General features: G+C 29.1%; 2 protein-coding genes across 3 annotated transcripts; one reads left to right on the top strand and one right to left on the bottom strand.

Annotated features, from left to right (window-relative positions):
• The first annotated feature begins 821 nt into the window (after positions 1–821).
• Positions 822–41,650, top strand: LOC129959985 (flavin-containing monooxygenase 5-like). Of its 2 annotated transcripts, none has more exons than XM_056072949.1 (5): positions 822–957; positions 33,498–33,871; positions 34,901–35,167; positions 38,223–38,546; positions 40,583–41,650. In XM_056072949.1, the coding sequence occupies exons 2-5, from the start codon at positions 33,506–33,508 to the stop codon at positions 41,246–41,248; spliced, it is 1,623 nt and encodes a 540-aa protein (XP_055928924.1). In that variant the 5' UTR covers positions 822–957; positions 33,498–33,505; the 3' UTR covers positions 41,249–41,650. The 2 variants fall into 2 exon arrangements, with proteins under 2 accessions (XP_055928924.1, XP_055928923.1); XM_056072948.1 differs by lacking the exon at positions 822–957 and adding an exon at positions 18,554–18,577.
• A 9,475-nt stretch (positions 41,651–51,125) lies between these two features.
• Positions 51,126–61,439, bottom strand: LOC129959986 (gem-associated protein 2-like). The gene is made up of 2 exons (XM_056072950.1): positions 61,331–61,439; positions 51,126–52,569 (listed from the first exon to the last, which is right to left on the bottom strand). The coding sequence occupies exon 2, from the start codon at positions 52,564–52,566 to the stop codon at positions 51,901–51,903; it is 666 nt and encodes a 221-aa protein (XP_055928925.1). The 5' UTR covers positions 52,567–52,569; positions 61,331–61,439; the 3' UTR covers positions 51,126–51,900.
• Positions 61,440–72,089: the final 10,650 nt, after the last annotated feature.

Below are 72,089 nucleotides of genomic sequence, written 5' to 3' on the forward strand. Positions count from 1 at the left end.
GAAACAAATCAAGAAGTAATGCCTGCTTGTTAATATGCGTAAGAGTTTCTCGATTTGAAAACATGTCAAAAAAGTTCTACGAATATGTTTCTTTCTAGTGAATTTAAAAGCAAATAATGATAATACTGGTTGTTATATAGTTTAAAATTCACTACTGTCAAAGATTTTTAATTAAATTTTATTCCTTTTCTTCTTTTCCCCAGTTTTTGAAAGGCATATAAAAATATTTGCAAACTTATTTTCCAAAAAAAAAAAAAAAAAGTTGATTGACATAATATACATATATAAAAAAAGCGGTACAAGTTTTTCTTTTGAATATCAAAGTTCTTTATCTATAATAAGATGAATTTTTTTTTAGAAATGATGACTTTTCATTTTAATCATGAACGGAAATGTCGCTTATGTATCTGTACAAATTTCATTTTCCACCTTTGATAATATATTGCACAAATAAGAAATTAATGCATTATAAATTCCTGGTCTCTTGCACCAAATGGAAGGCATTCAAGTTTGAAGGATGGTCAGTTCAAGGTCTAAATCCACAGGTGTACGTGAATCTAAATCCCATCATACCGGTCCTAACATCTAAAATTTATACTTGTTTTAGATGAAATTTAAATTTTAAACATCCTTTTCAAACAACCTTCTTTAGTATCAAAGTTGTACAATAATATAATATTTTAATTTCCCTAGACAGTTTCAGAATTGTGTTCTATGATACTTATGTAAACTGATTCAGCAAAGTTTCAGAGAGGAAAAAAATAAAACAAGGAAGTAATGGGATAAACAAGAGATAAATTGTTTTTTTGTTTAACCACTAGATGGCAACACAGTTTGTCCAATAATTGATGACGCAATGTTGTTTTTTTCTCGCATCGGCTCATCAAACTAGTTTTAGTATAAAACCTCTCACAATTGAAACAGCTGCCCTCACCTTATAGCAGAGAAACATCGAAGGTAAGTTTGTTTTTGCCATTCGTTTAATGTGTGAAAGCAATCTTTTTAAAGCTCATTCATAAGTGTCTATCTACTCTTATACAAACATTTCTCATTTCATAAAATTATGAATATCATTATTTTTTTTTACTGATGAGCATATTAATAATAAAGAATTAACTTAATCAAAATAATCACTTGCAAAATATTGGAGATGCGACGAAGTTGGACTCCGTATAATTTTCAGTATTGTGTCTATGCTCTTCTGTAGGTTATGTTTATATATTATATTGAATGTATAACTTTGAACGTCTACACTACTGTCAGTCTTTTTTATGTCATATCGTTTCCGGGTTAAACTTGAGATCTCCTAGTTTGAAGTTTAAGCTGTAAATTAATGAGGAAACTGAAAATAAACAATGAAAATTTAGTTCGTGCTTCAAAAAAAAAAATTAATAATAATAAATTTAGTAATAATCGGGTAGCATTTTTTTTTCTGTATTTTGCTTTCTTAAAATAGTTTTTGTTCATAGAATTATTATACTTTTAATTTGAAAATTAATTCCATAATTTTCGAAATTATTCAAACCCTTAGCAAATAAGAGTTTTTTTATTAAATCTGGAAAGATTGTGTCAAAGTATTGTTTATTAACATGTGACATGAGAACTGAATTATAAAGATATCTGAGACAAGAGTAGGAGGGGACCAACTTCTTTTTCATATTGTTTGCGTAAATACTATATGTCATTATACGAGCCTAACTTAATTAGCTATTAAATCAAAGTTTCTATAAACCAAAATTAACTTTATTTTTAAACTTATATTTTTAATTTTTTAAATCAGATCTCATTTATTTATTATATTTAGTTAAAAGAAATTTATCTGAGATCTTGAACTATAACCTTGAATCACTAATGTAGAACAGAATGAATGCGAGGGTAAAAGAAATAAATATAAAAGACAAGTTTATTCGGTATACGAAACATTTTTTTTTTCTATTTTTCTTTTCTTTTGAAAACAATATTGAAAAATAGAATTAAATAAACAAATGAAATACATAGAAATATCAATAAAGCAAGAATAAATAAGAAAAAAAGGACTTTATAAAATATTTATTGAAATACAAATTTTGTCTGATGCAAGAGCAAAATATCACAAAAGTAGAGAAACTTTTAACAAAGAAATAAACATGGATTTAATACTATTAAGATGGAATGGTATTTCATTTTTAAGAGAAAATTTTTTTTCCGACTGTATATAATGAGTGTTTAAATATATATTTAAATATATTTTCTAAATCTGTTCACATAAAATGTTCTAAGTTAAAGGTCGTCTTACATATATTTAAAGCAATTAATACAAATAAATAAAATACTTAATAATTTTTTTAAAAAAATTAATAAAAATACTCTTACAAATTTCATTGAAATGTGTCATGTTTGAAGCCTTCAGCGCACTTCGAAGGATACAGTATTTCTTATGTAGAAACAATACATAGGAAATAACTTAAGCACTCCAGACAAGTCAAACAACTTGAAACTTGTCAAGAGTATTTTCAAACTTTGCTTGGTTGCGATTCCATTTTCAGTGACAATTTTTTTCCTGGTTTGAATACATTTAGAGGTGGAAAATAAGCATAGAGTTTTGTTTAAAAAGAGTTTTTTCTAATTTAACTATAAAATATGTGTGCTGGAAGACATTTATATTAAGCAACATTTCAAAAAAGATGAATCGTGGAACAATTTTATTCGTTAAACTTATTATAACATTTTACTTCGGCATTTTTCAAGTAAAAAAAAAAGTAATGTTATTATTTATTTTTCAGTAATAAGGAATCATCTAAATGTTTATTGTGAGATATCTATGACTTCATCTAGTATTGATTAATAATAATCACTCGAGAGGATTTGACATATTAAATTAATGCAACAAAATGTGTGTACGAAAATTACGTAAGATCCTTATCTTAACAAAATTTTTAAAATACATTTTTTGTTTTGCTTTATATCATTAAAGAATCTAACAGATGAATCGTTTCGGTATTTTCAGTGACCTCGGGATTGCACTGTGTGACCCCCTTTCGGATTACAACCCATCATTAAAGAGGTTCTTGTTCAGAAAGCGGATGTTTTCTTTATTCTAACGCTATCTTCCCGGCGTACGGCTAATTTAAAAATGTTAGATTCTATAACACTATTCGCCAAGTCCTTGTTTCAATAATTAAAATTTAATAATTTCAATTTATCTGGTATGGTTTCCATACGTCTTGAAATGATTAGCAAATGTCGAAAGCGTTTAACCCTTTCGGCTTTAATAGGCATAAAAATGGAAATTTCTACAAGGGCATAAAAAATTTTAATTTGATGATCGATTGATATACGTTCCGGAGATCAGACATTTCCTGTTCGGTAAATAAATCTTGCTTTTAAATGGGTTGTCATAGAAAGAAAAATTTTTATATGGTATTTAATATTTAACATTTTAATCATGCAAAAGTCGTGCCGTAAGTGTTAAATTTGATTTATGGGATACTGTATTATTAAGCTGCTAACTTATACTAAATTTGTTTAAGTCTTATTTTGAATTATAGACATGTGATATAATTATGCTACAAATCTTGAAAAGTACCATCGTGAAAATGAACTATTTTACAAAGCAGCAATTCAATTCAAGTTACTTCCTCTACAATTTTAGCCTAAAATGCCAGAAATGTTATCAAAGCAAATACGCATAAATCGAAAACAAAAATTCCCAAACTGTAACACAGTTTATTATTAAGTGCTTGTATGTATTTTAATCAGCGACATCTATTGACAATCATACGAAGTATCTATATAACGGTCTATACAAGGGTTTTGGGTTTTACCAATTTACTTTTTCTATATTGTTATCATTTTGAAAGTTTTCCATTTAGTATTATTGCTTATTCAGTGTATAAAGCCCCAATCATGGAACGCTCCAAATTGCATTTTCGACATTCATTGTTTTGATTTGATGAAATCTGCTGCCGACGCCCATCAGACACTTTTAGAAACTTATGGTCATGCTGCTCCGTCATATTCCAATTGTCGGTTTTGGTTTCAATGATTTATGAATGGTAATTTCAATGACAAAGAACGGCCTGGAGGATCAAAACAATTCGAAGACAATCAGTTGCAAGACTTATTGGAGGAAAATGGGAAAAAGTTGTAAAAAATGACGGAAATATTTTGATACATATATATTGCATCAATTTTTCTCAATAAATGCCTTTTTAAAGTGAAGAAATGAGCAAAATACATGCAAGCACCTAATAATTTAAATTTTTAAGTGAAATTTTCAGTTAAGTCCACCCAGTAGAATGCTCCTAGTCACAACATTGTAAAAAAAAAAAAAAAAAAAAAAAAAAAAACTTGTAATTTTTCCCAAGAAGAAGGATTTATCATTTACGTATTAAGATAATATTATTTTATTAAATGTTCGAGGTATTCAAGGCCTGTTCTGTATGGAATGCAAATATAGATTTTATTTCTAGAAATGCATAGGAATCTTGATTTAATGATCAATTGAGGGCATATATTTTTAATAAATCACCTCTTTGATACTATCTATATCCAAGTGAATTAGTCCTGTTGTCAGCAACACACAGGAAAGGACTGTTTTCGATGGAGTAATAAGTAAAATCTGAATCCTCGTTTTTCATATTATCCGATAAATATACTTTCCTCTGTAATCATTACGTTTGGATCAAAAGACTGTAGATGAAAGCTTTTCTAGAAATTCTGAAACTCAGTTATCGAATTAATCTCAGTATGTCTCTTCCTTATAATAAAAGAGCAAATTTCGTTTCTGATTTTTAAAAAAATATCTCTTTAGGGGTGACACCTGGATTCGATACTCATAACAGCAGAAACTTTGGATTATAAGTTATCGATAAATTTTCCTAAATCTCTGTTTCCAGAACCTCATGGAATGTTATACTAAGATGATAAAATCTGAGCAATCTTTCCTTCAGTTATTCAAATTTTCTGAACTGAAAACTACCTTTACTAAATTGATAAGATTTTCTGAGATTCGATCCGGAATGTCAATTGGGAGAATTGGAGAAAAAAATTCAAAATTAACAAATAAAATATGTTCTGAAAGAAGGTAATAAATAATTATTGAATAGTTTTAATAGATCAATATTTTTAATAGAAAATAATTTTATAATTATTATTAGAAAACTCGTAATCCTTTCTGGCATACCATACCGACTGATTGATTGCCCTTGGGCTTGATCACTTGTACTTGCTTGAAAATGAAGGATATATCAGATCTTGCTTTCAATTATTTTAGGCAATGTTTAGGCAATGTAATTACTTTAAACCAGCAAAAAAAAAAAATCCAAAATATTTTAAACAAAAATTTCAAAAAATATTGATAGAATAGATCAAAGTCTTACTGTATTTCCAAGATAATCTGCATTACATTTTAAAAGAATTAAGAAAAATTGCACAAAAAGGAATTTGGCCTCATTGAAAAGGCAAAATTTTAAATTTTAAGATGATATCAAAATATTTCTAGTAAAATAATTTGCTCCGAAGCTACTGCTGGGAAATGGCAAAATTTCAATTAAATTCTAATTAATTAAATATTGTATTAACTTTTGCACTTTGCAAGGTTTGCAGCATTCTTTCTCTTGTATTAAAGAATAAGTGTGCGACGTTCGGGTGAAATCCGTTGTCTATGGAATATACATACATATCCACAATACATATCCACCAATCAATAACAAAGTTTTATTTATATTAAGGTATGTAAACCTAATAAAATCGCAAAAAGAATTAGAGGAGTGAAATGTAACCATCTTCCAAGGTCCAGACACATTGAAATGAATTGAATTGATCTGAAAGAATTCTAGAAGTTTCTATGACCTTTAAATTGTGTTCCACATCTTCGTTAAGGTCGCAATCAAGTTTCAAATACTACTTGACTTCTGAGTTTGACCTTCTTTTTGAAGAAAAACAATACATTTAATTAGAGGCTGTTGTTGTTTATTACGTTGATCGCTTATAGAAAGAAAGCACTAATGGTACAAGTTAAAAATATTGTCTTTCGTTATATTTTTAATAATGTTTGAACTTAAAGTTTCTATTTTTTTAATGAAGGTGTTCGATATGAAAGAGATTCTCGTTTAATAAAATTGAGACTAAGCAGTCTCATTTCCCTGATAAACTATTTTAAGCATACTGATAAAATGTTTATGCATTCTATTTCTAAAATTTAGTATTTCATAACAGAATACAAAGTGCAATGGATCATTTGTTGTATTTCTTCTTCAAGAAGACTGTAATATTTAAAATATTAAATGATTCAATTCAAATCTGAAATCTTCATGATTTAATGCTTGGTTATTTTTACATTCTAATATCAATAACAAAGTAATATACATGACGGAGTTTCTTTTATCTCAATCGATTTTTTCCAAGATATTTTTTCAGGAAATATCATTTTTACTAATTTTTCTAAAGGAAGCGAAAATGTGAATAAAAATTTTAGTGGTGACAAAGTTTTTTAAGTAAACTCTTAACATTTTATCTCATTCTAAATCAATATAGCGATATAATTTAATTGTTTTTTAATAAGTTTGAAACTATTATTTTTAGTTAGAAACTTAGATAGATATCTAACTATGAACAATGCAGTTGTTTCATAAGCTTAAATTAGCCAATTTATTTCGTAATAATAACAACATAAGATATATGTATTTATTAATTCATATCAAGCCTCTATGAATTTGTGGTACAACGTTTCGAGATTTTTTTAGAAATAATGAATAAACATTATTTATGTCAATGACTTAAAAAATGGACTTTGAAAATTTATATTCTTTATTAATCGACTTCATTCTGCAACTTTTACGTAAAAACAAAACATATGAACTATTTTCTCATGGAATTGAACTGAATCCTGTTATTCAAAATTGTCAAGGAAGTCTTTTTAGAAGTTTAGTGTATCTGAATTAATTAAATTGAGCACGAAGTATTTTTATAGTTGCAGTATGCTTTTAATTATAATCCCAAGTGATATGAAAAAGTTCATCTAAATGTTAAAATCAGCGAAGATAAAAATTAGTTTGATCTAGATATATAGAAGTATTTTACAAAATGATCACAAATGAGACATCAGTTAAATTTCTTTCGGCCCATTTTTATCTTTTCGATTGCCCAAAGTATGAATGACTGTGTACTCAGCTACTTCCGCAAAAGAAAAATTTTACGAATATTATGCTTGACCTTGGCAAACCGAAGAGAGAGAGGGGGAGAAAAAAGGTTCCAAGTCCGCAGTAATCTTCCTCGTCATTCATTGAAAAATAAAAGCGGGCGTTACATCAATTGATTACAGCAGAGAATTACATTGCTGGAATAATGATAGCTTCTTCGTTGTAATTTTGGGATTACTATAAATTATATCATGAAGAAATTAGGATTGTTACTTTTTTATATATTATTTATAATACCCTTAATGCAATGTCACTTTTCTGCGTATCTTTAATTATGATTTTTTAAAATTAATTTTGAATAATTGAATAATTAGTTAATGATATAAATTAATTATTAGATATTTGACTTGGAGTTAGTAAGTTTTTAAGAAAGAAATTTGAACTAAGTACTATTTTATAATGAATTTTAATAAAAAAAAATAATTTCAGTCGAAATTTTCTCAATTATTTTACCTGCTTCCGATACTTTCGTTTATAAATATCCGCACAATTCTTGCTCAGCTATAAAATGATCATAAAAACTGACAAGTTAAAGATAAATGCACATGTAGGAAAATTTATGTCGCAAAAAATTTTATGACATAATTTTTACTAAGATATATATCATTAAACATTCTTCCCGATTTATCTTTAAATTTTGGGCTCAGGTAGAAAGTTTTCGCTATGGAAAAACGTCATTCCTGATACCTCTGACTGTACTTTCTGTCGGCCGCCTACCCTTCGAACTAAATAATGGGAAAGGGAACAAATTAGCATTTTGTTATAACGTAAGCACAAAAGAAGGTAAACAGGACTAAGGAATATTGTAGCCATCCTAGAAGTTTCTTTCCTTTACAAAACATTGGAATGGATACTGTTTTCCCTCGAATTTTTTCTGAAAGAGAGAGAGAGAGAGAGATTACTTTAGCGTGCTAACAGATTTAAATATTGCATGAAAATATACATAAATTAGTGATTAAATTTACACATTGAAAAAGCGGAGAAGGCATGCTACAACTCCGCAATGCCAATATACAACGTAGTATACAGAAAACATTATTAAAATAACCAAATTTTCTGAATTTCAATCCAAGACGCAAACTGAGGGAGAGGATAATGTATTAAAACCGATAAATAAAAATTCATAAAAGTAATAAAATGTTAAATTATTGATAAAAAACTGAAAATTCGGCAGTATTAAGCTACTGAATTAATATTTAAACGTATTATATATTAATAAATAAATTTCTCAATTTCCTTTCAGTTTAATTCATTCGCATTTACCATATTTGGTTAAATATTCAATATGCAGTAAAAGATGGGATGGAAAATTCATCAGAAAAATTTTTTTTTATGAAAAAACTAAATTGGAAATTCGAAAACCGAAACATTCTGGTTACTGAAGGGCACTTGATCACTTTATATCAAACTCCACATTCTCCAAACAAATTAGGGTAACCCTATTTTACATATATGATAAAAGATAAGAATGATAATTTGCTATTAATTTACATTTTAATTAACTTCAATTGCCTGTGTTTAAAATTAAGTCTTTTTGATTTTTTTTTAAATATGAGAACTTTAAAATAAAATTCTGAAAAGTCTAAAATGCTTACTTCAAATCCAGGGTAAGTAGTCGAAATTCGAGACTGTCCCTCTAATCCAAGTTAGGCCATTTTAATTCAAATTTCTAAAAATAATTTCAAATTTTTGTTTGAAACAAATCGGTACACTTAAAAGGAAGACTTTTGATCGTTGCACAGAGTGATTTGATTCTAGTATAAAATGAAAAAGAAATTTTGTCGAAACTAAAGGCAACATGATGTAAGAATGCGTGTTGGATTTAATACAGCGAAACATGAAATCAGGTGCATTAAATTATTTGTAAATCATTCATTGAGATTTAAGATTCAAACTTGCTAATTAATCGCCAAATAAATTTTATTATTGAATATCGCAGTCCCCTCTCCCCTCAATGAGCTAGAGTTCCAACCATTACATACCCAAATAGTTTTTTAACTGCTGATTCAGCGGCATTAATTTTAGATCTACACATGATTTGCACTGAAAAAAATCATGTTACTGAAGTTTTTGTCACTAAAAACTGCTTTTGGACCAAAGGATTATGATTTGAGTAATAAATATATGTAGATTAAACTAATAAAACGGAAATTCCTACTGGATTTATAATCCCATACTAGCATAGATTAATAATTTTTCAATGGCTTTTATTCCTTAATAGTTATTTATTAAAATCTGAATAAAAAAATATTGAACGAAAATAATATTCTGAATGCTGAAAGTTTTAAAAAACACTTGCTGCTGGTTTATATAAAATAATCAATGTCTCTTCACAATTTTTGATAAAATTTTGAAAAATTGATTAAGGATGGAACATGAGTAAAGTTTATCAAAAAGAGAAAAAAGATTAATGATGAATAAAATTTCGTTATTAGCAGCAAAAATCAATAAAAAAAAAGTATCTCCCTTTTATGAATGTTTTCACTCATCGTATCTCTGTGTTAAGTGAATGATCAAATCATTCACAGGAAAATAATAAATGGCTATTAAAATATGTTATAGAAAAGTTTACTAAAAATTTATAGTATTAGAAAGCTGTTTTTTTTATTTCGTTTGTAATATTTCCTTTCTCTAATTATGTTTTAGCTAAACTATAGTTTTGCTTGTACAACTTTACCTCGACTTTCCTCTGAAAAAGTTCGGCTCCATTTGCTGCTAATAATCAATTATAAATTCTGGAAATTTCTTTTAGTAAAGCATTTACTCAAGAGCCTCAAATAATTAGATATTAAAAGAAAATAGCATTCAAAAGATGTTTCTAAGCTATTAAAATGCTTTGATTTTTGCTTAACCCTTTAAAGGGCTATTTTTTTCTAGTCATATTATGTTAAAATATTTTTAAGCTTGAAATTAGAATAAGAAAAGGGATAAATTTAGCTTATTAGATAAATTTAATTTGATTAATTAATTAATTTGGTTAATTAATAATTAAGTAACAAATCAAGGCACATCATTTTGTGTGAGATAAAGAACTAAAGCATCTAAGTTTCTGTCTTTCTACAAAAATTTGTCAGAACTTATGCCAACCTACATAAATTCATACAAGGATTGATAAATTTGGTGGGAAGCATACTTCCCACGTCCCTAGAAAGGGTTAAAATGCTTTATATGCATTTAAAGATATTTAATTTAAAGATTTATAAAATGATTTAAAATTCTTTATATTTTTGTTGGAAAATTGTTTTGTAGCATATATTTTTGAGCAAATTATTTTGTCACTTATATTTGTTTTCTAAGTACGAGAAGAATTTTTTTCAGATTCGTATAAATATAAGGAAACAAAAATAATTTTTGATTTTTACAGGAGCAACGTAATTTAACAGCAGTGAATTTGAATTTTATTTCGATAAAACAGGCTTATAAAATGATAAATTAAAAAGATATTTCGCGCTTTATTCTCCTATGTCATCATGACTAATTCTTTTAGCTTAAAGTACAGATTCTTTTCAACTTTCATAACTAAAATAATTAGAGTTTCATAAAAAAATATCTTCCGATTTGTATACCATCAAATTTCAGCGGTATCATTTAATAGAGTAACAAACAAATATACATATTGTTGTGCAGTTCAAAATAATGTCAAATCATGATTTCAAAAGCAATAAAAAATCGTGGTATGTCAAAACAAATTAAATGTAATGACACTAAATTTTTGTTGAAGTTGAAGTATGCTGTAGAATTTTTAATGTTCTCTGCACCGAAATGTCAAATAAATAGATACTTAGAGTTGATTTTGAAAGTGTTATGAAGTTTCTATCCCAATGCGTTCGGTTTATATCTGAACTTTGAAGGCTGAACAGTACTATATAGGTATGCATACTGATTCAGATAGAATGTCGTAGAATATATACATATATATATATATAATTAAGAATAGTTGTAACAAATATGATAATTGTAAATATATATAGTTGATAACATTTCTATAAAATGTGAAATAGAACTAATTGAGCCTATTTCTGAAATTCATTTTATACGTTGCCACACGCAACGGCTATAACAATCCGGTTATTTGTTTGCAAATGCCTGTTATAGATTTCCTTTGTGCTTTCGAAATAAATTATTCCGCTTTCTGAATAGATACATTTTCTGCGTCGATTTTGAAACTGATAAGAAGTTTCTCTTTCAAAGCTTATTTATTCTTATTCCAGACATAAGCGTATTATGTACGAAAAGATGATTGTTTGAATATCTTGAAAAGAAAAATCAACGTGTAAGTATATATATAAAGATTTAGACAGAATTGAATTCGCTATAGTTAAGAATATTTGTAAAGTTGCAAAATAGATAAAATGAATCCGTATCTGAAATTCATTTAATACGTTGCCACACACGACATATACGACGACTAACATATTTATCTGTAAATGACTGTTATAGACGTCCTTTGTGCTTTCAAAGTCAATTATTTCGCTTTCAGAATAGACAGATTTTCTGTGTCGATTATGAAACTGGTAAGAAGTTTCTTTTCCAAAGGTTATTTATTCTTATTTTTGTTATAAACATATTATGTATGAAAGACGACTATAGCGATTCAACTATTTGTAGGCAAAAGATTGTTATAGACGTTCTTTATACTTCAATACAAGTTTGTTTTGCTTTCGAAAACAAAAAGGGTTTGGGATAACATATTAAATGTCCATATTTAAAGGAATATATGAAAATATTTATCAAGACATAGACAGATCATTAGACAGATGGATTAGTGAAATTACATTTGAAATATATTTACGCTTCTGTTCTAACTATTAATGTTATTTTGCATTTATTGATGGTATCATTTAATGAAATAAGGTGCGTTTCAATTTTTTAGGGACACCAATAAAAATGAAAATAAAAGCGTGAATAATAAATATTTGACATTTATTTCTGAAACAAGTTAGATAATAACAAAAATAAATATTGTAAGATAATTTAGATTAAACAAATAAAGATTACACAAATAAATTTCAACTTTGAAATAACTAAACAAAAGAGCAGCACAAATTTTGTGTTTCAAATTTTTAGGGACAGTGGAATTAAAAGCTTCAAAACTTCAATTTAAACTTTTTTACCGTTCAATATTAGCAACATTTTTTCTGATGACATCATATATTCTGTTTGGCATGGAATATATTAGGTTCTGAAGAAGTGTTGGATCCAGAGAACACCAAGCTTTCATTATTGCTTGTTGAAGTTGCATTTTCGAATAAAATTGACGCCCTCCTTCATAAACTGTTCTTGCCAAAAGACCCCATAGATTTCCAATGGGGTTTAGATCAGGGCTTCTAGCTGTCCAATCCATAACTTTCACATTGTTATCTCTAAACCACTTTTTTGTTGATTTTGAGCTGTGGATTGAGCATTATCTTATTGAAAAGTCCAATTTGGACCACATATTTCAAGTCCTGCATTAAGTAAATGTGTTTGTAACATTTCTTGGTATCGATCAGAATCCATTCTTTCATTCACAAATGCCAGTTCGCATGTACCATTGAAGCTATACGCTCCCCAAATCATAACAGATCCACCACCCATTTGCCTTTTGGAGAAAATCTCTGGTTCTTTTTTTAGATCATGCCAGTAATATCTCCAACCGTCTGGCCCATCTAGATTAAACTTCTTCTCGTCGCTGAACATGACTTCTATCCACTCATCTTTGAAATGCATGTATTCCTTTGCCCAGAATAAAGGTTGTAATTTGTGTTGTTTGGCAAGTGGTGGTTTGCAAGCCTTTTTCGCATATTTCATGTTTTTATTGCTCTTGATTGACCTCCAAACAGTAGTGTGAGAACATAGCAGTTTCAATTCTTTTGTTACTTTTCGTACTGATGATTTTTCATTTACACATTTCATTCACAATTCTCCTGCGGGTACGTGAATCGAGCTTTGGCTTAGGTCCTCGCTTTTGAATGGCAGTTGATTTCACATTTAACTGCTTCACATAATTTTCCACAGCATGTTTTGAATGTTTTATGAGGGCTGCAATATTTCTCAAAGACTTTTTTCGCTGTAATAAGCTTTTATTTGGCCTTTTTCAAGATCTGATAACCATTTCCCTTTAGCCATATTTCTTCGGCAAAAAATTAAGTACTAACGAGGACGTTTTCAATATAAGCTTTTTAAGTTATTAAAACAACTGGTAGTAAATGAAAATGAGCAATAATAAAAATTTAACTTGAATTTATATACCATCTCATCTAGCTGTCCCTAAGAATTTGAAACACAAATTTGGCATTTTTTTTTGTAATTTCTTCTTTTATTAGCATTGATATTTATTTAATTATTTTAGATTTTTTTATTATATTTAATTTTTCATGTTTTTCAAAGAAGTTTTTACAGATATTAGGTAAAAATTATTTCGATTTTATGTTTTTATATGGTGTCCCTAAAAATTTGAAACACACCTTATGTACTAAAAGATAATTACTAAAAAAATAAATTGCATTTTTTTTTAAAAAAGTAGTCAAATCACAATACCCATTATGCAACATAGGTTCTTTGTACAATCATATTTGTTAATTAATTGTATTATACAAAATATGTAATTTTAAATTTAATCAAACTGAATTTTATCGGTTATTGATATTTAATATTCAGAGGCGTTAAACAGTCTGTTGGATATAACCCCTAATGAAACTCTTCTATCATTTTTGAAGAAATAGCATAGTGAAAAATTATTTGCATCAGCCTGATATTTTGCATTTCGAACGAACAGGCTTGTTTCTAAAATATATTAATATGCTTACAGCGACGACAGTAAAGAACGGCTCTTTCAGATTCTGCATTATTTTATTAAATATTACCTCTCTTAAGCATTAAAATAGAACACACAGAAAAAATATAGAATTTACTCTAATTATGGATTTAAGAAAAATTATTTTTGCTGTGTGTTTTTATTCCGAAATAATTTTGTATAATTTTTTGAAATAAAAAATGTCGAAATGTTCTACCTCATTCGAATATATGGCAAGTATTTTAAGGCACTTAGAAAGTCTCTATCTCAATGAAAGAGAACGAAAATAACTGATGCAGAAAAAAAAATCTTATTTTCCCCTCTGTTAACATGTTCCGCTTAAACACTTAAGGTACAGTGGCCTAAAGAGAAAACCAAGCGTAGCTCCGGGAACAAACTTGACTCTTAAAGAATTAATCGATGCATACGTTATTGTTTTATCTGAGCAGATATTTCTTATTAAAAGTAGAGATTAGATAATTGAAATTTACAATAAATTTATATCAAAAGTAAAAAAGTTGAATAAAGATCATCAAAATTTGGACAAAATTGCTTCGATGAAGAAATTGTTTCGTTATTGGCACGGAATTAACTATCTTATATTATGAATAGATTATTTTTCACACTAGCGATGTTTTTTTTTCTTTTAAAATTTCTATATTTCTGATAAAGTTAACGCGAATGATCCATAATTCCCATCCAGATGCATATAAAATATAAAAAAATTCTTATACTTTTTCTATATATATATTATGGGGAAATCTGTCATCGGATAGGAAAATTAGTATTTCAGGAACAGTTATCATATAGGGTAGAATCGGTTTCATCTCTGATTTGTTTCCATTCTTTTTTGTTTCATAACTAAATATTTGCTAATTTTAAGTCCAATAGATTAAAGTTACTATCATTAGTTTTTCCTAAATTGTGCAGTGATTGCGATTATTGTAAACAGAAAATTAATTTTGATTTTTTTTTATTCAAAAGAGGCTTAGTGAATCTAAGGAATCATTTTCTACAATAGAAACTATTATGAATCGACCACATAAATACTGAAACTGGCTTAGGGTCAAAATTCATTATCTCTATCGAGATTCATTATCTTATCTTTATCGCTTTATTATTATGCTAATCAAATTTGGTTAATTTTTTTCGTTGATTTTGATTGTGAATTTAATTTTGTTTACTGTGCTTTGAATGGAGGAAAACTGATACACAGAATATTATAATTACAGAGAAATGTGATAAACGTATGGTTTACATTATGAAGCTTCAGGCTGAAAGTTATCATATAATTTGATCACACTTTGCTTGATTTCTATGCTATATCACTTCTTTACATGAACCAACTTTGCTTCAATCAAATATCATTAATTATGTTGTCACGTAGCATCTGGTCACATATTAAAAATGTGTCTAAATCCCAGTATTAAATCACAATGTATGAACTACAACGTTCAGTAAAGCATAATATAATAATGATCATTTACATTATGAAACATCGTACCAAAGATTAATTGCCTACAATTTAACCTGACAAAGGAGGGGGGGGGGTAGATCCAAGTGTGACATGTTTTAGAAAATATAGAAAATATCCATTAATATGAAAATTGGTTTCTAAATTGCTTGGGAAAGAAAAAAAGCAACTATGTGAATGCGCATTTAAATAAAAAAAATCTTTTTTTTTTCTTTCGTCTGATTGTGGATAAATTATTTTAGTCGATTTTAAATGCCACACAAAAGTCTATTTCGATTTAAAAGAAATTATAACATCCCTCAATAGTTCTGTATTAAGTTGTTTCAAGAGTTGTTTTGTAAAGGATCCTGTAATTTTAACCCGTAGTCAGATGACGAGGGTGACGGCTGAACCGGCGCACTCTTCCCAAATTTCCTTTCCACGGCAAAGGGAGGACCTTTGGCTTGACGTATTTAATGCGCCAGACTTGATTACACAACGTTTCTTCAGTGGAATCGGTTTTCGAACTTGGAACCATCCCTTAATGGGCTTACTATTGGATTGAAAATCATTTAAGAGGGCCTTGTATCTTAATGAATTTGCAATAATAATAATAATAATAATTAAATGGAAGAAATTGGACCTCAGTAAAAGGAATTTTGAGTATTTTGAATACTTTGAAATAAGTTAAGACTTTTTTTTTTTTTCAATACTTTCCACTCAACTGATTAATTTTATTCAATGAATATTTTACCATGGGAGATGAAAGTAGTCGTGTTGCTTAAATATTTTAATGAGTCGCTAAGTAAATACAGGTGCATCTCTGAATCTGGCTTAAAAAAACCACAAGATCCTTCAAGTACAATTTGAAATATTACGAAATCAGTTAATTCTTTTCACGAAAGACTAAAACGGAAACGGATTAAGATTGCTCGGAAAATATTTACGTTTCCATGCAGCAGTTCTATTGAGACAGCTTTTTTATGTTAATAATTTTCAGCATTAAATGCATTTAAATGAAATAATTTTTTGGGTCGCAAATGCAGAATTATTAGAATCTGTTTGGCAGTATTTTAGAGACTTTTGATTGACATTAAGAAACTATCAGCACTTTACGGACGAAGCACATGTCTACAAATGTAAATTGGAAATATATACACATAAAAAAAGATTTATTTCGTGTAAAAAGATTCCTAATGTCAATCCCAAGTCTTAAATAATCACGGAATCGCTTCAGTTCTTATCCAAATATAAATGACGAGCCATACAAGTAAACTCGCGAGCAATCGTAATGTTTCATTTTTTAAGCTCTTGCGTTAAAGACAAATATATAAGTATTGCTTGTTTTTTTAGTTTGCATCCGATTTCTAATTAGCTAGTAATGTGTTAATAAATAATTTCAAAACCAGGCACCTCATTTTCTTGTACATTGAAATTTATAACTATGGGAAATGTGAGTGCTTGTGCTATCGTTTTCTGAAAGACGGTAGGATTGCAGCTACAAACTGGGCACTAATGTGCGATTATGAGATGTTTATTTTTTGTTTTTATTTATTTATTTCGGGTTACGGGTGTTTTTTCCTCTTATATTGGTTTGAAGGTCGTTGCATATTCTGTTTAACTTTGAGGAGAAATTATTCAATTTCAGCAAGATATAGAGTTGGACAAACAGGGAAAAATATTTTATTAAATAAATTTCTTAATTCTTCAGAGTTTGAATCATATTAATATATCATTCTATGTCCCTTTTACTTTGTGTTAATTGCAGTTAAGATTTTATAATCAAATATAAAAAAAATGAAGATACAATATTTTGTAAAGTTTTAATGTTTTATGCTTTTAATTTCTACACTGAAATTATTTTCTGTGTAACTCGATGTATTAATATAAACCCCACTTCTTTTAATTCTGATTTGAACAGTTCTTATTATCTGGCACCTTTTGTTCTTTTATTCAACTATTGGCTAAACATGCCCGAAACATTTTTGGATATATCTTACATCTAGACTCTAGATAAATTAATTTTTATTTCTAAAAGTACCAAATTTCTTCAGAAATGTGTTGTCTACAATGATTAGTATAAGCAGATTATGATTTTGCGTCTTAAATGCCGCTGTATTAGCACAAAGTATCCAAAAATATTGTTACAATGTTTTCACGATATTGTACAACATTCAAAATATTGAGCGTTAGCGCAATTCAAAATATCGTTAGCGCAATATATCTTACAATATATTGTGCTAATGAAGTGAAATTCACTCATTAATTTAGAAATGTTATTTAATAGCTAAAAGCTTAAAAATAGCTTTCAGGAATTTTTTTATGCTCTCCTATTTACAGCACAAATTTTTTGATGTATCGGAAATAATATATTTTGTAGCGATGTATGAAGCTTTAGAATATTATTTTACGAATTTTTTTTTCATGGAGTCCTTCCTTATCCTATGCATAAAAATAGATTTTTATATAGTAGGGAGTTGTTTGGAGTCGATATATGTTTTATTTATTTCGAACAAAAGTTTGAAAGCAATAATTCAATTATCAGTTACAATAAAATTTGTATTTATGTAATTCTGAATTATGATAATTTCTTCCCAATAATTTCTTTCAAAAAATTCATTTCAAACTTAAGACAATTTGTTGCTTTTTCGACGACATTAAATATCAAAAATGAAACAATACGAAACTAAGACGAACAAAGATGATAAGAATGGTAGGAAAATTTTTCAAAATCATGAAGGCTATAATTATTAGTTATTTTTATAATACGTCAAACAAGTCATTCTGAACAACTGCAAATTTAAGATTTTTTCTGACGCACATCAGGAATTCATTACTTTCCTTCTTTACTTTTTATAATCCTCTATTTTATCAGATATTCTTTTTTTTAGATAATATTTGCTCAGACACGGTTATTCCTTTTCCCTGTTTGAATAATTTCGCGTAGATTATTCTACCGCAGTAATTGGCGCCAGGAAATATATTCCACCTTGTTTGAAGACCCGCAATCTTCATTCGATTGTCTACTCTGCTACTGATTTTTTGAGTTTCTACTTTGAGCTACTGATTTTTTGAGTTTCTACTTTGAGCTACTGATTTTTTGAGTTTCTACTTTGAGCTACTGACTTTTTGAGTTTCTACTTTGAGCTACTGATTTTTGTATTTCAAGTAAGATTGTTGATTTTTACAGCTTTTACTACTTGAATTTTTTTAAATATATTCGATCGATTTAATGTGATTATATATACTAAGAGACGAGTCACAACGATGTTTGCTAAATGTTTCATATTGTTTTTAAACATGTAAAACCTTCATTTTTTTTTCGTTTTCTTGTTGAAAATATTAATGTCTGTATGTATAAATAATACTTGCTTAAATTATTTGTGATTTCATTCACCGTATATTTATTTTGCGGTACAAAAATAATAATTTTATTTTATCTCCAAATATTTCTTTATTCCTTGATTTACAAGATGTATGAAAGATTTCTTATAGTCATACTGCTTTATAAAGTATTCTTGATTTGTTTTAAAGCAAAGCACGAAAATTTATTTATACGTAAATTCAAATCAGTTTTTATTTATGTCTTTATTTGGAAATGAAAGTCCAATTCATGGTTTTTAAAATGTAATAATATCTCTCCTGGTGAATTATGTTATTCGTAAAATATCCTATCATTATATAATGCGCACATTTAACTACGTGGTATACAGTAGAAGCATAGTGGAGCTGCGGAGTTTGCTATATTTACGGTCCATTTCGAATCATAACTGTTGCTAGTTTGGGATAGGCCTCGTAATTTTGAATAGTGGTCAGATGGCGAGGACGACAACTGAATCTGCATCCCCTCTCCAAACTTGAGCTTCACAACAGAGATCAGAACAGGGTAGGAGCACAATGGAAAAAAAACCCAGTAGTTTAGCATATACTAGAGAAATTTCGAGGGGTAATTCGATGAAGGCAGATGGACATTTCTATACAGGTACTGAAAATATGTTGGCGTGTTGTTTTTAACCCAAAAGTGAGAGAAATGTTTCATTTTAACATAATAATGTTTGTAGGTTGTCATAATATCTATAAAATGGTACGTGCATGATTAAAAAAAATCGTTTAAAACACTTTATAGGACAGACAATTGGACCTATATTTACCAAATTTGGTCCATAGTTACTTATTAGTAAGTACTCACTTAAAAAGATTTTTCAAAATTTCAAATTAAAAACTAATATTTTAAAGATTTCTCTCAATAGATTCAGAGTATATTATTACATTGAAATCAATTTTACCTCACTTTAAAATTTAAAAAAGGGCTTTTTAGTAATAACAGTTTTCTTTCTGTATGATATTTTTTTTTAACTTTCAGGGTTTTTTTTTTTAATTTTTGAGTGTATTTTATTAAATTTTTCCTTGTTTTAGTTAATGGATTTAAACTCGTGCGCTTTGCGACGATATTAGAAAAGTATCATTGTGAAACTTAAAAATGTTCTGAAAAATTTATCTAAATTACAGAAAAACATTATACAGGAATAAAACTGGTGCTACATAAAAAGTATATTAATATTATTATTGTTATTATTATTATTATTTTAAAGTTCTGAAAAGGGTTTCATTCAGTTACATGCTTTGAAGATATTACGAAAAGCGTTAAAATATTGATTAATTTTTAGCGAGAAGTTTAATAAAAGTTTTTTAAAAAAATTCTTCCGTTGTAAGCATTTACAATCGATGAAGTAGCTACATGTCGTATTTGGTAGTTTTAGGTACAATATTTTGCCCTACAGAGAGTATTAATAAGTTTTTTTTGTTGTGATTTATCATTTCATTACACATATTACAGCTTATAAATAGTCTTTCAATCTATAAATATTAACATTAAGGATAGCATATCACTATATTAACCTTGGATGTATAAATAGGAGATAAAGATTTGGGATTTTAAAAATGTTTTTAATAATTTTAACACAAAATAATTTGTCTTGATAATTTAAATTCAGAAGAGTAATCAATAAACTCATGGTTTCAGGAAAAAAGAAATATCTTATTTTAATAGGCTTTAACTCAAAGATTTTTGCATTAAAATTTTTATCTGCTAAGTAATACCATACTTTACTGAATGTGAGAAAGCACCAAGACGATAATAAGTACGACAAAACACCTCACTATCGTTTCAGCTTTATTGTTACTATTTTTGAAACTCTTTAAATGATATATTGTTTTAATAATTTTTTGACACTAAAAATGCTATTTCTGTTAAGTGCATTAAAGAATCGGCTCTCGGTGAAATCAGACATTGATTTATGACTTGTGGTTCGAATGAAAATTCCAGATTTATTTGCCGTTCTGCTCTAAAAACGAATTGAAAACTTTTGCACGCAAGTCATCAGCAAGACCTATCTATACCTTGGGAGCATGACAGTTTTCAAGTAAATTATTTTATTTGAAATAAGATGCATTTTCTTTCAATAAAAGGTGACAAACTCAACTAGTGCATAACACAACTAATCATATTTTTTCCGTTAAGCATCTTCTATTTTTGCATCCCATTTTATTTTTAACTCTTTAAATTAGAGCAATTCAATGACTTTAGTCGAAAACTATCAATTTCCTAAAATCGGTGATCCCATACAATTCTAAGAGCTCACCAATGGATTGATTGGATACTTTTATCCGTATGTTTGCACGAATCAGCAGCTTCAACATTTCTACTTCCAAAATTTTGAAAATATGTAATCCTTGAATACTATTTATTATCAAACCATTTTAATTGGGTCATTTGGTGTTCTAAATAAAAATTTTAAGCCTGTAAATTAACTATATATTTTCTCTAAAACTTAAGCCCTTTGTTTAAATTGAGATGTTTCTGTAGTACTCTTGTAGATTTCTCCTCATTAAATGTGTCCCATTCCAGATCTGAGAGAAAAATAAATTTAGTAATTTTCCTTCCATAAGAAAACAAATTATGGACAATTTATTCTTTTTTGTCTGATATCTTAAAATAAAATTGATGAAATTCTTCAATGGATCAAGAAATTCTGGATTGCAAAAATTTTATAGTCTGAATTTCATGGAAGAGTACTAACGAAAACTTGTTTACATTCTCGTTCTATTAAACAATGCTTTGATACAATCCATCTGTCTCAGAACAAATCATTGCAATATATTCGCAGGAAACAAATGAGATATTTCATTACCGTTCAACCGTTAATGTCTCTTTAGACAATAGGTATCGGCTTTAAATAGACTGTGGTTGCGTGTATCTAGTTTATATGTGTATGTCTATGTTAAATGTGGATCTACTGAAAACAGCGTAGACGAATTACGTAGACGATCTACTGAAAACAGCGTACACAGCGTAGACGAATAAGTCGATTTGTCATGAAATCTGCAGTTGATATCTACAAAAAGGTCTTCTTATTGTAATCTGAAAACAGTTATTATTATTTCATTTGCATAAATATTTTCGGTGACGAATCAGTTATATAAATTAATAATGTCTTTTTCTTATTTAAATTTTTCTCCACATTTTCCTGCCAGAGAATATGCACATCCCGCATTAGGATGCACGTCATAGGATAATCGGCGCCATTAGATATGATAAATTTTATTTTCCTCTAAATGTTGTCAATTTAATGCTCGCCATTCTTTGTGAAATCTCGTGACTTTATCATTACTTGTTCTTAAATCTCCAAAAAACAGACTTGTTAAAATTTCTTTTCCTGAATCGTGTATTGATTTGAAACGAAAAAGTGATGTGATTTTAAAAGGAAAAGCAATTTTAGCTCATTTTCCATTAAAAAGAGTTTTAAAAAAATTGGTTTTAATAATATGAAAAATAATCTTAACATGACCAGTGGGTGACGCAATCTCCGAAGAGCTAAACAGAAAGAAAGGAAAAAGAAAGCTGTGAAAGTAATTTTTTATTTAGTTTTAGAAAGGAATTTGCCAAAGCAGCGCCTTTGGTTTGACACGGTGTAGAGGCTTTGTAAAAAATAAGAGTTTGCACAAATCATGAGACAATAGTCTGGAGAACTATCAAAATGTGGAAAAGAAATACATAACAGCACTTTTATTGGTTTAAGTTGTTGAGTTGGCTATCAAAAACAAACCTCTAAGTTTGCACCGGGATATGTTAAAGAATAGAGTGATGGATGTGGAAGTTTTACTCAGTTTTTCGAGGTTAAATAAAAAGTCATTAATTTGAGAGGTAACGTTTAAATTAAAAAGACTGTAGATATTAAAAAAACCTATAAAATGAGTTATAAAAAGTAATGATTAGATTGGGAATAGTATTTTAAAAAGTACATATTTAGAAATATATTTTTTTATTTTTTTTTTTATTTGTTTGAAAATTCTGGAATTGTACTTTGTACGTATGATATACCAGGGTGAAATTTTGAGGTAAATATCTGCATCATTTTTAAAAACATCCGACTGTGTTGAAAAAAATAGGGTCTTAAAAAATGCTTATAAGTACTTATTTGTTACTTAAAATTTGCAAGCCAAAAAAAAAAAAAAAACCCTAAAATTTTTGTTTTATGATTTCATACAGTATGATACTAATCGATTTTCAAAAAAGAATGAAAATCTAATTTGAAAAAAAAATAATAATAATTCCATTTTGGCGATTAATTTTCAAAAAACATTAAAAAAAAGTTGTCGCAAGTATAATAATCATTCAAAGTGAATTCAGGCTTAAGAATTGCGATCAAATTTAATTTTCACCACTTTTCTAAAAAATCGACTTACCAAATCATTTGAAGTCGTAGAATCACACTTTTAAAATATTCTGACTGATAGAAAAGTACGTATAGATATTTTTTGAATACTCGAATAAATATGTTTTTCCAAAAATAATGTAGGTATTGATCTGAAAGTTTCACCACTTGTTTCCTTCTGTGTAGCATGTATATAACTAATTTGCTCCATAAGTTATTATTATTTGTTATATAATTAAATAAGCTTTTGAATTCTTTTAAAATTAATAAAAAACGATGCATTTTTTTTAATTAAACAAGAATATAAGAAAATATAAGTATGCTATATATATATATAAGTAGGTTTCACTGTTGCCTATTAACGTAATATCTATAAAATTCCAAATCGTGTGCTCAATTATTTATTAAATTTTATAAATTAATCAAATTGAAAATAATATATGCATAATTTTAAAAAAAGTGTTTTAATTTTGAAATGGCATAAAAATATTCCTTGTGGAATAAATTGTTCCGAAATTATTGACGGAAAACAGCAAGATTTCGGTGTTTTAAATAATTCAATATTTAATTAAGTTCTGCATTTCAAAAAGTTGACTGCATTCTTTTTCTTGCCTTAATAATAAGTGTGCAAACTTTAATTCAGTTGCTCAATTGTTTCTGGGGAGATGTAGAGCATGCATGCGTACGTAGGCAGAATGACATTTATTTATATTAAAATGAGTTGCACATTGAATTACATATATGTCATATAGTGTCGATAAAACATCTTTTATTTCATCATTGAATCGATTTAATCTTTTCATTAGTAACTCCTTCTGTAACTTCCTTAATTTCTTGAGTAAAAATGTAACTTACAATTAAAAAAAAACAGCTAGTATTTTAAATTTAGGGATTTGCTAAAGCAAAATTGCTAATTCTTTTCCGTTTGTAAATTCGATTAGAATTAATTGGATGTTTAAATTATAAGTAAGTCACATACAAAGAATATTTATTCATAATCACTATTATTCAGCTCATATTCTTTAGAGCACAGTACGCTTTCTCACTTGTTAACACTTGCACTAACGTTTTCTCCGTAACTATCTGGTGGTTCTCTTTGTGTTTAGGTGCGTCGTAAGCTGAGAAAAATCAGGTGCACTTTGGAGTGCCACTTGACTGTTGGTTCCAAAATTAGATATAGATTTGTAATTATAGTGTTACCAAAATTTCAGTTATCTAATTTCTTCCGTTTTCATTTATGTTCAGAGGGCCTGGTGCGCGTTGAATCCGTCGAGGCCAAACGTCCTAACGCTTGTGTGGAGCAAAAGTTTGGAGAAGGGGTGTCAGCTCAGGTATCGTCCTCGTCATTTGACCACAGTTCAAAATTACGAGGTCCGTTCTAAAATAACCCTAGTGTTGCTATAAAAAGGGACGTGTTATATAACTAACTAAACTAAACCTAAACCGTATAAGTTCACCAACAGATCACCAATAGGGATATAATCCCAAAAATGAGTTTCTTGTGCTCGGGTGTAATCCAAACAGTGGGGTCAACATTTTTGAAGGCCGCATTACATTTTTCTTTGTAATAAAAACAACGGAAGAGAAGAGAAAATAACAAGAAGTACTCTTTTTCTTGTATTTTGGTATGAATCAGAAGTCCAATTTTCTTTACTTTCCATTCCTATGCATATTGAATCGAAACTTTCTAGATTAACCGTGATAAAATTTAAATGTAATTTCTACTCCTTTTGCATCATCGTAATGTATTTTCATTAACGATTTTTAGGAAACTATTACATGAACAAATAATAAACGATACAGAACTCATTACAGTACATTCAATCACATTTCATTTTATAGAGCTGATATGGACGAGAGTAGAGAAAGAAGAAATATTTTTATGTGAATTTATAAAATATCCGAAGTATGTGAATTCATAAAACATATGAAGTAATTTTGAATTTTAAATTATGTCACTTCGAATTGATACAATGACTTTATTTCTTGTTTCTCGTATATTGACTTCAGAAATAAATTTTTCACTACCCGTTTCTCACGTGTTAATATGAGATAAAGAAACAGGCAAATAGTTTTATCTTGACCATCTTAGATAAGCGACCGATTAATTCCTTTGTTTACTGGAATATCGCACAGTTAAATTGCGTATAATTTTTTTATTTTTTCGGGAACGTAGTAGTTAGAGAAAGTAGTGTAATCATCAGATAATTCGACCCTCGATTATCTGAAACAATTAAGATAAATGAAATTTGGTAGCTTATCTTTTTACAAACAATAGATCTGAGCCAAATTTTTCACCCAGTCGATGAGCCGAAGGACTTCGAAAATGCATATTGAATTCTTTTTTCAATGCTACAAAACTAAACAAAAATGGTCGGTATTCATAAATTAATTAAATTATTCAGTCATGCCTGCCTATCACCTAAACAGATATAAATCTAGTGAGATTGGAAAAAAAGATCTGTAAATCTGAAGTATTAAAAAAAAAAAGAAAAAAATAGGAATATTTTAGAGATCTGATATATTCATTTTTGCACAATACACATTTACACTATTAAACTGTACAAATATGATTTTTTTCAATCAAGGATTTAAATGCTTGAGGATCTAAATTACATTACCTTCATTATAAATGTTTAAAAATCATATTTAATAATTTTAAAATATACTAATTAATATATTTAAAATACAATAATTTAAATTTGAATGTCTAATCCTACGGTTATTTTATCTTTTATTATCAAATTGAAATTTTTTCGTTATAAATATCAAAAATTGATATATAATAATTAATAATATAAAAATATAATAATTTTAATTTAGAAATCCAATAATAGAATAGTTTCATTCTTATTATTAAATTAAAATTATCTTCATTATAAATATTAAAAAAATGATGTATAATAATTTTAAAATACAACAATTAATAATAAATATAATATTAAAATATAATATTTAATGATATTAAAAAGTGATAATTTTAATTTAGATGTTTAATAAAAAGATAATTTTATCTTTATTATTAAATTAAAACTATCTTAATTTATTAAAATTATCTTCCTGAAAAATCAGCTTTAGGAAAATATTTTCCTTTGGCATTTTAAACTTTAATTTTAAATTTCTTTTAACATTATTTTCCTTGGATGTAACAATAAATATTTTCTAATCTTTTTAAAATCTCAGGCAAAAACAGAATATAATTATTAGGATGCTATCCAAAAACTTTCATTTCAAGCATTGATACGTACTATCGTAGGGACAGCTGCCATAATTTTCTCAAGGAAATCCCCTCGAAGATTTATCTACTATTCAAAGTATTTTTTCCTCCAAAAAATTAGATACGTGACGTGATTGTTTTCAAAATATTTCAAAAGATAAGACTATATAAAAAAATTACATTGGAAAACTTGATAAAGTATTATTATCTGCATTTTCTGAATTGGTAGCGTAGGTGTTGCGAAATCTTCATTGTTGAAAAGATTTTTTTTAAGTGTTATCACCTTGAATTTTCACGTTTTCTTCTGGGATACTGTAACATTTATGATTTACGCTTCATTAAATACTGATAAATCGATCATAGTCGTTCAGTTTTTTTTATCGTTTGCAACAAAAAGTGTGCATTACAATTCTCAACGAGAAAAAAAATTGGACTTTATAGATTTTAAGACTTTTAATGTTTATATTCCATTGAATAGGATCGCACAATTTTTGGAATGATATTTATATATGAATAAAATTACCGTAATGCGAAATAAACTTGACAAATAAAATTTAGTATATGATCTTAATACCAAAATTGTATATCCTGTATCAAATTTCGAACCGTATTTTATAAAGAGTTGATTGTATCTTGAGCTGCTCTTTTGTGTGTATAGGAATACGATATCTCAAAAACAAGGTAAGATTGATAAATAGAGGAATTTTAGTTTTGATCTTTTTTACTAAAATTATAGAACAGCATTAGAATTTAAATATAATTAGTCAAAGAAAAAAAATTCAAAATTCACAGTTAATTACCTTTATATGCGGGAAGACTAAAATACAGAATAGCCTTGTTTTGGAAATGTCGAAACGAATCGAGGGGGAAGCACTCTGATTGGTTTTATAAGTCTCATATACAATGATGTACAAAAATTGAAGATGAAAATTTTTTCTTTCTAAATATAGCTTCAGATATAAGTGTTGCATATTGGTATAAATCATTCCATAAGATCTTGCAGAAGAAAGAATCGTCCGTATGACGGACTAGTGATGAGAAAAAATTCAATGTTTAGTAAGGGATGTGATTATTTCTGACTGCTTTGCAGGTTTTACAATCTCTGCCCATTTCCCGAGAACGAGGTTCTTAACGAGTTGTTAAGTATCACGGCCCATTCCTCTTGTAGAACAAATAGCAGCCTGTAATTGTATTGCTGCTGATGCTATTATGGTATCAAGCGGCTTATCAAAATGACCACTATGTGTTTAATTGGGTTTAAGTCTGGAGACTTAGCATTCCAATATATATTTGTTGAGTATCATCATCTACAGGTTTAAGATTGTCAGTGTACGATGAGCTGCAGCTTTGCAATCCATAAAAAAGAATTGAGGGCCCATAGCACAGGTAAAAAAGAACGTACGTGGAGAAGAAGAATTTCAACACAAAAACAGTTGCGAGTGACTTAATCTTATTGGAAGATGTAGAGATCATTTAGGCTACCAAGCATTATATCGCATCTCCATACTAGTTTCTTTCATTGATATTAGAGAGGTAAATGCGTTACTTCGTACTCACCAGATGCATGCGGCAGAATCTCTAATTAGAGAAAATCAGCTTTTATTAGTGAAGAATGTTCTACTTCTTTACTAATTTGTATAATTCTCATGTACTTGCACCACAGAAAATTGCATCTCCGATGAACAGGCGTTAGAGGCAGACACCATACTAATCTGATCGTAGTGCAAATAACCCCCTCCCTATAATATATATATATATATATATATATATATATATATATATATATATATATATATATATATATATATATATATATATATATATATATATATATATATATATATATATATATATATATATATATATATATATATATATATATATATAGCACTACCAGCACCTTATTGATCTCCTGATTTGTGGCTCAGTTCGTTTGATTTACTAATTCTGTTGTTATGCTCATTTTCTACTACGTGCTTAATTTTTGGACACCAATGTATAGTTGCTACCAATTATTTTATTTTTGATTCCCGCAATCTGCAATGTTGATATCAAAAAATTATCAAGTCATAATTGATTCATTGATCTTTGTAACTTGTAACTTTGAATTGTAACTTCATTGTTCTCCATGATCATAAAAAAAAATTACCAAGATTTGAAATTGCATTCATTGAGTAACTAAATGAATAACAAAAATGCATGATAAGTTTTCCGATCATCAGCCCATTAGAAAATGGAAGATGATCTCTGATACTTCCAATATTGCTTTCAATCTTTTGCTTTAGTCAGAACAAAAATGTTAAGCTAACAAACTATGTCTAAGCTTGCAAATCAAATTTTCTTGTCGCACGTTAGTAAAAAAGTACAGAAACATTTACTCTAAATTTTCAAAAATAATATAGCATGTTCATTTTTTCAAAAAATTTAGTGATCCTTTATATATTTTTTAAAACTGTGCATGCTAAAATTTGTCGTATTTAGCCACATTTCATTTTTAATCAAACACACATTTCTAATGTGCAGTGAGGATTCTGTTACTCCACGAATACAATTTGATAACTTATGTAATTTTTTAATGATGTCGGAGAGTTACGGGCTATAATGAATGGGTAAAACTGCTTTTTTCTAAAAATTTCTCCCCAAAGTCATACATTTCAGCGAAAGTCCCGTCCGAGTTCGAAGATTAGACATTCAGTTCGACGTGGAAGGAAAGGGAGGAGGGTGCATTTTTTATTTCCGTATAACTCACTTATTATTGAAGATAGATTTTCCTCTTAACATATAGAAATAACTTTATAGCTTCACTTCATTTAAAGTTAGGAGTTCAAAAATTTTATATCAGTTTCGAATGCCTTTTTAAGCAAATTACTAAGACGTTGGAAAATTCACATCATTTGCATTTTACATCTTCATTGCTCCAATTCTTATATAACAAAGAGAGTAAAATTTTTCTTTTGTTGTCAAACTTTGTTGTTTCTTTTGTTATTTTATGTTTTCAAACAATATGAAAATATGGAAAAACCAGGTGATTTTAAAACGCTGTGCGTTCTGATATTCATTGTATTGTAAGTTTTTCCAAAGTTCATCATTTTTGAAGGTATTAAGCTTTAAAATTTGCTCTGTCATACAAATATCTATTTTTCAAAAATTATATTATATTTTTATTATTTTCAACTTCGAGTAGAACGCTTATAAAATGATTCAGAAGGATTATAGTATTCTCATTATTTCATTAAAATACTTAACTCATTGCTTTTTCGCCTGATGTATATTTGCCCATAGTATTCACCTGATTACATTTTGCTCAGTTATCGCTATGTCTTTACGACAACACATTGCTAAAATGTAATATTGACAGTAAGCTTAACAATAAAATTAACTTCAATTTGTTAATCACATTAATGGCATTCGAAAAGTATCCTATCTTTTCTATTCGTTCTTTGTTATATATGTTCTTATACGAGATAGAAAATTCCATTTTTAAGGTATGATTATAATTACTTGATCAGAATATTGATAAATTATCAAAACCATTGAATATCCAGCATACTGTGTAATATCAAATATTTGAAGTGGCTTTAATATTTATGTAATTATCAGCACGTCCATGATCTGAAGTGTCAAAATTTAAGTTTTGATTCCGTCTATAATTAATCTGTTTCCAAAAAAGAAACAAAAGGTTCCAGTTCGTAAGTAGGATATAAAATCAAATTTAATTATTTCTATTTTGGATTATTTCTTTGAGCACAACTACTTCGTAAAATTTCATTAATTACGTGTTCGTAAAAACGCGTGTCTGCTAATATTGTAAAAACAACGATTGATATTTTATTTCTTCTTTCGTTCATACCTTTCATGTACGATGTACGATCATTTATAAAAGATATGTTAATAGTAAAAAACAAATAAAAAAACTTTTTTTTTATTTCATAAAGATGGCAAGTTAGTTAAGTTGTGATGTAACTACGAAGTCTGAATTCTGCATGCTCCTGCCTTGCTTAAGATGATTGAATTGTTTATAAAAGTAATAGAGGTTCAATAATTATTACATGTCCTCTCTTTTCTACGAATTGTCTTAAATAATGGAGGAGAAAAGCACATAAAAATGTGTATGCCTTAAATCAACACCACAGCATTGCATTTGTTCAATAATCATTGAACTTTTTTATTTTAAATACATTAACGGAAGCGAGACGTTAGTATTGACACGAAAGTAAACATTCACCACATCACGTGCTGTGATGCAATTCTTTTTGTCCTCCCAGAAGGTCAGTAGTAAATGAACTTTTTCTGGAAGCTCAAGGAAGGAGACCTCTACTTATTTATAGATCTCAGCACCATTCAAGTTTCTGAAGACAATTTGAGTCTTAGGAAATTAGTTTTTCATTACCATTTTTATCGTGTTTTTCATAACTAGAAACCTGTCTGTAGTTTCACCTTCCTTTATGTTTTTGGATCAAAGTCAAAACATTTTCCATTGAAGAGATAAAATCGACGTTCAATTATTTTATCCTGATAGATTATATTATCTGTTTAGAAATTTAAATTTTTCATTTTGATTCAAGATAAGTGATAGATGAGCTGTTATTTAACTCAATGAAGCATTTTTTGTACAAAGCATTTGAAGATAAAGGAAAAAAAACACATTATATAAATTTAATAATGTCCTCGGGAAGGTAAATCCTTTTGTCTTAATTGTTCATTTTGAAAAAGATAGTCGATTTCATTAATACTGACTTATTTTAATAAACATTGTACATTACAAAAGTTTTGTTATTTTGGAGTCATACTGGGACATTTCCTAGTGAATTCAAAGCATTATAGGTAGAAACCAAAAAGTAGTTTATTATTTTGGAGTCATACTGGGGCATTTCCCAGTGAATTCAAAGCATTATAGGAAGAAACCAAAAAGCAGTTTTATAACAAATGCTTAGTTGGTATTGTTTTTATTGCAGTAATAATAAATATATAAAAAAATCAAAATGGATTGAAAAGTTCTAATATTTATAAATGCTAATAAATTGATAATAATAATAAACACTTAGTTGATTAGCTTAATTTACCACAAGTTTGAATGCGCTATGCTTTAATAGAAATATTGCACGCCATTGTGCTCAGTTTCGCACTGTCAAACTTCTTTCATTTCTGAACTGATATCAATCTTTCATTAATTACTGTTAAGAAAGCAACAAAGAACAATACGTGAAATGAATTTTTAATGATTTTATATTGAGATCAAGATATTATAATCGAAATTATTTTAAGCAGTTTCACTTTTTTAATTCTACATAATTTTATTTGTATTCTTTACTTACGTTTAGCCAACATTAATATTTTTTGAAGAAAGTTTTCAACCCCATATAATATGAGAGTATTTCTTTTTCCATTTTCAATAAATGAATTAACTGTCTTTGCATGAGATCTCTTAATTCTCACTAAAATTGAAATTAAGATAACACAGTTGTGAAATATATGCACAAGATGCGCCAAAAATGTAGAATAAACATTCAATTCCTTAATTATAGTAATTAGACATGTATTTCCAGTTACAAAGTTTCATCAATTAAGGTACCCAGATGTATGAAAATACATTTGCTTCTATAGAGCGCTATAATAAAAAGTTAGAAAAATTGAATTTTTATACCTCCTCCGCAGCGGCAAAGTGTCAATAAGTTAAATGCTTTTCTCACACTCTTATATAAGGAGCAAAGTTTCATGCTTCCGTCTGTAAAATTTTAGGAGATATTAAAAGGCACATTTATTGACTTAGATCTTTTTTCCATAATTCTGACAGGTGTATGAGCGAGTCTTTCGCTATAATTTTCAGGGATAATACATATATTAGAAAAGATTATAAAAAATGGCAGAATCAGAAAATAATAATGCATTCTGTTAACAATAATTGTATGTATGGGATCCAGTTCATCAGTTGTGACATGTAGACAGGTTTTTTGAATTTGTCGGCAAAGATCCATAGAGCGTGTAATTCCCAAACCAATTCATTCCTATGTTCAAATATAATACCAATCAAAACTAAACTGAATGTATCGACAGACATTCAGTATACTGTTTTACAGAATGGGACTAACCAACAAGTTTTAAAAAATGCTACAATATACATTTATAGAAAATTGTCGCTGATTATGAACCTCTTGTACGAAAAATTCATTTTTACTGTCCCGAAAACATAGCAATTAGACAAAAGAGATAGTTTTAAAGATGTCATGCTTCTTTCTCGATTAAACAAATCTTCCCAAATCACATTTCTCATAAAAGAAGGATTTGATTTTACCTGAAGTACAGCTCAATTGTAAAATTTTGGACATCGATTACGTAGTTTGAATGGACTTCACGAATACTAAATGAACGACAGTTATTAATTGAAATATTCTTTACTCTGTCGTTTTTGGAATGTTGAGTTGACTGTTCGTACTTTAGAATGTAACTTGAAGTATCCAAATAAGCCAAAATGTCAATTTCTGTACTATTTACATAATGTCTCAATGCTTCCTGAGAAAATAAGAGTCCTGAAGTTTGTAATCGCTAAAAGGTTTTATAAACACACTTCCTAGAAGAATTCCAGAAATTCGGAAAACTACCTTTGTATTCTTCTACAATTAAGCTGGCATTACGATTACGTACAACATAAATCATCAGCATATCCAAACGTTACTTGTTACTGGATGTCATTCTTTTAAAAAGCGCGCAAGTGTTTAAAAAAGAATTTTATTTTCTTGCTTGGCGTTCCATTACTTCTCTGAAATAGCTTGAATGTTCAATTTCTCAAGTTCTTCCAGTCGAAGTTGTAACTGTCGAACAATCAAAGTGAAGAACATTATGCATGAATAGCAAATTTCTTAAAAGCTATATAGGATAATGTATAAAGATTGAATAATGTACAACTCGACAAATGTTTGCATATAAGGGTTTTTCTGTATTAAATAAATTTTCATTTCTGAAAAAAAATGTTATATTAATTTATGAATAGCTCCTCTAAATTTAAAATTAAGCATATTTGTGCAAATTTTGTAGATATAGACGTGAATCTTTGTATGTGCATAGAGAAATGTTTTACTAACTGACACTTTTATACAGTGGAGCACGTATAAAAATGTGATATACATAGATATTAACAAATGTAAATCTTGACTTTCAGAGCCCATAATGCCAGTAAGTAAGCGGGTAGCGGTCATCGGAGCCGGCCCCTGTGGTTTGGGTGCTGTCAAGAATCTCAAGGATGAGGGCTTGGAACCTGTCTGTTTCGAAAGGACTGGCCATCTTGGAGGCTTGTGGAGATATCATGATGAAGACATGGATGGAGTAGCTTCGGTTATGAAAACTACCATCATCAATACGAGCAAAGAACTCGGAGCTTGCAGCGAATGCCCACCTCCTGCTCACTACCCAAACTACATGCACCATACTTTGATGTATGAATACATTCACGCTCTAGCTGAAAGAGGAGACTGCATTCGGCACATTAAATTCTATCATGAAACGAAGTCGATCGAGAAGGCTGAAGACTATGAGGTATTTTATTTCATTGTTTACGCAACATTAATCACTTCAATATACGCAGTTTGAAATTAAGTTTCTATTTATCAATTCCATAAAATAAAAATAAAAAAAAATAAAAATAAAAATAAAAAAGCTAAATTCCAAAGCGGATTGAGCTAACAATTTTTTCCTTTCTGTATGCTTTTTCGGCTTCTAGCAATTTCGTTGGATCTTTCCTTGGGTTCAACCGATCTTGCAGTCTTTTTTTTTCACATTTTAATATTGTGACAAAATATTGCAACAAATTGGGTGTTAAGTCAAAAAAATTCAATTTGTTTTTAAAAGTGTTATTTTAAAATTTAATATTTTATAATCGGAGATGTGTAATTACAAAGAATTCATTCCATATACTTATATTTTTAATTGCTATTCTGCAAAATGTATCGAAAATTATACCAAAATTTAAACATATGTAGAACGTTCTTTTAAGATTTTTAAGTTATGCTTCCCCTTTAATGTACGTAATGTGTAGTATCATAGGAAAGTTGAATTCATGAATTTCTCAGGATTATTTGTATAGATTTAAATGATTCAGACTATTTTCATGAAAATAGTTCAGCAATAAGAAAAGGTGTTTTCTGTAATTTTCTTAAGGATATTTGTTTATTTATTCAAGAAATGTGCAAAATAATTTGTCATGAAAATCTCTTATTGAAATAGCAAAATCGCAATACGATTTTTTCGTTTAAAAACAAGTTAAATTTCGCTAAATAAATCAATTCTTAACTTTTTCAACAATAATTCAATGCATTGGAACATTTACACATTAATTGGGTTGGTACTGAAATTAAGACTCACTGGTAAACTTTCCATTCAGAAACTAGATTTTTAAAAACAATCTAGTAAATCCTAGTGCCAAATATATAGTAACATATTTTATTTCTCTTCTAATATTGTTTCATTTCGTGTATATTAATAAAATTAGCATACTGTATCTACATCAAAATTCCTTCAAACTGTGTCCAACTTCTTATAGCTGACAGATATTTCTTTTTTCTTCAGAAAACGGGTCGATGGAAAGTAACATGTAGAAATACTCAAACAGGAGAGTTGGTATCCGACACATTTGATTGTGTGTGTATTTGCATTGGTCATCATGTGTTTCCCCATGAACCGACTTTTCCTGGGCAGGAAGAATTTGAAGGCAAGATTCTCCACACTCACAGTCTCAAGAAAGTAGATGGATTTGAGGACAAGCGTGTAGTTGTTGTGGGCGTAGGAAATTCAGGCATGGATGCAGCAGTAGAATTGAGTGCTGTGGCTAAAAAGGTACGCCATTTAAGATTTTTATTTGAATTTTTTCAAATTTTATGGTCACAATATTCACTTAACACTTAGGTTCTGCCAGAAGGAATTTCAGAACATTCTTCTGAAACAGAACTCTGTCAGTGTAAGGAGAAGAAACATTTGTTAATCTGTTTGATAATTCACAGACTCCTACAGGTTATAAAATCTGACTAACACATGTGGTAGTACAAATCCTTTATCCTCAATTCTGTGAACGAATCCATCCTTTAGTTTTAAATGGTTGGTTTCTCTTACAATTTCAGACTTTAATTCCAACATTAGTGACAAATATAACTAACTCTTCAATCTTCGGGGCATCCAACATCACACAACATCAGGAGTCTTCATACTGTCTGTTTCACAACTCACCGTGTTCAGATATAATGGTACCAGATAAATGTTAAAATGATACAGGGTAATTAAAACGACTAATAGATTCGCATTTCTTTGTGAAGAAATTCCTAGTCTTCCATGAATAATTTATATTTAAACGCAAGAGAAAAAAAAATCACTTTTTTCAGTTGCTGTTAACGCAAAGAAATCTTCAAACTTCTGATTCTAAGATTATTCAAAGTTGCTAAGAATCACGCCTTGAATATTTTTAAAGAGTGTTTGATACGCAATGTTTCGAGAGTAAACACAACTATAACTGTATTATAACATAACTGTTTTCATAGTCTAAATTTTTTTTTTTTTTTTTTCGATTGTCATCGAATTTTCTGTTAAGTTTTCTTCCAAAATCTAAGTTTCATATGAAATTTAAATGTATTGATAAATTACGAAATTTTTTTTATTTCTTACTCTGTGGGAAACGAGAAGAGAAAACTGAGCTTAGGAAACTTGGCTCGTATAAAGGTCTTAAACTATTTTAATCAATTATGAAGATATGGTCAATTCTTAGAAATGGTTTCAGCTCGAATTCATTTGTCCATAGACAATTTGCAAAGCGATTCATTTTAACACATTGTACTTTTCAATGTAGCATATTGTGAAGTTTTTCTAAAATACATATTACTATTCATGTAATTTAAAGTTCTATTCAAATAATTAAATAATTATCTCTATTAAAAATATTTAAATGTTTTCTTCATTTTTGTTGTCTTTTGAAAACCGTACAGAATAAACAAAGAAGTGAAATAATTAATAAAAATGTATCATATTAAATATTTGAAAATTTTATGTAGAAAACTTTTATAAAGGCGATGATGGTCAGATGGTAGATTCCTGGTTCTGGAATTGAAAAATCATGGATTCAATGCATTTCATTAATGATCTAGCATGTGTGTTAGACTGGTGTACGTTAAATTTGCTATCGTAGGTAAAATGCGTGGATGATTAATCAGTAGGATGTGTGTTATTGTCTTCGCCATCTGATTGCGATTTAAAATTGCCAGGTCTTAATATAGCTGCTTTATAATTTCTAAACGTGACACTAATCAAACAGGTTAATTCAAAGAAAAATAAAAAAAATTTACCGATACCTGGATGTCTGTTGGCTGCCCGTTCAACCGATCAACATGAAATTTCAGATATAGTTATTTGGAGGTATGAGCTCAGGATTCTGTGAGCCCTAACGAAGTAGCATTCACGGTTACATTTATAGGTATAGAAACTCGAAATTTTAAAAAGGCAATATTCACTTTTTCCTATCGTAAAATGCAAAGCGTATGCGAAAAAAGCTTTGGAAAGGTGCGCATATCACAAGAAACGGTCACTTTATGCATGCACACAAAAAAAGAAAGAAAGAAAGAAAGAAAACATATCGGCAAAGCATTAAAAAAAAAAAAGAAAAGAACGATCGGGGGTCACGGAGAAAATTTACAAATGACAAAGGCTAGACACAGATCATTGATGATCACACAGATAGGAGAAAAAAACTTTTATATGGATAACGCATTTTCCATATACATGCCATCATAGGCAATAACACATTGCATGTTTTAGACTGGGGACAATAAAGCCTTGTTTAACATAGTATGAGAGATATTTGGAATTTCACGTCTGATATTCTTTTAAATCTCGCAAAATTTGTGGATTGCACTTAAATGTCCACTCTTCATTTAAGATAGCCCCAGAACCAGAAAGCTATAGGTGTAAAGCCGGGGTTTGACGGAGGACAAGGGAAGGGAAGATGCGTGAAATGACACGTCATCAAAATTTTGTTCCAGGACCCTGCAAATTGACGTAGCTATTTATGGAGGTGCGCCATCTTGCCTCCGTTCGCCTAGCTGCTGTTTTTTGTGCGTGCCTAGCTGCCGTTTTTTGTGCGTGCCTAGCTGCTGTTTTTTGTGCGATCAATTTTTGTGTCGCAGTCCCAAAGCTCTTTAGTCCAAAGCTCTTTATACAGTCCCAAAGCTCTTTAGAGTCTTCGCATGCACTGAGCTTTTTGCGACAGGGAAAAGAGAGTGTTGCCATTCGAAAATTTCGAGCTTCTGTATCTATAACCGTACCCATGAAAGTCACTTTGTTGTTTTTCACAGAATCCTGAGCTCATGCCTCTGAATAACTATAGATATGGAATCCAGATATGCATTCCCCCACAAAATTCACAGCCAGCTGGAATAATTGGTATGAAATCAAAATTTAATTCAATTAATTGATTAACAGCTGATGAAGTTTTAAAAATATTTAATTAGCGTATTATCATCGAGATTACAGAAATGCACAAAACTTCAGAATTACCATATTAAGAAGCGAGCTGCAAACCTATGACAAAATACGTCCTTAAAAAACTGAAAAGAAGTGAAATGTAATTATAATTTAGTTCGTAAATATGTGAAAAGAGCATATTCTTTTCTTGGTAGGTAGTTTGTCACATTTTTTTCTAAACTATATGTTTACAAAATATTTTGCTTTTACTCGATCACATAGCTTTCCAAAATTCACTCCTAACAATTTTACATTTATATTCAATGATTGTTTAATATGTATTTGAGAAATGTTTAAAAACTTCGTTATGAATTTTATACTAAACTTTTAAGAAACGTTTATACTTTCAAATATCTCATTAATATTAAGTTAAACACATTTCTTTCAGGTTTATTTGAGTAGCAGACGAGGCGCTTGGGTCTTGCCTAGAGTTGGACCAAAAGGCAATCCATTTGATGCCACATTTGTAAGGCGCTACTTGCACCTCCTGCAGAATATTTTACCCTACAACTTAATCTGCTACGTATCCGAGAAGCAACTTAATGAAAGGTTTAATCATGAATTGTATAACCTTAAACCTAAACACAGAGTCTGGAGTCAACATCCAACTGTCAGTGACACTCTACCAATCAAACTCTTGAGTGGAGTGGTTGTGACTCGAGGAGGTATCAAACGCTTTACAAAGAAAGGAGTTGTGTTTGATGGCGAAGAGGTGATTTATTTATTTATTTTAACCATTAATAAATGTATATAAAATCATTGCTTATATCTTTTATTGAGAATAATAATGATGGAAATATTAAATTAGGTAATAGAGTATCAAAGTGTTTTTTTGTTTTTTTTTTCGGATTGATGTACTGCATTTTGTATTGCATTTGACGCCCTTTAGAGACAAAGTGTTCAGGTATCCTTTAGCTTTCTTCTACGTGATAAAGGATTCATTTAGGTGGCATTTGGTGGTCTGAACTTGAAAATCGATTATTTACAGTTTCGCCGCCGTTATTATTCTCAACAAGCTATATATATGCACGCGGTCTTTCAATTAACTCTGAAGGACACGATGTTAAAAATATTGTCAGTTTTTCACCAACAGTTTCAAAGTGTTTGGATTTCTGTTGTTGTGAAACGAGAATTTGTGAAATATTGAGAACTTTGAAGATAATTTGTTTAAGTGAGGGTCTGTTCCTTGTTTAACAGGAAGTTAGTTGAGTGGGAAGATGAAGAGGAAGGTCAATATTGACCACTTTGTGGCTAGGGGCCAATTGCCTAGAAGATGATGTCAGTTTGGTAAATCGGTCAGTGTTATGGACGTACTATGCTAAAGACAGCAGTCAGCCACAGCAAATCCTGTCGATGCTACTACTTTCAGTGGTGGTGAAGTGGTCGATTGTACACAAGAAGAAGTCTTTCAATTTTTAATAAATACACTTGTCATAGTTGCTAAATGCCTCTTGATTATTCCTTCATATAAGGTAAAGCTTAACTAAATGCGGAGAAGTAGAAATCTCATCTGTTGGATGAATTAAATGACAAATTCTGTGTCCATAAATCTTGTTGTAAAGTCGTGAAAATTATTTTATTTTGAAAAGATATTCATTTCCCCATCCATCCTACTACAAAATTGCATGAACAGAACTATTCCATATATCAATAAGCATTCAACTAATTAAGACTGTACTCGTTGTTCCCAGTTCCTCAGATTATTCTGTTTCCTGATTATTATTATTATTATTTTTTTTACCTATTTGGAATAATTTTTAATTTTAAACACTTTCTTTTATTGTACCTTTAATTTAATTTAAATCGGAAATAACGAGCAGAAGTCTAGATATATATTAGCATTTCAAATGTTTTTAACAAACTTTAGCTTGATAATGAAACCTTCAAAAATCTACGCCATGTATAGAAGAATCAAAAGTCTTGTAGTTCTTAGTTCATTCAGAGTTTTTGTATGTTGAATTTTTCATTACTAATTCAAAAATTTTATTGCACGTAAAATGGAGAAGAGTCAAAAATTTTATTTTGCAAGTAAATAGAATAAAATTATACCCAAATAAATTCGATAATATTTTTAAAGTTATTTGCATGTTTTGCTGTAGCTAATATACTAAAGTGGGAAAAAAATTTTTAGAAAATGAAAATGGCAGTGTTTAGGAATTCACATCCCAAAAGAATAACATGAGTTCACAGACTTGCAATAATATTATAGTTCTATGCATTTGAAAATGAAAACAAATGTGTGTTTGTAGTCAAAGCTAACTGTCAATTTTTTCAAAGAGATCACTACTGTATAATTTACAAATAAAGAATATCTGATCACATTTTAATTTTGTGATTAAAAAACGCACGTAAAATGTGTTATTTTATATGTATCCCTGTCTTATAGCGTAGCATGGCTCATTATATCTTAATTCTGTATATCAAAATCACATGAATTATAAGTCCAAAAATGACAATTTTGAGATAATAGTTTTACATGTAGAATCTGATTTTACTTCAAGCTATAACAACACAAATTTGTTGCCAATTCTTTGTTAATTACTAAGGTTATTCGAACATAAAATCTCATAAGAATAAGTAAACGTTTTTCATATTTTACATTGTCCTGAATGCTGTCTGGCAAAATGTGCCTTGCATTCATTTGGTTCTTTGAAACAGAAATGTTGGAAATTATCATCTATGTATCATCCAATATATTCCATGTCTGATTATACACTCGATTAAAGTAGAATTTTATTTTATTTTCAGGAAGAAACTGAAGTAGACGCCGTAGTGCTTGCTACGGGATACAAAGTGAAATTCCCTTTCCTAAGCGATGATATTCTTCCAATCAAAGACAACAAAGTTCGACTTTACAAGTTTATTTTTCCACCTCATCTTCCTCATTCTACTTTGGCTATTTTAGGTCTTATCCAACCAAGCGGTCCTGGATTTCCTTGCGGAGAAATGCAGTGCAGGTGGATATCAAGAATTTTTTCTGGCAACCACAGTCTTCCGTCAAGAGATGTGATGGAGGCTGACATCGAAAAGAAACTCGACCACATAAGGAAAAGATTTGTTGACTCACCAAGGCACACATTGCAAGTCGACTTTATTTCGTATCAGGATGAGCTTGCAGAAGAAATAGGATGCAAGCCAAATTTCTTGAAACTGTTTTTCACCGATCCGAAACTTTTCTGGGCATTGGTTGTTGGTCCGTCTCTTCCATACCAATACCGACTCCAAGGACCACATCCTTGGGAAGGTGCAAGAGATGCTATTTTAACTTACAAAGAGAGAGTTGTCACACCCCTTCTCAAACCTGGGCAGAAATATGTACCAAGAAAACGAGGTTTGCTCCGAGTTGGAACAATTATACAGCTTTTATTTATTTTGCCAATTCTGTGGTTGTTTTATTCTTTAATTTTTAATTGATTTGTTTAATGTTACGAGGCAAGGAAATTTATTTTGTTGAAAACGGAAGAAATTACTGTCTTCTATTATATCCGGGCAAATATGTCAAGTTTTCTCTAGCCTGGAGTGGAATATTTTGAGATACTAATGTATGGAGACGATTCTTGTCTTTTTGATGACATTTTTAGATTTTCAATATTTTTTGGAAATTCTTTTGTAATTTGAAAATATTTTTCAAAGAGTTGATAAGAAATAAAATATATATTTGTAAAATGGAGAAAATATTTTTTGAGCAATAATTTTGCCATAAATTCACTTTTACTTAGATGTACATTTTTCTTTACAATGTAACTGTCTGTAAAATAGAGAATGTAAATAAACAAATAGCTTGTTTCTTAATAAATCGTTGCAAATTTCGAAACTGTAATTCTTTTGTTGTTGCTGTTTATTTTTCAGTTATTTCTGAAATTAAAGTTTTCAAGTTTTTTTAACTACTGACAAAGTAAGAAATTACAGTTTAAAAGGCTAGATCTTCAGTCTATCGGCATATTTTGTAATCCAAAATACCGACATATTATTGATTTCTCATACAACGAAACTACAAAAGAGGTTCACTGATGTGCTACATTAAATGCTCCATTCTGGAAATAATACCAACTACTTTGTAACTTGTAATTCAAAGTCATAGTCAAATGAGAGGAACGGCACACAAGCAGTTCCGCATTCTGCAAGATTCTAGATTGATTTGAGGACTTACAAACCATGACACGTCCTACATCAAACCACATACACAGCAGATCTTCAATGGAATGAAGAAAAATAAAGAATAAAGTAGATATATTATCAAACACAGAAATAAAAAATTAAAGATATTTTCAGTAGCGGGTCTCAAAGTTGAGACTACCACAAGTCGTCATAGTTCGAAGAGCCCTTTTGAAATGAAGTATGCATTTTAAATTTGGTTGACATCACAACATGACTTGGCATTACCTCTTATCCCATTGCCTAGAATCCTTGTGATTTTTCATGAGGTGTTTCAGCAACAAACAGCTAATGAAAAACCACCAAATCACCTCCCCCCAGGTTTCCTATGTTGAAAATATGGAAATGTTAATAAAAAGGTTGCATTTCAAAGCCAGGACCTTTGAGAAGCCATGAAATGTATTGATTTTCCTGAATTCTCATTTTAAACATTTATTTTCGTACACTAATGACCGACAATTATTAAATGTCATATATCGGTATTTCAAATTACATGACAAAATGTAATATGATTTGAAAGTGCAACTGAAACAATTTTTTTCCAATTATCCATATCAAAGCGATATGCGAATTTTCTAATTCATTTTCAGCTTGTCTGGAGTAATTCATGTACCAGCTGCTTCATTTCTGGTTCCTAAGTCGGCTAGATTAGCTAATAGCTGAGGCATATACATATGATCCAGATTTTCTTTGCTTATGTATAAAAGACTCTCTCACATATTGAATATTTTCTTCAGACCTTCTTAGTCGTCTCATACTTTAATATCCCTTTGCAAAGTCATCCAGTGTGCTAAGATTGATGGTATCATTTACGAATGTCATTATCACTTGAAGGTTTATGATAGAGTTTAATATGGAAGCACTTTGAATCGTAATTCAAGATTCGCACTTTTTCAAACTGCAAAATACCGAAAGTGTTTTGTTTGGGTTTTGCCGTTTTTGTTATCTTAGGTTTCTAGGCGGAACATAAAGATAACAGTTTAAAAATTTACACATAATTAAAACTGTCATCCTGTGACTTTCAATCTACCTGTTAATTATTATTTTATAACTCATCTAACTGGAATGGTAAATAATTAATATTTCAATATTCATTTTAAAATAACATGTATATTTTACGTAAAGTATTCTTTAAAACTGATTTGGACATACTGGATAGAAAGAAAATCAAATCATTCCTAGCTTTGTTGCTAAGAGGACATAAAATTTTCTGTTTTATATAAATAAAAAATTGTAAAATAAAAGATACAATCGTATACTGCACTCTCCATAAGAAGAAATGTTATCATTTACATTAGAGTGAACAACAACAACAAAATAATTATCCCTGAAATTCGCCTCATTGCACAAAAGTTGTCATTTAGTGCCAGTAGTTCATGGTTTTTTTTTTCATACTTATTTTTGTATGAAAGCTTTGAGTTGCTGCAGTTGGTTTGATATTGAGAGGATAGGAAGAAAAAAAAAAGAATCAAGAAACCATTAATAAATTAGTCAAAAACGATTCGTATATACAGAGAGCGAAAAAAAAAAAAGGGAAACAAGCGTTTGTTTTCATAACTATTGCAATTTGACACATATTTCCATTTGCAAAATTTCATCAAATAAGGTACGCAGATATATAAAAATACTTTGGTTTCAGTAGAGGAAAATAATAAAAAATTGTAAAAAATAAATTTTTGTTCGCCTTTCAGAGCGAAAATATAAGGACACAAAGTTTCATGCTTCTATCTGTAATCCTTGTTAAAATATTAAAAGGCAAATTTATGGACTTCGACTATTTATCCATACATCCGACCGGCGTTTCAGCGAGACTTTCGTTGCAATTTCCAGGTTTAGTATACATATCACGGAAGATTATTTAAAGGATAGAATCAAAAAATAGCAAAACATTTATTAATTTTCAATAATTTTTTTAAAAAAAGGTCAGATAATATTTTAATTGAAATGCTTAAAAAAAACCTGTTCAAAATGAACATCTTTGACTATATAGTTTCCATTCTTTTAATAATGCCTGCGTATTATTCACTAAATATTGACTATAACCTGTTCAAAATGAACATCTTTGACTATATAGTTTCCATTCTTTTAATAATGCCTGTGTATTATTCACTAAATATTGACTATATAGTTTCCATTCTTTTAATAATGCCTGCGTATTATTCACTAGTGATTTAAAGATGGACTTTTTGAATTCGTTAGCAAAGATTTACAGAGCATCTACTGAAAGCCAATTAACCTTTTAGTTCAGGCATAGTGCCAATCAAAACAACTGAATATAATGCTTACTATTCAGCACACTTTTGTACAAAAAGGAACTAGCGAAAGTTTCTAAAAATGCAGCATGTTTATAGAAAATTGCCATCATTGATGAACTTCTTATACAAAGAATGGACTTTCACGCTTCAAAAAGTGAAGATTAATGTTTCTATTTTAATTAAAGCTACATTCGTCGGTTCAAATCAAACTTTAAAAAAATGATTTGGGTAATGATTTTTCTAGGTAATACCCAAGTGTAAATTCCTAGACGTCGATCGAGTAGTTGTCCATGTAACTGTTGTTTCAGCCCATTTCGAATTCTTATTTAATCATATTTTAGTGGTAATAACAGTATAAAGAAACATTAATTTTTCTTTGAATAAAGTTACCCTAATAATGATTGAAACGAAAAGTTGCATAAAGGAAATAGGATGATCTATTCGCTACGTTTGCATGTATTTAAACAGCCCCTAAATATTTTGACTCATATATCCCAGATTATTTTGAACCGAATTGTCTAAAATTTAATATCTTGAAATTTCTCATTACGCACAATCAGTCAAAAGACACGATTTAGTTATTGCAGTCGGTAAATTTGAAGATTATACAAAAATAAATACGTAGATGGTCCCTTATAAGATAGAAATTTAAATCTTTTAAAGAGAACATTTATTCAAACCGAATGACATTTTTATCTTGAATTTAACTTTTATAAATTACGAACAATAACAAATATTCATATACTTTTTTGACTACTGTTCTATATCTCAATATTGTATTTTGATATTTTATAAGCTGGATAACATCGTAAAGCTATCGTGACTACTTTTAGGCATTTTATGCTAACTGTGAGTGCATTTAGGGATGCTAGGCACTTTGTGCTATCTGAAGAGTGCATTTAGGGACGTTAATCAATAAGAAAATATTTAATGGATACAGCTGAAAATATATTTTTAATGAAGAGAAAAATATATACATGCATAAGCAAAAAGGGTATTTTTTTTTACTTATTAGATATTGTAACTGTAATTAATATATCTAATAAAAATATTAAAATTGCTAAATCTAATCAAATTTCATAAGAAAAAAAATCACCAGTATAAAATTACTAAGCATTATTTGATAATTGTTATGTTTAAATGTTTTTTAATGTTATTCATACTTCAAATATGAATAACATTAAAAAATTAATTATTAAAAAAATCAGTACCTAAAACTCCATTTCCTTTATAAGCGGTCCGTTTTAATTCGTCAAATAGAAATCGATCCCGTTTTATATTCTGGTAACTGAGATAGAAAGAACTATGCTGAATCGCCATCTAGTGTATTCTTTAGTAATTACAACACTAAAGTGGAATGTGAGCCGTTATCTTGTCAATTCTTTCTTTAAATTTTCTTTTTTAAATAAATGACAAACACAGCAAAATCCTAACAAGAATCAAGTTATAAGTTCTTTTTCCCTGTAGACAAAATTTTTAAAATTTTAATTTTATTTATTTAATGAAGTCTAAGCCCTTATAAGGGAAGATATTTTCACTAAACAAATCCATGTGGTATCAGAAAACATTTCGGATTATGTAAAGAATGAACAAATTTTAGGCTCAATTGCTATTAAGTTGTTTACGTATACTAAAAGCAATTTTGAAGTTAGGTAAAAAAAAAGGAAGAGACCCCTTCTGAAAACATTTTAGGTTGCTCGAACGAATTTTTGCATTGGGCTGTTTACATTATAAGAAAAACTATGGATTTGTATGTTAGTTAGTTTTCGGTTTTAAAAAAGTCAAAAAAAAAAAAAAAAAAAAAAAAAAGATAATTTTTTATAAACTTAATGGAAAATAACAAGCATTTAGAAAATGTGTATCGTATGAAATAGCTGACTGAAATTATGTTCCAAGATGCTCAAAAAATCTTCAACCTACTTAGAGACTTTAACAGAAAATAAAAATATAAGCAATCAACATCGATGAAGAAAAGTGGCAGCTCTGCTAGTCAGTCAATCTTACATAAGAGTTGGAAAAATTGAGTTCGATCTGATATTTAGTATAATGGTAACACACTTTTAGGATTTCATTCATTAAAATGTTAAGGTGCAATAGCTTGCCAACTCCTAGAAAATTGCTTTTAAACTTTTGGCATAGCTCACATATTAGTAGTTTGCCTCTCTTACCGCAAACCAAAAACCTAGTAATTAAAATAACTATTTTATAACCAGAAGATCAAAGTTCGATCCTAGACGGGGTTTTTTTTTTCTCGCCTTTTAATTCTTTTCAAAATCATTAAAATTAAATTCACAAATATTTTCAATTAAAATGTTGCCATTTTTTATGTAAAAATAAATGTTTATTCTACTAATACTTGAAAATTAATTCAATCTTTAAAGAAAAAATAATTACAAATATGTGAGTGTGTAAAAAGAATTTTCAAAATTATTCTAATTAATAATTTACATACAGTTTTAGTAAATATATTACTCAGTTTTTATGCATGAATGTTTGTTTCCCTAATAACTGAATAATAAATTAATTTTTAAAAGAAATTAATATTGAACAGCAATATTGAATTTCAGAACATTTTATCGACATTATGTTTTATTAATTAAGAATAAGACCAATATAGATATTATGTTTTATTAATTAAGAATAAGACCGATATAGATATTATGTTTTATTAATTAAGAATAAGACCGATATAGATATTATGTTTTATTAATTAAGAATAAGACCGATATAGATATTATGTTTTATTAATTAAGAATAAGACCGATATAGATATTATGTTTTATTAATTAGGAATAAGACCGATATAGATATTATGTTTTATTAATTAAGAATATCGGAGAATAAGACCTTCCAAAAGGTTTTCCTTCTCTAGCCTTTGTTCGAATTTGAACGATCAATGAAATTTTAAACCTTGCACTTATGCATTCAATAACTTAACAACCGTTTCCTTTTCATTTCTATGATTAATATCAGAAGCATTTGGTCACACATTTAATAAATTATCATCAGTTCCCTTTAGTTTAATTTTTGCTTTAAGGTGATAATAATAATTAAAATTATTTATAACCTTTAAAGCTATATTTCAAATATTAGAAGAATGAACATTTATTTTTACATAAAAATAAAAAACAAATTAACTAAGACTAAGCGTAAATTGTTAATTTAATTTCAATAATTTTGAAAAAAGTTAAATGGAAAAACAAAGAAAAAAAAAGACACAGTTGAGATCGAAGTTTGACCTTACCAAATAATTACCTTAGCAACCATGCGGTTCGGTTACTGAAGTCGCGATTCAAGTTATCAATATATAAGTTATGCCAAAAGTTGGAAGGTTATTTTCCAGAAATTGATCCGTCATTGAAATTTGATAAATGAACATTCTAAACGGTTTACTACAATTATTCTGAATGCCATTCCATATTCAATTTTCCAGCTCATACTCTTTCTTTGTTAGCTCATTTTTACATACCTCTGGCCAGTGTTTGATCGAAACGTTTGTTATAATTTTCAGGGAAAATATACATATTAGAAAAGAATTATTAAAAGTATAAAACTAGAAAATATCAAAGCGATTATTATTTTTCATTAAACTTCAAAAAATGATCAGATAATAAACTGAAGTGCTTAAAATCTTGTTCGAATATCTTCAACACCTATACAAAATTGTGATTCTTTTAATAATCCTTGCAGATCTGAGATCAAGTTCTTCACTTTGACTATGTGTGTGGATAGATGATCATAAGAAAAACAACTTACTAATTAACAAGAACACTCGGGGGGCACCTCGAAATGAGGATGAGATGCTTCCGGCATGGTGGTTGGATCTCACCACCCTGGAGGGTACACAAATAGGTGGGGGATCTGACTCCTCCCATGGATGACGGGACGTACTTCCTTCGGGGAGGGTTGTACCGTGGCCGGTGACGGCCCTTAGGACTCAACCACAGTTCCCGCCAATGTTGCTGCGGTCCGGTCATTCAGTTTTATGGTTTAAATCCGTGTGCCTTCGTGGCGGGTCGGAGAGTTAGATGGTTGACTTACTAATTAACAAGTTTGCACTACGGGGAACATACAAAAATTAAATTTTTTAAACTTTTGGTTATTAATATACAAAGAAGCCAAAGTATTTTCATACAAATGCTCAACTTATTTAATAAAACGTTGAAATTAGAAGTATATGTCTAGATGCAATATTTAAGGGGGAGAATGCTTGCTCCCCTTTTTTAGGATGCACTGCATAATTTCTTCAAAAGGTAGTTGGACAATTAATAATAGTATCAATTAATGATTTGATATAAATGATTCAGGGAATGAGCTACCGTGCTTTAAAGAGTTATCAAAATTCAAGCTTCTAATTTTTTTTTCATTGCAACGAATTTGTGCCTTCTGTTTTTATGAAATGAATTGCTTTAGCAGAAATTCGTAGGATCAAGTGGGTGGCCTTGGGCCATCATTCCAATGTTCAATTATAAATGATTAAAATCTATTTAAGAACACGAATATATGGCCAATATGGTTAATCTTAAAGAACCATATGGCATATATAGTAAAGCATGACACTTAAAAGAAATATAGTTCTAAGAAGATAGTTAGAGAGAAGAAACGGAATAATTCACACTATCGGCCTTCTAAAATGTGATCATAATTTTGCCTTAATCGAAAATATATAAATTTTGTTAAAAGTTATTCTGTTTAAAGAATAGAATAAACATTATTTTTTTGTCATCAATTTGTATAAATACTGTTTCATTACAATCCTCAAAAGTTTTGAAATTGTATATATAAGCAGTGACAAATTTCAGCGTTTTTCTATGCTGGCAATGAAGATCACGACAAAGATTAATTTATTTTTAACTTTTCAATACATTTTTAACTTAATAACATGATATTTTAGTAACTTTGCAAGAATGTATGGTTTTAATTATTTACTATACGTCATAGCTACATAGCATTCACGTTTGTGCATATTATTATTCAAACAGATACTCGATGCTTATAAATACTACAATAATATTATTAGTTTCTTCATGAAATAGAAATTTGGTCAATTGCTTGATAAACGTTAATATCTCTCCAATAATTTAATTGAAATATTTCTTTTCTTTTTTTTTACAACTTCACATATTGGCAATTACGCTAAAAGCATTTTTTAAATCGAGATGCCTACGACCCAAGATAGTTGACGAGTTCGCCACTGTATATAAGCGAATAAAAATGTAATATTTATGAAATATATATGTGATATATGCGAGTTTAATTCCATTTCAAACAATGCAATGAAAATAAAGATGCAAAAAATAAGTTCATGATTCTTGTTTATTCAAAATTATAAATTAGTTTGAAGAGAGCTCTCAAAAATAGATACTTCATTTTTAATTAGTTGAAGCAAGTGAAACATTTAAAACGAATGCGTTCTTTATTGATCTCAATTAAAGTAATAATCGTCCACTGTTTAAACTAGAGATTGTCTTTACTCTTTTTAAGTTTAAGAACAGCAGACAATTATTTCATCATTTCTTGCATTCAGACTATAAAAGATCGATCAATAGGTTTTATTGGAATTTTCTATTAAATATTCTAGAATTTTATTACATCATAATGTGTGACTCCTTAAAGTTACAATAAAAAATCTGGCTTATAATTTTTTTCCCCCTGTAATAAAAAGAGCTTTCAAACTATTTATTCTGTAACGTAGATTTAGGGACAAAGAAACGCGCTCCCAATCTGATCTCAAACAGAAATAATCTTTGGTGTAAGTTACCAGAAACCCATATCTAAATCACAAGACTTGCAAAGCATGAAAGGCAGGGCAAATTTATTGTTCCATTGACTTAAATATGGCATTTCAGCAAATTTTTTTTTTCAAAGGATAATAAAATTTTACATACCCTACTGCATACTCTCCCTTACTACATGTTATAGAAGATTTTAATGAAAATTTCTCTCTGGTATATTACTGCAACAGCTGCTTAGAAGTGCAATTTTTTTTTCCATGATTAAGATAATAGATTTACATTATAAATTCAATACAAATCTTTCTTGCTAAAGACATTCTTAAAAATTCAATTTGAAAATTAATGATAGGGAGGATTACGGCAGAAAAATCAATCAAATTCAAAGACAATCACTCGGGAAAATAATTGAACATTCCTATTTTCACTAGCCCCAAATTTAAAACTATTATTGCAGAGTACAAAATATTTAAAAAATATAAGAATTGTATCATATTCAAAGTATTTTTTTGCAACTATTTAAAACTGGCATCACCAATATTTCAGCAATCATCTTTTTTTCTGAAAAACTTATTTTACTATAATGAATTTGAAGAATGTTGTGCTATTCCTTTTAGTAACTTTCATTAATGTTTTTCAATATGGCATGGGAGGATTCCCCCCTCTCCCTGTTTAAATATGAAGAATGGGGGAAAAAAAAAACCCTTTAAGATTGATAATGAGAGGGATTTACATTTCGTGGATACTTTTATTTTTCTTCTGAGTATTTAAACTCCAAATCTATAACTATTCAGTTCTATCTCTCTCCACATATTTACTCACTAATAATGAATGGCGACAATTATAGACCAGACATAGTATTTTTACAATGATTACATATCGTTTGACACATTTTAAATGTTTATTACTTTTCACATTCAAATTACATTAAGTAGTACATTCAATTGATTTCGTTAGTACACAAGTGACAAAATGCAGATCTTCATATATTATAACAGATATATATTATATATAACAGATAATATAATAAATAATAATAAACAGATAATATAATAAATAATAATAAACAGATAATATAATAAATAATAATAAACAGATAATATAATAAATAATAATAAACAGATAATATAAATCTTATAACAGATCCAAACTAAAAATATCAAATTTGTGACAGAGAAAGCATAACATTTTAAGTTATATGTATTAAAATCGCATGACAAATACAGAATAAAATACAGAGATAAACATTAAAATAACAAATGACAGGAAGGAACATTCTTATAATGCAACTATTTTAAGAGAAACGAGGATTTCAGTTAAATAAAATCGCCAAATACTAAACTTGATTTGTTTTTAATATGTAGAAAACACAAACAAATTTAAAAGATGCTTTGCTTTGTTTTCCAGTTTTGTTCAAAATATACTAATTCAACTTTTATTATTCAGCCCCATCTTCCTCTTAAACAATAATAATGAATGATGACAATTTTTACAAATATGTTTTTAAAATGGTTAAACATTATTTACAACACATTTTACATACATTTATTACATAATATATTCAATAACATTTAATAACAGATTTAATCTAAATTGCACATTAACTACGAACATCAAATGGAGTGAAATATTTTAAACTTAGATGCACAGATTCATGTTCAAAAATAAGTTTAAAAGATATAAAAACTTCATAACAAATGAAAAACCAGCAGAATATCAGATTCTGTGACATGGAATGCCTGAATGAAAATGAAATGATAAGAGATCATGAGATTTTTAGGAACATAAATCATGAGAATTTTAGAAGAATAAGAATATCAGTTAAAAAGTCAGTAAATTATTCAAAAATCTTTAATATTGTAAAAATACATAAGATAATGTGCGTCTTCTACAAATTCAAACAAGATTCCAAAAATCTGCCAATTCAATTCAAATGATTGTGAAAATGAACATCAAAAATGGCACAAAACTGATACAAACGCTTTCTTTCAGATGGATCATTACAAAATTTCAGACGCTCCTCGCAGTCATTATAAAGTGTTGCAATAGCTGCTCCAACGCCTTCTGCTAATGGCAAACGTATGCATGCAAGAACAGCATACAACCATCCACCTAATGAGTCCTCCATTCCAATACTTAAGAACCATTCATGGAGATACTTAAGCAGCATAAATAATGCATCCTGATCAAGATGAACAACAATACTCAAGAGTGGACTATGACCAGCCATTGCTCTACCAGGTTCTTCATATCCTTCATTATAAATTCTGGTACACAATCTGGAGCCTAAACAGAAATTACACCATTCTAGTTTGGAATTGGGCCCTACTTCAGGAAATTCAACTTCTTGGGGAAATACCTCGATAAGGAAATCCCTATCTTGCTTAATTTCACAGTAAAGGTGGACAAACTCAATAGATGCATATATTGCATTAGCCCTATTACGAGTATGTTCATCTACTGCAACAGGTCTTGTAGGTACTATATATACCCTAATACCTGGATTACCATCTCTTGGGCTTGCAACAAAGTCATCATCATCCCAGTCAAAAAAATCGAAGTCAGGAAGTTGAAATACTTGTCCAGCCATTTTCTAGGGGGGGGGGGGGGAAACAATTAAAGATTATACATACCTCAATAGAAAAATGACTAATTGAAAATTCATAGAATAACAGGTTTGTTCCACATAACATTTTTTTAACATTTATACTTTTAATCACTAGATCAAAAATTTTAATTAAAAAAAGCATAGATTTATAAATATCAAAACAGTAAAATGTAACATGTCAGGAAAAGTATTTAGTTTTCATTTTTACTTAGAAAATGATAGATAAAATTACATGTTATATACATACTTTTTATATACATACTTTTCATAAAGATGATCATTTCTATAAAGAAACATCTTTTCAAAAATATCAACATTTCGTAATACAATGCTGGTAAATTTTTAAAAATTTGCTGCTGTAAATACTGTGCCAATAAACATTTACAATTTCATGCCCAAGACTGAATTAACACTTCTGCTTTCATTTCCCAATATATTCTTAATCCTTTATTCCATTCAATCATCCAATGTGCAATGGGAAGATTCATTGCCAATGAATGAAAACAACAGTAGTAACTCCACAGAGTTAAAGAAAATCATATAAAGAATCTACTAATTATTTGAATAGGTAGACAAGCACTTTCAAGTTTCTTTTCCAAAATCTGTATTTTATGAGGAATTTGTGTTGTATTCTAGCCTTTAATGCAAGAATAAAAGAAAATTTTGGAAAATTACAGAATAACTCTTCCAGAGGCATGGAAAGAAATGGCTTCTACGATATAGCATTCTTCTTACCCTTACCATTATAACTATCAGATTAAACAAAAACATCTTCCTTGTAACACTTCTTAAAACTGAGAAAAAGTAGTGTCATTTGTCCCTCTTTTCGTAAATTGATTCTGGTTATTTCAGTAAAAATGGAAGCATTTCATTTTAGGAGTTCAAAATTGAAACATCCACAAGAAAAAAATTGATCAGTTTCTTTTTTCTTTTTAAATACTTATTTATAATGATTTTCTAAAACAATATTTTTAGCAAGCATTTAATAAAAAATTGCACTCCTAAGCCATAAGGATTTAGACTAAAATACATGCATACAACTAGATTTTAAATTTGATACTACTAAATTTTAAATTTGAATGCAATCGTTTAACTTTTTCCATTATGGAGAAATGTAAATTTTAATTTTTAAGAAATAAAGTTAAAATTTATTTACAATCAAGTAAGGTAAAGTTTTTGGAAAATAATACAAATAGGTGCATGTTAAATATATATATATATATATATAAATAAATAAAAAGCAATCTCAATAAGCATAATTTCAAGACTAAGAATATTTTGATTATTTATAACAGCAAACTTTTTCATTTAATTTTTTAACAATGACCATGCGTTTACTTGCTTATATAATACAACTGCTTCCTAATAATGCATATTCTATTGTATTAATTTTTTTTTTGTAAATCTAAGTCAAGTCCGCCACATGGGTCAACTATGGTATTTGATTAATCCATACAAAAACTTTTTTTTTTTTTTTTTACAAAAGCTGCTCAACAAATATACAACCATTCTTTGTTTCATATTTGAAGAAAGCAACTGTTACTTGAAAATTTAACAAATTCTAATATTTCTTTTTTGATGCTTTGAGCAACAAGAACAATATCCACAAAAATTACCACTAGACGTTTCTGTGTCTTGTTTATTCTTGTAAACATATATAGACAGTAAGTATAAAAATATTTCTGCTCTATTTCAAATTATTTAGAATTACAACCTAATGGAGTTCTTATATTAGGCCTAGTTTGTTCCTTTATAGAAAAATGAATATTTTTTAAATTTATTAATTATGAAAATTTCTTATATTTTAGTATATAAGGAATGAAGAAATTAATTAAGCCATCAAATATCTATACAGGGACAAGAAAAGTATATAAATATTATTTTGAAAATTGATGGTATAAAATACAGAGCTCTACATGAAATGGTCTATCATGAAAAAGTAATAAGATAATAAAAGAAAATATTTTTTTTTCATATTTCTACCTCATAAGAAAATAAAATGCATGGGTAACCTTTTCAGGCCTTCTTTTATTTTTACCGACTTCAAAACTCGATTTCCCCATACATGATAAAAAGCTTCAAAAGATCTTATAATTAGATAAATTTGATAATGCAAGATTAAAATAAGAGAGCAACTTTTTCAATTCTAAAAGTTAAAGAAAAATACATAAATGCTATAAAATAGACTATAAAAATTATATCAAAACAGATTAAGAAATAAATTTCCTTATTTTCACAATTAGACCTAAATAATAGAAAATTATATTACTATTTCATTTAGTCTTTAATGACCACTTAATTTATTCTATTTAGTCAATAAATTAAGTCAATTCTAAACTTCAGCCCGTTCAACAATTAACAGTTATTTTATTTCAGGAAATCTTATAAGCAATCAAACCATTATAACTGTAACCAAACCATATGATGCTGTTTTTCGAGCAAATACAAACACATTCTAAAAAGTTTTCTTCAACACGTATAAACAAGTGGCTCAGATCAGCCACCAGAACTTGGTATCTCCTAATCAGTCAGTCAAAGGATATTAGCAGTGGTACTTATGTTTCATAGCAATCTTTAAGTCACTTTTAATATTTTTCGGAACTATCTAGGTGTTGTTATCCTTCTGTCAGGTTAATAACTGATGTTTTACTCAATTTATTTTGCAAATAATCTACTATTTAAAATATACTTCTGAGAATTGAAAAAGTAGGGAAGTGCAATATAGGGAAGTCACTACATCAACTATCATTTGTTAAATTATACTAACAGAAAAGCTATACAAGCTATTAAAAATTGACTTCATTCTTAAAATTTGGAATGGAAACAAAAGACGAGTCAAAAACTATGTTTTCGTTATCAAAACATATTTTAAAACAGTATGAATTTTTACAGAAGGCATTTTGTAATCTTTTTAAACTACTACCACACTAACAAAGTTCCTGAGGGTCAGCAAGGGCAAGTTTAGTTTTGATGTTCCAAAATAGGTTTTTAAGCGCCGAAATAGATGAAGGGAACTTTCAAGCATATCGGAGAAATTTTCACTCCTAAAAAATGGATTAATCGTTTTTGATTTGGATGACGACATCACTGGTACAAAAAAGCAACAATAACAATTTTTTAAAATTTAAATCCATTACAGACAACAAATGATAAATACATTGTACGAATTCCCCAAAACCTTTTTGGTTTATATTTGAAAAAACTACTGCGAAATTACATAGTACATTATAAAAGTCACTTAAATATGATCTAACATGTGCTTTTATTTGATAAAATTTACAATATTTATTTTAATTTGTACAGTTAATAATTTATGGAGTTTAAATTATCTTCCTTTTTATACATTTTTAGTTTTGAGATTTGAAAGAATCCATCCAATAAATAAGCAGAAAAAGAATCTTAAGTAAAAATACTGATTGTACAAATTTTTAAAAATTTACTAACTTCAGACACAAATTAAAACAATTTATATGTGGAAAAATAAGTTATTAAAAAAAAAATGATGTATCAAAAGTATCTTGGTAGCTTTATATATTTTTAAATATCGTAAAATTACTTAATGGGAAAAAACATTCAATAAAGGTACTGAAAAATAAAGCCTATAATTTTCAAAATATAGTTCAATCATTTATAAAAAAAAAAGTAGAAAGTGTCCTCTTTAGAACACTACTCAATCAAAAACAGTTTGATTACATTTAAATAATATCCGTTCAATCTTGCGATTAGCACTTCTTGATGATTATACATGGCTAAGGGGTATTGCGGAGAAAAATGAGCAGTTACTACCAATTCTGCGAATAATCCGAATTGTCCCTATTGCTAAATGTAAACACTTCCTTCTTTCATCTTTTTTTTTTTTTTTTTTTTTACTAAAATGCCTCTTGATGTGCAAGCAAAAGCGTGGGGGATTTCCAAAAAAAAAAAAAAAAAAAAGAGAACTATATTGCTACAGGATTGAAAACCACTTTCTTCTGAAGTACAATATAGAAATCTCACAGCCAGGACCACATCAAGCTTTCGAGGGAATGCAATGCCCATTTAATTTAATCTTTATAAGGGTAGTTTTCAATAGAAAATTTTATGGCCAAGGTAGCACCAAATTAAGTTATTATGCAAAAGATATCGGGACCTCTAGGTAATTATCTATTTTCTCTATTTAAAAATAGAGTCCTGCTTATAGCTGCTTAAAAACAAATATTTACACAGCATGAAATATATTAATTTTCTACAAGTGTGTGCACTCTACAACATGAAATATTGCATGTATTTCCTGTACACTATAATAGAACATAAAATTTACAAGAGTGTAATTATTAAAATTAAGTTGTAATAGGATATGGGTAATACCCAGAAGAAAGAATTTTAAAGAATAGTAGGTACTTATGTATTAACACCACCGTAGCTACAGATTTGGCGGTTTTTGTGCTAATGCACCAATTAAGAACAATCCTGTTTGCCCAAAGTAACCCCGTTGTTAGCACGCGGTTATCTTTTGGATTACTTGTTACCGTGTTTGCTGATTTTTGATGCCATTTTTTAGTGCAACGAAAATGTGTCTTTGGGATTTGCCAAATACAGAACGAGATAAAATTTTATTTTTTTCAGGAGCGAAATATTTTACCAAAAAAACAAAAATGCACCAATTCCCACGACATGAAACTTTGTTTTGGAAATGTAATTTAAGACAGTGTAATCAGCAAGTGGGACTTAGAAAAGACAACTGGTTTAAGGGAAGAATTCCATTTTGTTCAGCTTTGAGATTCATATACTGCTGGTGCGAGGAGTTGATATCGATTAAATTTTGTGAAAAGCAACTTGATTTATCGGATAAAACTGATATAGATTGGAACAATTACTTGCGTGAATTATGTGCCTTGGGTATGGAGAATAAACCAAACAAGAAGGTAGGTGGACCAGATTGCATTGTGGAAGTTGATGAAAGTTTATTTACTAAACATAAAAATAATTGTGGTCGAGTATTACCCGAACAGTGGGTGTTTGGTGGTATATGTAAAGAAACAAAAGATTCGTTTGTTGTCACTGTTACTAATAGAACTGGCTCTACCCTTCTTGACAAAATTATTGAAAACATTTCAGATGGTAACACAACTTATTCTGACAGTTGGAAAGGTTACCAAACAAATAGAATAGAAGGATTCCTACATGCTAAAGTGAATCATAAACACAATTTTATTGATCCTGATACAGGAGTCCATACACAAACAGTTGAGAGAATGTGGGGCAGTGCTAAATGGAAGAACAAAAGACAGAGGGACAGCAAGACATCATTTGGAATCTTATTTAGCAGTGATGATGAATATGGCGACAGCATCAGGTGAAAGAAAATAGAGACTGTTTTGAATCTATGTTAAACTCTATATCAGCCTATTTTCTACCGAAATCCGATTGACTATTTTGATTTTAAATAAAGTGTTTTATGATTTGTAGATTGGCGGCACTTAAAAACCGCCAATCTACACCTAAAATTTTTACGCCAAATCTGTAGCTGCGGCAGGATTAATATGTAAGTACCGAATAGTTATTTAAAAATAAATGCATTTGATAATTACATTATTTCCAAAAACAATATAATCTGACCAAAAAATTAACGGAATGAAGTGAAAATAAATATTTATATATATTTATTATATAAAATATATACTTATAATTCATATTCATTGCAGTCTAAACAAATGATTAAAATACTCCAAACATGTAAATTTCTCGCAAATCTTGCATCTAAACATTCCAATTAAAATGTGCCCATCATATTGGCAGGCTTGTATCTTTTATTTACCTGATCATATATCACTCACTCTTTCAAAACATAGTTCTGCTTAAACTTTTCAACAATTTCAATTTCAGCTTACACTGAACAAAAGCAGGTATTCTTCACGCAATGTATTCCTTTATAACAGCATTTACCAGCTGCTAGATATTTCCTTATAACTATTTTAATGTTTTTTAATGAAAAATATAACAGCTGATTGCAGCTATATTATATTATTTTGAAAACAATTATTTCTTTTTAACAAGAAAGCACAGCCTTATCTCAATGGTTATGCTTATTTCTGAAATACAAATAACAGATTTGTAAAGTTCCATTTCATCCTAAATTCCAAACATTGATTAACAGTTTGTCAAAAACAGCTGCAAGAATAGCAAAAGTCATGCATTCCTAATGCCTTACAGTTTCTCTCTCTCATATATGAGAGAGAGAAAGAATTTGAAATTTTTTGAAATTCAAATATGCTGAAAAGAAACAATGTCCTTGCACAAATAAAAATTCATATCTGTAGTTTCATAATTAGTTCTCATTAAATCAACCATCAACTGTCAAGTATTTTTTCATTTACAAAACAATTTCAGACATTGTTTTTCGTCATTTACATCTTAAAAACTGAGAAAATATTTCTTGATCAGCAGTTCAGACAAACTTTAGAATCTTGTTTTGTATTTAATAATATATTCATGGATAACAACAACAAAAAAAATAATGGTTTTCATATATATATATATTTCATTTAAGTAAGAAAATTTAGGTGCTGATTACATTTTACCTTTTTCCTTGCACAAAATTTAAAAAAAAATTCAAAAATAATTAAGATTGTACAAATAGCTAAATAATTTAAAACTTAGGATAGCTGGAAGATTTAATTTTAAATAAGGCCGCAAAATGTACAAACTTAATCCAAAAGTAGAAATGATTGACCTGTGAAAAAACAAACACTCATACTCAAAGTCGTATCATGAGAAGAGATGCTCAGATTTGATGGCTTCAGAAAATTTCAGTTCAGTGCTAATAACTTTAAAAATTCCGACAGTCATTGAAATATAGAATTTTATTTCACTGTTCTAGAAACCCTAGCAAAATACTTGATACAATCATTAAGTCCTTTAAAATATAAAATATACATCCATTAATTTTTAAAGAGAAGATAAAACCAGTTTGCCTAGGTGTTATCATGAGAATTCCATTAATAGATAACAGTTGACAATATGGCTACGCTGTTAGCCATCAATCTTTTCTCTTTCTGCAGCATAGAGGAAGAGAAATTTGGCAAAAAAAGGCAGGATTAACATGCATAATTATTAAGGAACAGACCAAGGAACCGATATAATACAATTACGTCATTTATCGTGTCTTCTAAACCCTTAGATGCAGAAATAAAGTGGATTTTTAAGTGTACGGATATTTATTATCTATATAACTCTTGCAAAGAGATTTCAAACTTGTTTCAAGAAGTATTCCCAGACAGCAAGATTGCCAAAAATGCCTCTTGTTGGTTAATAAAATACTCTCAATTTCATACATCATTACTTCACACCTTCAAGTATTAATTATTTTTTTTTCCAATATATTGCTGATTTTCATGAGCACAATCTAATGTTTCAAAAGAACATTCAGAAAATCATCAGAATTTATATATTCAATCTTGTAATAATAAAGAGTTCGACACAAATATGAAACTTCAATTTTTGTGAAGCATTCCATAGCAAAGATATTTTACAAGACTTATGAATTTTACAGAAAAACTGTATTTGGGAAAACCTTCATCTATCTTGATTAATTTTCAATTAGTAAATTCAAAGTTTTTAAAGAATTAAATGGTGAATTATAAAAAGAACTTTTTATATTGTTAATAAATATAGGTAGCTGTAGCTTGTATGTTATCAGCAATTCAATTAAACATGGTAAAATGCTATCTACATGAAACACATTATCTCTTTACATCCAATATGTATTGTTCATTAAAAGATGTGCCATTAAAAGCGTATTAAACGTTAACATTTCCAGTAACTTTTATAAAATCAGGTGTATAAAGATAGCAGCTGTTACTGAATGAGCAATAGAAATGGAGAAGGATTTGACACTGTATATATATTGAAAAGGACCCATTTTCTACATCAAAATTTAAATTGCATAAATTTAACAAAAAGTGCAGCAGAAATTTGACTGTCAATCTGAGGTTTTTGTTTTTAATGACTAAAATTATTCCACAATTTTTAACATTCTACTAGATGCCATTTTCATGACAGGATATGTTAAAGATATTCATTGGCTGTTTGAAAACTCATTAAAAATGATGTGAATGATTGTTTTCAAACAGTTGCTATCCCTATACATCTGAAAGATGTTCTTAAAAGCTTAAATTCAGTGATGTGATTTATCATTCAGTAGAAACGGAAGATACTGCAATACCCAAAATTCAAACAGAGAAGCTGTTATAATATTTAAAAAGTCAAACCAAAATTAAGGGAAGTAATTACAACTATGAAGATTCAGAAAAATCGGCCAAACCGTGCCCAACATTAGAAAACTTGTCAAAATATCCATAAAAGAATACAGTAAGGTATATTTTGCATGCTCACATAAACCCATGGAAGGAAACAAAATTTCATCAAAATCTGAGATTACGGATGTCAAATCGCATTTTGTGTTGATCTGATAAATAATGACAATACCAATAAAGCAACCTTTCAAAGCAGTTTAAATTTTTACAATAATTTACACTTTTTAGGGCTTCTTAACGCTGATATTGATGATGAATTTCTAAGAAAATAACAAAACTTATACAATAAATATTCCTAGATATACAATTTTTTTAAAACAAAATCAGTTTCTCTTTGCCGAAATTGCTGTCTATTGCTATACTTAATTTCAATGATATAATAAATTGAAGAGAATATAAATAATTTAAAATTCCATACTATAAATATATTAGCATTACTTCCATGTACTTACGTGCTTAACTTATCCTGATAGAGCTCCTAGAGTTATTTTACATTTAAGTCAGAAAAGTGCCATATGGTCTATGGAGCGGTTAGTTCGTCCAAGCAAATATGAAGACCCCTTATTGGTACGTGGTTCCAGTTAATAAATAACTTAGTACCTGGAAGCTTGTTCCGATGGTTTTTGTTGACGAAAAAATATGTGATAAATGGAAACTGCAGGAAATGTTCGAATGAACAATTTAATGTGCTCTAAAATTCTTTTATACAGACAAAATATTTTGTGCAGGTTAGCAGGTTGTGAATAATGTCATTTTCTTCAATGTAGCTGTCACAGAACGGGTTGGTGGTTAAACTGAATTTATACAAAAGGCCTGGAGAATAAGAAAAAAGAACAACAAAACAACTGGAAAACGAACTTAGATTCCTTTTCAATTAGTTATTATTTTAAAATAATTTTCGATTCTTAGACAAAAACAAATGGGAATGCGCTTTCCGAAACATTCTTGCATAGAGATACATAATCCACGATTTTTTGAATAACAAATAATTTTGCTATTGTTATTTTTAAATATTTGTTCCAAATATCTGTTATTTCAATCATATTATAAATTAAAAATTACTTAATATTAAATATAAAATTTATTAATTGTAATTAATACTTAATTTACTTTACTTACTATTACTATAATATATTACTTAATAATTTAATTTAATACTTACCGGGTGTTTCAAAAATGACCGGTATATTTCAAAAATCAATAAAAACTAAACGGGCAATGATAAAAATACACCGTTTGTTGCAATATACTTGGGAGAACACTAAATTTTCAGGCAGACAAACTTGCAAAATTAATTACAATTTTCAACAACAGATGGTGCTGCAGTCTGGAAAAAAATCTAAACTACGATATTTTCCAAACATCCACCATGCGCAGCAATAACATGGCGTAGTTTCAGTATGAAATAAACACAAACCCGTGTAAACGTCTCAGGCGGGATGGCTTCACATGCAGAACAGAAGTATTGCTTCAGTTGTTCAATTGTTTCTGGATTGTGGCGGTTCACCTGATCTTTCAAGTGCCCCCACAGAAAGAAGTCGCAGGGGTTCATGTCTAGCCATTTCAAAATTTTTCAAACAGATCCTTTATTGTATCGCTTTTAGGCTCCTTGGTTACATTAAACTTTCATTGAAAACTTCGTCTTTTTGCAACAACACTGTGTTCTACGCGGTGGAATTCCAACACCAGAAAAATCCTTTGCTCTAAGGAATAAACCATTTTTTCACAACAAACTTGCAATCTGTGAACAGCACATGCTTAAAGCAGAAAGACGACTTACAGAATGGCGAACTCAGACTGCGTCTTCTACATCTCTCAAATAGCTTGCAGCGCCATCTGTTGTTGTAAATTGTAACAAATTTCTCAAGTTTGTCTGCTTGAAAATTTACTGTTGTCCGAAACATATTGCAACAATCGGTATATTTCTATCGCTACCCGTTTAGTTTTTATTGATTTTTGAAATATACCGGTCATTTTTGAAACACCCGGTATTTTACTTAATTTAATACTTAAGTAACGTGCGATTGAATTAACTTATCTGTTTCAGCTTTCTTAAATTTGATTTTTTTCAAAACTATTTAATTTCTTTATTGGAGTGAACCATTTTCTGAAAAATTTGAATTAAATATATATGTCATTTCTTTAAATTGTTTACTTTAGTTATATATTCTACCAATAGATGGCGCCAACAGTAAACGGAATATATGCAAAGTCAAGTCACAAGCAATTAAAAAGGATTTGTATGGAATAGTGCCTCATCAAATGCGAATATCTGAAGGTCAAGATCACTATCATGAAATGGAGCGACGACTTCACACTTTCCAGTAAAGTCACCGCTCCGATAAATTTCAGTGATATGCAATTCAATGATACGATAATTCCAAGAATAACCGGTCTGTTCACTTTTCAAGCCATTCACAGATTTCTCCTATTCTGTTCCGTTCCGTTCGAGAGCTTCCATTGGACAGATCTTATCGATTGTTACTTCCCAGTGAAGTCACCGCTCCGGTAAACTTCAGTGATATAGTATCGATTGTTACTTTCTATCGTGATCTAAAACCTGTAATCGAAATATCACCAGTATATCAATCCTATCAAGGATTTGAATCACACCCCTCTTTGAAAAGTATTGATCACTGGTATTTGTGACTTTAATTTTGGTTACGTAATAACCGCTTGTAAAATATTCGTCATCCCTATTCTTGCATACCGTCGAATTAATCGCCCCCCCCCACTTCTCCTACATAAAAGTGTGGACCATGGATAATACTTTGCATGGCGTTCACCAACGACATACAAAGTAGTTATAAACTACAGATCTGGCGATAGTTACAAAATGTGAATCTTGAGCATGAATCTAGCATTTTTACTGAAACTATTTTAATAATACGTGTTTTGGACGCCTTTTTGTAGATCTATTCATACCAAAATTTGATACGGAACTACAATTGTAGTTACAAAACATAAATTTCATTGATTTCAGTCAGTACGTTAATAAATTATCGCGTTTGCGTGTACGAGAAAACGGGGCTACAGGCGGTGAAATGCCTGACAGATTTCGTTCAAAATTTGAAATGAATCTTTATTATAGATGATAAACGCGTGTACCAAATTTTGACATAACTCTTTGCATTTTGTAATTACCGAATTTTGTAATCGAACAGACGGACTTCCTCTGAACAGATTTTGCTCAACATTTGACAGAAATTTACAAATTTGGTAAAAAGACCGTTTACGAAGCTTCATTTATCAACCTCAAAATGCTTGAAATATCTTTGTCAAAGACCGATACACTGACAAAGTGACAAAGAGCCATAATGCCAAAAAATATATTAATGACCCAGACTTCCGAAACGAAGAGTTTCATCAAAATCTAGAGTTCTAATTTTTTGACGATTACATTACCGTCTCGATACTACTTCGTATACAATAAAGTAAAAATGAAATACCACATATTGAAGCAATCTTAGTTAATGCTTATATTGCTATCGAATAATTCAGTATATATTGCAAAATAAATAATATCAAGACACAAATCTTATAAAAATAATATAATATTAACTTTGTTACAAGCCTATATTTGTATTGAAAATCTTTGAAATTTTTAACAAGTGCCAAAAGACTGTATTATTCGGCAAGAACCGAAGGTTTATTTCTGCATTTTAAACATATTGGAGGCAGAGGTGGCGGGAGCAGAGGGGCAAGGGGGACAATGGAGTATGATGTACTTCAAATATTTGATTAAAATGTCGTTCAACGAGCTTATAATTTGTCCGACAAAATGAAAAAGATATTTGCATTCTGCTGACAATTTTTGGACGGCCCCACTATGAATTGAATGCAATGAATGTTGAATACCCACAGATTTTCAGACACCCGATTCAAATGTCGCTCATCGCACTTTTAATTTGCACTACTTTTGGCAATATAACCGACAAGGCGACATGTGAACAATATGTGAACATTTTACCGAACATTTTTAATAGGGCGACTAAGAATTCAATGCGAGTGATGTCGACGATGTTAAGTGCTCAAATTTTCAGTCATCTGATTTAAATGCCGTTCATTCAATTTATAATTTGTACTTTAGTAGAATAATCAATAAACAGGCAAATGAATAAGTTATCGCACATTTTCCTACTAATTTTTATCTTTCGGCTAAGATGTTATCATAGGTTATAGAGAAAAAAAATTGTTTTCATTGAGTAGTCCGATTACCTGCCAGTGGAATTATAAGGGAAATTGAAGCTTTGATATTACACATGAATACGGCGAAGAGTTGGTTTTCCTGAATCATCATTCAAATTCAAGTTCTAAAATAAATCGTCATCTTTTTCATCTAATTGTTACTTCCTCGAACTAGGGATTTTTTAAAAATCTATTTCACTATGAGAATTGTCTATTAATGGTCTATTAATTTACTAAATCTAGTTAATGGTTAAATTAAATTTAATAAAGCACTCTTTTCTTTCGACACTCTTGTGCATATGCATGTTAAGAAGAGTTACTTAACTGTAGCCAAATTATGTGAATTCAATATAAATTCCTGGAATAAGTAAATTGCTTAGGTGTAAATTTAGTTAATTTAACAGTAAAATATCTTTAATGCAGTCTAATTTATGAGGCTGCAATTATTACACTAAAGAAATAAAATCGACCGCAATTGACGACAAAAATAAATATATGTGGTTTGATAGCTTTTTAGCTACACTAATAAAAATTATTCAATTGCGCATTAAATTTGTTAAATTACTACCCAACTTCTTCAGATTTTGCATTTAGTATTATAACTATGTAATTGGGGAGCGTATCTTTAATTTTTTTGTCTTCGTGGCAAAGACTATATAATTACAGGTTCTTCTAAATTTTTAATAGACTTTGAATAAGGATGGCTTGATAAAAAGATGATTAAATAGTCATTCATAGAATATTTATATATAAAATATTAACCCCTTGATATAAGAATTTACTTAACATCGTTTTTGGGACAATTATTATTATTATTTTAATCCCTAGAATAATATAAAAGGTATTTGAGGTAATGGATTTTCAAGCGATTTGTGCATTTTAAATTACTTAATACTTTCATTTAATTGCCGATTTAAAATTAAAAATTTAGCAATTCTATGTGCGAGTAAGACTTGTCATTGTATATGAAGGGATTAAGAAAAACAACACATGTAACTGAGGGAATAAAACTAACGTTTTGAGCGGCTTATGGGCTCATTTGCAAAACTTCGGGGGGGGGGAGTACTTAACCATAAGAACGCATGACTAAAAATGAAGATAGGGGAGTTCTATTCAAGATAAAATTGTTTCTAAATAAAATGCATTGGTTTGTTAAGCTTAAATATAAATTGAAGAATAAATAGATGAAAAATAATGTTTAAGTAGTCAAATTTTTCACAAGAACCTTTTTCATTTCTTATATAAAATATTTCGTTCATATATTTGCAAAACATTTTTTCCACCCTTCATAAGAAACTACATCATTGTATCCTTTCCGCATTCTAAATTGTTCATGTCCGAATTAGAGTAAATTTTTGTTGAGCACAACACTAATTCGAAATAAATCGTATGGATTCGAAATGTATCTGAATTCCTGCTCGTTGTTCCATTCCTTATTTAAAAATTATTTTAGGTAGGGGACTACGTTAAAAAAAAAATCAATTTTTTGCGAAAACATCCAATATATTTTTTTTATTATTCTGGATTTCTAAAAAAGTTTCTCTTATAAAACTTTTTGAATTTGGTTTCAATAATCATTTCATATTGCTTCCAATATAAAATGATTAGAGCATGCATTTGTTCATTAATCGTGACAAGTCCTTCTGGCACAATTTATATTTCTATCTATATACAAAATCTAGAATGAAATAAATCTGATCTCAGAGAAATTAAATCTTAAGAGTCCATAAAAGAATAGACTCAAATATTAACAATCTTTTAATGGTCAAGGGGGGGAAAAAATTGAGAAATTTTTTTGCAAATATCTTTATAAATTTTTAGAGTGAAGGCAAGGGTCAGCATCTGAATTTAAAAAAATGAAAATAATTAATTTAAAATAATAATACTTAATAAATGATAATTTTTTATTAATTAAATGTAAAATTAATAAAACCAATGTAATTAATTAATGTATAATTAATTATTGTGTTATTTTGAAGCCAAATAAGATAAATTGCGCTTGCCCCCCTGTCGGAGTTGCTTTGCCCCCTCGTCGGCAAATCTCTGCCGCCGCCTCTGATTGGAGGAAATTAACTATCGTTTGCAAATATTCTTCTTTCAATTAAATGTAAAAATCAGCATTTTATGTTAGAAAGTACGAATTTATCGTTTAATTTTTGATTTATATTGGAGGGAAAAAATCGCCCGTTTTTCTTAATACTAGATCTTAAGCGCATTTAAATATTTCAATCATAATTATTAAATGGAGTAATTAATCATCATTTTTTTAAAAAAAATATTATCCGGCATTTGTGTATTATTTGCATACTATGGGGTCAATTCACGGTTACGTGTCAGGTACCAAACAAACCGCTTCTGTTCTATTTTCAACCGTTCTGCGCATGTCGGGATGTCTGCCGATAACGTTGATGAAACCATTGTTTACTAAATGTTACGTTAGCCGATCAATTATTAAAAACATCCGATTTTTAAAAAAAGAAATTAATATTTTGAATTATTTTCTCCAAAATTTCGTAGTAATGTAATTTTATTTCTTATATTAAAATTTTAATTAGTATGTTCAATGGAATTATTGTTTCTGCATAATTAACTTCGTTTTTTTAATTCGTTCGGTGCCGTTTCATTCTTTCCTTTCCCATATCCTTTTCTTTTTTCCTTTTTTATCCAAAGGATACGTTTTGACAAACGACTATGGCAGTGTTTTTGAAAAATTACATATGTTTTTTTTACATATTATTTAAATAGTATTGAATGTTCAATCTTTTGAATATAGTTTTTAAAAATAATTATTACTCTTAGATAAGTTAATATTTTAAAGCTTACTAATAAAATTAAATTTTTTTTTCTTATGTAATGATTTTTATTCATATTGAGACTCTCTCGCTGCGTAATTCTTTTATCTAAATAGGTTCAAAAATTGCGAAATGTTTCCTGCCAGACATCTTTGAGCTTTGAAAAGAGCGCGCAAAATGCTGCAAAACATGCTTGTATATTTAGTAGAACCAGGGATTGCTAACGCTATCTGTTAACCAGATCCGAGTGAAACCAGAAAAATCGAAAAGAAACCATGAACGAGAAAAGATCGGGTTTCACAGCTAAACAGACGGAAAAATGCAACCCCACGGAAATTGCAGATTGCGCAAATTTTGCTACTTCTACGTTGCCCGTTGAAATCACAGGATGTGCAGCGAGAGGGTTAATCTCATTTCATTGGCAAATATAGTCAGTAGATTGACATTCTTTTTTGGTCACTAATCGCTGTTATGTGGTAAATAAAAATATCCATACAGAGATTAAAATCATAGTGATTGTCTTTCATTATTAAAATATATTTAACACAGTATACTCGCAATAATGCCACAGACATCAAACCAAAGGACCAGTAAATTAACAGAAGCGCTGAAATAACAAGGTTAGTTTTAAATATATAAGAATTAAAACGCATACAGCTACTAGACATTTTTAAACTGATCGTTTTTACATAATGTTGCAATTAAATCTTTTTTATTTAAATTTTTACGTGCATTTAAACAATTTCAAATTATGGAAATAAAAGTCAACAGTTTTAATTTAAAAATAAAAAAACTGGCAACATAAACTGTTGATGTTAGAAACAGTCAAAATCAGGGCTTGAAATCACCTTTTAGCCCCTACCTTCTAATATAATGAAGTTATCGAAAAGCTTCAACACAAAAGTTGTTCCTCTTAATGAGAAACTAATTTGATATATTTTTCTAACTTTAATATTCAAGTTATAGCGAAATGAAAATTTCAACAATCCCACAATTTCCACCCACCCTTTGAATTAAATGATCCATATACGAATTCATCCGAGGTTTTTATATTTCTAACAAAATATTCCAAGCCAGTTAAATTCCAAACAAAATTACTCTAGTTATCTTATTCACAAAAACAGAGTGGTTTTCGGACCATGATCAATGATGAGCTACAGAAAATTTCCCTAAGTCTTGCCATGAAGTCTATTGCAATTGCAGTAAGTAGTTTTTCTATAGGAATTACCTAAAAATCATGCCTATAGGAATTATAGAGAAATTTTATAGGAATTACCTAAAAATCAAGCACGTAAGCGTAAAAATTATAGTTAAGTTTTGTTTTGGAAGTCTACTTTCACCATCTTATTTTTGTTTCTGTTCCAATATAATTCGAAATTTTAATTTAAATCATTAACATATGCTTTAGGCAATGTAGGGTTGTAATGAGATGCGATTCCAGTTGTTCAAACATGACATTTCATTCAGCGACAAAGAAGCTGGTGGTTGGTTCGACGCGCTAGCTATATTCAGCTCACAGCTTTACTGTCTACTGCTTATACAAGGGGAATAAATCGCATTTAACAGGGCACCAGCTTACGGAAGGAGTCTCGTAACACTTCCCCGCGACTGAAATAGCAAATTTCAATAATACATAATGTAACAGAAAAATAATTATACAATATTGCAAAATATTAATTAGCAACACAAAAATGCATGAAAAATTACACCATTAGAAATGCAGCAGTGTACAATAGCAGTTTTTTTAAATGATTAATCTTAATGTAACATTTACTATATAGGTAGATTACAAATATCTAGTGCATTTCTTTTCAAGATCTTACTATCAGGCATCCGTAAGTTAACTGCTCTTATTCTATTATCTCTACCAATAAAGATTTCATTAATTCCTCCAATTAATCACTGTGTAGAGGGTAAAATTTCCTCTTTTAGTAAAGAAAGAGAACCGACTTCGACATCATTTTTAATAAATCGCCATTTATTACTTTCTTGTGCATTATGAAGATAATCTCTTTTCTAAAGTTTCCAAATTCGTTGGCTTTATTTTGCCACTTAGAACGTCTACCTCCCTTAATATCCATCAATTCTGGTTCAGAAAGAGCAGCAATAGATTTCCCTATCAAGAAATCTTCAGGGGTTAGAATTTCAAAGTTATCCAAATCGGAAGAAAGTGGAGTGAGGGGGGGGGTCTAGAATTCAAGAAGTCTTCAATTTCAGCTAGGATTGTTAAACTCCTGAAGACTCAACATTTGTTTACCAATTACTCTTTTCAAATAAAATTCTGAAGATTTTGCCCCCGTCTCCCAAATTCGGAGATTTAGGTGGAGTGAATTTCCATTGAATTCCTTGTGAAGTTAAATAATTATACAGTTTCATCCGGAAAATTAACAAGTTTAAACATTTTTTTTTTAATCTCAGTGTTGACACCAATAAATGTTTTTGCATTATCAGTCATGATTTTTGCACATATGCCTCTTTTACCAAAGAAGCGTTTTTGTCTTGCTATTAAAGCTTCACTTGTTAATTACCAGTTACAAATTCTAGGTGTGTAGTTTTAGACCATAAGCAGACTTAAACAGCCCAGATTTTATTAAAAACCCTTTTCATTGATTTTTTTTAACTTTATGTAGAATGGACCATAGAAGTCTATTCCAGTGACATTGAAAGCGTAAGTTGGTTTTATACATGTCCCGTTGGTAGATTGGCTATAATTTGATTAGATGGAACAAATTACACAATCATTAACAATTTTTCTACAATTATTTCTACTATTAAGTGGCCATAACTTCTGGTGCACATGATATAACAGAGCTTGTGAACCTAAATGAATTTCGAATGAAAATATCTCGAGATAATTTTTCTTAAAGGCTACTAGGCAATATAATAGGAAATTTGCTGTCAAACTGCAAATCAGAGTGAGTTAATCTCCCTCCTGCTCGAAGTATTTTATTTTCATCAAGGAACACATTTAAATTTACTTTTGGTAAAAAGGATTCATCCTTTTCCAGCATATTTATTTCACCTAAAAACTTGCTCTTTGTAGACCCTTAATGAGCCAATGATCAGCAATACTTACCTCAGAATAAGTCAGAGATCTTGTTTTCCTTACCTTTGAAAATCTACTATATTAAATGAATCTGAAAAGAAAATTAGTAACATGAATCAGTTTTATATAATCATTAGATATATATTTTTTACACACTTTCCTTTCTAAATACCTCATAATGTGGCAAATAGAAAACTCGCCTATCAAACTGGCTCAGTTGGGTTTGGCACTTTCAATAATTTGATTATCTAAATATTCTTTCAAAATATCTCTAAATTGTATAAACAACTCTTTGTTGGACTGAAATTTCTTCAAAAAATGACTAAGTCTCCCGTCAGCAACATCAAAGTTATCCTTTAACTCTTTCCAGTTACTTTTTCAAGAAAGGCTGACTACATAGAGTTCATTTATTAAATAGTACTTTTGAAAATTTCTAATGCATTGTATTCCTCAGCGCATTAATTTCCTATTTTATCCCGATTTATTACAAATTCCCAGAATTTTTTAAAATAAGCTTCGCTCTGATATTTGATTAAATTACATTGAAAACTGCTTTTATTCCCTACATCATGCAATGTTCTCGCCACAATCCCACCAAATGCAGAATTTTTCAAAATTAGGTTACTATCTTTTAATCTTAATTGCTCTGTATATAATTATTCATAAAATATATATCCGCCTAAAAGAATGCGCACTCGCCGAGGTTCGAAAAAATTAGGAGTTGCATAATTTAGATTTTTTGGTAGATGCAACTCGGATACATCAATAAATTTGGAAGGAATTAAATCTATTTTTGGCACAACAGTCATATCTAAAGATTGTCGGAATTTCCCTACTTTCATTAGAAATGCATGCATTTATTTTATGTTTAACATTCAGAGCTGCTCCATTTAACCTCGAGCAAACCGCATGTTCTTTAGACCTAATAACTCAACGGCTTCAGTCATCATATACGATATTTCACTACCCGAGTCTAATATCGTACTGAAAGAATAATCTTTTCCATCTACACCCCTGACACAAATCATCGCCGTTGAAAATATGATATACTCTATTTCACCCTAACTTGGCAGTATTGTAAAAGGCAGAAAATGTGACGCTCCGCGTTGGGAAAGAGTTCCGCATCAATTTTGACTTTAAAATAGCTAAAAGGAACAGAAACTTATCAAATAATATCATAAATTA

This window comes from Argiope bruennichi, chromosome X2 (assembly GCF_947563725.1).
Source record: "Argiope bruennichi chromosome X2, qqArgBrue1.1, whole genome shotgun sequence".
In the NCBI taxonomy this organism is placed as follows: domain Eukaryota; kingdom Metazoa; phylum Arthropoda; class Arachnida; order Araneae; family Araneidae; genus Argiope; species Argiope bruennichi.

Bases quoted from the DNA above. Each gene is read 5' to 3' on its own strand.
- LOC129959985 (XM_056072949.1), top strand. From the start codon at position 33,506: ATGCCAGTAAGTAAGCGGGTAGCGGTCATCGGAGCCGGCCCCTGTGGT. The intron at 35,168-38,222 runs GTACGCCATTTA...CATTTCTTTCAG, and splicing joins TGAGTGCTGTGGCTAAAAAG to GTTTATTTGAGTAGCAGACG. The intron at 38,547-40,582 runs GTGATTTATTTA...TTTTATTTTCAG, and splicing joins TTGTGTTTGATGGCGAAGAG to GAAGAAACTGAAGTAGACGC.
- LOC129959986 (XM_056072950.1), bottom strand. From the start codon at position 52,566: ATGGCTGGACAAGTATTTCAACTTCCTGACTTCGATTTTTTTGACTGG.